Genomic DNA, 72089 nt, shown 5'->3' with positions numbered 1-72089 from the left:
AGTATATGCCACTCTCAAATGTATTGGTTAGTCGCCAAATATGGCCGGTACCATGGAACATAGACTATGCCTTGTGCTTAACATGGCTTCTTTGAGGCATGCTGCCCAGGTTGAAGTTAATCAGTTTCTTTCCTGGGAATCATGGTTAGAGAACTGTTCAGTCAGTCTTGACAAAAACACACCATTCACGAGCAGAGAAGTCTATGCTCCTGGCCACTATGGAATTCAGACACAAACTATTGTTCATGATTTGCCCAGAAACAAAAGGCATAGCCACCATCTGCTTTTGTTTAGATATTCAAATTTTACAAATAGCAGCCTCAGCCTGGTGAGGGTCTGCAGAGCCGAGATGCCTTCCTCAGTTCTGTAGTTTGGGGACTTCCTCAGCTACAACTGCCAGATTATGTTGGAAAGAATGGGGAGATTTCATTGAAACCCTCAAAGCAGAGCCTCTTGGCTCATCCAAATTGGATCCCAGTGAAGCCCCAAGAAAATAACCCAGAGGAGTGGGTAGCATTGTTGTTTCCTAAGAACAAGAATAGGCCCATACACACTGGTGGGCTGCTCTGCCTACTTGGTCAGTAGAGCTCGGTACAGGCAGGTGCCCCCATCTCTGCCTCAGATAGCCTTGGTGGTCTGATGGGACTCCTAACCGTCTTGAGGCCACTGTGCAGGCTCTAATCAGAGCCCACTCTCTGCTGACAGATTTGAAGTGTGCATTGCAAATTCTCCAAGAGACGACCATAGCGAGAGAGGGGAACTTTCAAAATGCCCCAGAAGGGTGCCTGGGACTCTTCTAGTAATTCACATCTGCAGATATTAGGTGGTGCAGATGCCCACATCTTAGTCATGCTTCCCTCTATGAGCCCAGGCCAGCTGACTGCCAGCAATCTTTATCTGTGGGCTTTGTTTTATTGAAAAGACTTTATTTTTTACAACTGTTTCAGATTTATTTTTTTAAAAAAACTGTAGCTATTGAGTTACAGATAGTACAGAGAGTTCCCATGCATCCCACACTCAGTTTCCCCTATTGTTAGCATCTTTCATTATTAGCATGGTACATTTGTATAGTTACAATTAATGAACCAATGTTGATATATTATTATTAACTAGAGACCATACTTTCTTCAGATTTCTTTTTTCTGTTCCAGAATCCCATTAAGGACACCACATGACATTTAGTCATCATGACTCCTTAGGTTCCTCTTGGCTGTGACAGTTTCTCAAACTTCCCTTGCCTTTCATGACCTTGACAGTTTTAGAAGTATTTGTCATACGTATTTTAGAATGTCCTTCAATTGGAATTTGTCTGATGTTTTTCTCATAATGGGACTGCGATTGTGTGTTTTTAGAAGAAAGACCACCTAAGTGAAGTGCCATTTTCGTCACATCACTTCAAGGGTACACACCATCAACATGACTGACCACTGTTGATGCTGACCCTTGATCACCTGGCTGAGATAGCATTTATCAGGTTTTCCCACTGTAAAGTTACTCTTCCCCCGGCTTTTTCTATATTGTATGCTTGAAAGAAAGTCCCCATAGCCAACACATCAGGAGTGGGAAGTTATATCCCATCTCCTTGAAGGCAGAGAACCTACATAAATTATTTGGAATTTATCTGCACAGGAGACTTGTGTCTTTCTCTCCCACTTATTTATTTCTTCAAGTACTTATTTATATCAGTATGACTCGTGGATATTTATTTTATACTTTTGGTTTTATTTATTTATTTGTTTTCTCTTTTTTTTATTTCATACTTTTGGTTCTAAATCAATATTACTTCATGTCGTTGCTCAAATTTTTCCAGCTTTAGCCACTGGGAGCTTTTTCAGTAAGCCCCTGTGTCCCTTTGACATATTCCCATCAATAGATTTTTTTTTTTTTTTTAGCATTTTCTTACTTTTGGCACTCCAGTCAGTTGAACATTGAGGACCACTGTGCTGGCCATTGCTAGATATATGTATTTATGAAAAGTCTACCATCCTTTGTCTATTTGGTGGTTATGCAATGGAGGGTGCAGCCTTGTTATCAGTGAGGGTTGCATAAGGAATTGTAGATTTGGCCGACTGAAGTTTTTGGCCCCGATTGAGTCTGTAGGGTTCTTTTATGAAATCCATATTAATCCACTTATGGTGATACTAATCCAAACAGCTGAAATTAGTAAAATGTATCTGCTAGCTCCTGCCTCTGGCAAGTGACAAAATAAGAGGCAGGTACAGCTGCAGTCAGGCAAGAGAAAGAAGAAACAGCACGGTTATGTCAAGGAGATTTTCAAAGAAATGGTGCAGAGCAAAATCTGCAGACACTTGAGCAAGAGAGAGCTCTTTCTGTGAGGCCTTGGCTCACTTAATGCCTGCAGCTTTGACAAAGAACATGCAAAGCATACTCCCCCTCCACCCACCCAGCTGCTTTTATTTTATGTTTTTCTAAGTGCTTTTCTTAAAGATGTTTAGAGTTAGGGTCACAAAAAAAGAGGGGATAGGAATAAGGGAGGAAAATGCTTAAAGATCCGGAAGTCCCTTTATACAGTAGGACTGCATGTGAGAATCATTTGAGCTCCTTAAGACTCTCTTCAAGACAACACATGAAAAAGAAAATCTTTTCACCATACCAGCTACCAAATTTGGCTTTTGTGTGTTTGTAGGTTAATGTGCAACCAGGACCTTTGGAAATCTGATAAAGCAGTATAATAAGCAGCAAATGCAATCCAGAGAGCTTGAACGTCTGTAGATGTTGCTTGATTGATATAAAACAATAGTTTTTCTCCCCCTACAATCTAGACTTCACTAGAAACCCCATTTTTAATACAGTCCCTCTCTGGTTATTTTATCACTGTGATTACTAATATCACATGCCCTGCCTGTGTTGCCTGTTTCTTTTCTATTCATCTTCAGATACCGTTTCTCATCGGATCATGTGTCCTTTGTTTCTAATGTAAGACTGTGGTCATCATACCGTTGTATCAGGTCCCAGATCAGCACTTTCCGCCTCCCTTCACAATGGTGCATCCCTTCACTTGAATAATCTGCACTCAAACCAGGCTCAATAATGCCCAAATGTTTCCATTGCCCTTAGGCCTATGCTGCACCTGACACCTATGCTTGGGCCAAGAACACCTCCTTTCCCCCATTCATCCCTGTTAACCAAGGTTTTCTTCCTTACTTCAACCAGAAAGGGGGGAAATCTACTACCCTCGTCCAATTAAGGAAACAACTCACATCCCACTCACCACAAAGTCTTCCTTTCTTGATCTAAAGGTGACACCATGTTTTGTCTGTGTCTGATATTCTCTAATCATCTCTGCCTCCAAACATATCTTGCCTACCTTGTCCCCAAAACCCACCATAGACGAGCTATGCTAGACCTCAAAGGTCAGTCCAGTTTCCAAGATTGATGAAATGATAACTCATGCTGGGTGGGGAGCCAGCAAACAAAAAGTACAATCGATGTCCTCAAGATCAAAGATACAAAAAAAGTGAATGAAGCTCCTTCATCTCACTTTCCTTTGCTCCATACAGATGCTCTCTAGAAGTTTGGTGATCATGTGGTTGCGTGTGCATGCACAAGTGGGCACAGTCCACAGATACAGTTACTATTTGGAGAGGTTCACAGCCCCAGCCTCCATCCTGTAACTCAGCACAACCTGCACCCTCTCACTTGTTACTGTATCATTGGACTTACTAAGGATTTCCGTGCAAAAGATCTGGCCAAAGCTTTCCACAACAGATCATACAGGAAATTTTTAAAAATACATTTCCTATCCTTCATTAATATATTGTGGGCTTTTGGCTGCAGTCTTTCATGTTTACGTACTGAATTGTCTTTCATCTGGTTCCCATTGCACTTTTAAGTTCATTTTTTTTGCTGCAGCACTGCCACATCATTACATAGCATTTCTGCATGAGTTTCTTGAGGGACAAGCCTAGGCCTCACCTGTCTTAAATCCTCAGTATTTAGCACAGGTCTTCTACAGAGCATTTATGCAAATGCTTGCCAAATTGCTGCTAAATGTTTTCACCACAGCACAGTGGCTGGTAAATTATAAGTCCTCATAAAGAGGAAATTGTACCTATTTTATTTTCTGCACAAAACCTAGCACATGCAATGAAGTATTTAACAAGTTCTTTTGAAAATTGATGCTGTAACTTGTCTCAACTTTCCCTACCTGTCTGTATTTCCTATGTGTTTCTCTTTGTTAGTCATACACATTTGCAAAAAGGTAAGGAAACCAGAAAGGTAGGGATATTTTGCCTGCTATCTTTTAAAGCCAAATAAGAACAAATCAGTATCTGTGACATCACTGTTATCTCCTTTCGAGATGAACATCAAGGACTATGGTTTTAGATGATAAGTAAATGACACCAAGACCAGAAAAACCTTAATAGATGACTGAGCCCATTTCACCAGCTCCCTCAGGCCACCTGCCAGTGCGAGAGAAGAACATGCAGTAACCCTATCAGCCCGCTTTACAATTAGAATGAATTCATGAGAAACAAAAGATCTTGTTTTCATGGGAAAATATCCTTTGTGATATCCAACAAAGGGAGAATAATTTTGAAAGCATGTGACTTGGGGTCCCATCCTGCAGTTTTTGCACAGACAAAACTCTCATTGACTCTATCAATAGAATTGTTGCTACATAAAAAGTCTTCTGCAAAATTTCCATGATGCTTCAGAGCGCATTTTAAGTGCATCAGCCCCAGTATCCCATGCCCTCCCCATTTTAATGAAGCTGGAGAAGGTTTCCCTTCGATTGCCCTATTGTGCAGCAGGAGACAAACACAGTACAGGATTAGAAGCCAGTGGACACCCCTCACCCCTACCCCTGCATATATCATCATACCAAAATCCATGGCAATATAGAGAAGGTCAAATTTCAACTGAATTTCTGAGCTTGAATTTTCCATTTCAAATTGCTCTTGCCAGGTAGACAGAAAACAGATTTCTTGCAGGCTTCAATAAATACCATCTCCAAGTAAAATCCACATTTTTCAAATAGATAACAGTATAATGATTGGTATTGCTATTCCAGCTATGGCTGAACAGCAAGCAGTCCATTCCTTTTTATGTAGTATGCTCCTTAAGAGCCTCAAAAGATGAAATTGGGCCTTCAATACTGCTGGAATGAAGGACAATGGGCCCAATCTCTTCTTTTGAATTTTCTTAGCAAATGTACTGCATAAAATAGAATGCAATGCTAGGAAAGACTTTACTTCTAAAAAAAAAATAGCAGGCATATCTGTTCTAATAGGTTATTCATTCTCTCCCATACCGGTGATGTTGTTCATTCAACTGATACAATTTTAAGTTGGTGCTATAGTCTTAAACTACGAAAAGTTTTTTACTTTAATTCATGAGTTTTGCCCTAAAAAAGCTAATACTTACAGTATCACAAATAAACATAAGAGAAAAATTTGGGAGTCTGTGGCCTCTCCCTTGAAACTTTTAAGAAACTGAAAGACCCTTACCAGCCTGAGATGATACAGGCCAGTGGTTAGCCTCTCTGGGAGATGAAACCAAATTATGCGACCAGACAAAATTAAGATATCATAAAACCTAAAGCCTTAGGTTTTCATTAAATGCTCCATGATATTTCTCTCTCTCTCTCTCTCTCTCTCACACACACACACACACACACACACACACCCTTATAGGGACTTTTTTAGCCTTTAAATGTTTACAAAATATATACTTTGCTCCATAACATCTGGATTTTAATTGCACACTTATTCTGAAGTTACTTCACATCTATGTATCTTGTCTTCACCAGAAGAGAAGGAACCTAAGGCAGGAACGATGTTTTCATTCTCACTTTTATTCTTTCACAAATAGTAATACTAATCAGAGCAATGACTGACATGTATTGAGTGCTTAATATATATCAGATGCTCTTCCAAGTGTTCTACATTATTATCTCACTTAATACTCACTACAACCCCATTGGGAAGGTACAAATCCATTCTACAAAAGAAAAAAAAATGATGCAAATAGCAGGTTTTTAGCAAATAATTGTTGACTGATCTAAATAAATGGAGCCCAATAGGAAGTTCCTAAAACTATTAGCAAAGAAGCTGTGGCCAGTGACATTTCCTTAATGATTCTATATTATGCTTACCCTTAGTCAATAGGTGTAACAGAGACAGCTATTAGCTTCCCAATAACCATTCCCTTCTTCCTCATTAGAAACGAAGCCCTGATTTTCCCCGCAGAATTCCTTGCAGCTAAATATGACCTTATGGCCAAATTCTCACCAGTGAAATTTATAAAAAAGTGTTGTGTGGTATTTCTGGGAAGAACTTTAAAATGAAGTAGGCAGGTCCATCTTCTCCTTCCTCTTTCCTGCTGTTCAGAACACATATGTAATGCTAGTATTCAGCGGCTGTTTTGGACAATGAGGTGACCTTAGGAATTGAAGCTACATACAGCTGAACAAGATAAAGGAGTGTTGGTGCCTGACACGGTGAAGTCACCATACCACTTCTGGCTACCTACATCCAAACTTCTTTTACATAAAAACAGAGAACTAGGATTCTAGCTTGTTTAAGCCACTGTTATTTTTTCTTTTCTATTATATGGAGCCAAACCTACATCAAGCTAACAGCTGGCATATACACAATAACAAAAATGTTTCTTTGATACATATAATGAAAGGTTATGCTCATATTCAAAGGACATCAAAATGTTCTTTTGAAAAGCAAAGTCTTTGAGTTTACTCGAGATGAAAATTTTCTGATTATGAGAGTAATACACTTCTATTTTGAAAACTTAAAAATTTTAGAAAGAAGAAAAAATTACACATCTCTAGTTCTACCAATCAGAACAGAATTGAATTAATTAATTTCAACTAATCCTTGAAAACTAATATATAAATCATCAAATCTTGTGGTTGAAAGAGACCCTAAAAGTCATATTGTCTGACATTTTACTAAAGCCAGCATCCTTTTGACAGCACTTCTCCCTGACGTCTATCCAGTCTCTCCTTGAATAGTCCCAATGATAAAGAGCTCAAAGATTTATGAAATGGTTAGTCCATAGTTGGAGTCAATCTGTCTTAAGTTCTATCTCACATTAATGAAAATTGGCCTCCTTGATATCTGAAGCAGCCAAAAAATAAATTTATTGCCTCTCAAGCATCATGTTCCATTAAACATTTGAAGGCAGACATAAAAGCTATATTTTCCATAGTCAGTCACAAACTATATGCTAAGCATTGTAGCAGGAATGGAAATATAGGCCGTGACTGAAAATAATCCAAGTGATATATAGTGATGACAAACTATGTGAAGACAGGAGTAGATATGTTCCAAAGACCTTTTTTTTAATTGATGACAGAATTCGGTGTCAAACTAAATATGGAGGGTCGAAAGAGCCAAGCAACAAGGAATATGATGATGTCTTTAATGAACAGAGAATACTCAAACAGCAGCAGAAGTGCATTTGTAAGTGAGTAGTAGGGGTGGAGAGTCAGGGGAAGAGGTTACAAAGAGGTTAAATTTTGAAAATAAACCTTTGAGGTGCATATGGGACACCCAAATAGGGATGTACAATAGAGTCAAAGACATATGTTTGGAGTATAAAGGGAAGTTAACTCTTATATTGCCCTCTTAGTCCAGCTATTAGAAGTAGCAAAGGATAGGGTGCTGTGCTTCTGAATGGTAAAATGTCCCAAGAATACAGGAATATGTATAGCCCACTCTAGACACTGCCATCTTCCCTTGAGAGGGAGAGGTTCATGAAAGAGACACAAACACACACACAAAAATAATGAAACAGGAAAAATGAAACAAATCCTTACTAATTTCTGAATTTAGATCCCAAGCTTCCAAAAAAAAGATATTGTAATATTTGGGCTGGGCCATGTGTAGCATAACCTTTTTCCTAGGCTACTTAGCGTAAATGCCTTCAGCCTAAAGCAGGCTGTGAGTGAGGCCTGTGAATGTTTTTACCTGCCCCCAAATTTTAGATCTAACCATACTCCAGTCCCATGTCAAGAAAAAAGAAAAATTAGTTTGTTGGATATACTCCAGGAGAGTAAGCCCTGAATTGGCTTATCATTTCTGGCATATGGATGGCAGATAAAGAAGAGAGAGGAAGAGAGTCTCTAAGAGAAAGTAGGCCCTGACCCTTTCCACTTCAGTAGTATTTCCAAGAACAGCAAAATAGTCACACCCAAGTGCTGACCTGTTAACACACAGTGACTGTGCCCACTGGCAAACATAGAATAATCATGTCCCAGATTTGAATCCAAAAAAATACTCCTCCTCGGATATAGATTGAAGGGAGAAGGAAAAACAGGCTCTTCTTCCTAAAGTAACTTATAGCCAAGGGAATCATAGCTTTTGGACAGCTTTGTAGACTTACTGGTTTGTATTAAAGTTGGAACCAATTAAATCCCCTAGGTCATTTTAATAAGAAGTCCTGAGATCTCCTTCCAACTTATACTCAGGTGATTAAATCATGAACCCTTAATAAGAAGTTTGCACTTATCTCTGTTAGGTTTAATTTTGCTGCTTTTGTTTCCTAACTCCAATCTATGACATTATCTTTGAATATTTATTTTGTTCTCTGACTTATTTTCCAACACTCCCAGTCTAACAATCTCTTTCAGCTTTAGTTCATTTCTAAATTTGATTCATGAGTCTTTAGGGTCTTCATTCAAAGAGTTGAAGAAAGTAAAAAAAGAAAAGGCCAAAGTTAGAGGTCTGGAACCCACTACCAAAAACCTCATCCTAAGCTGACAAGAATCTAATTTTAAAAAAATGTTCAAGTAGCCATAAAATTTCACAACAGTAGAATTATTAGGATGTTACTTTTCTAAGTTGCCCACAAAGACATCATGACTAACAAATAGTGGTTTGAATCATGCTATTCCACTGGCCATTCCATTATCCTGTCAGTCTCAGGACTCTGTTTTTAAAAAGGAAATGAAAGTAGTTCACTTTTCAATTATACACAAATACAATACCACAGAAACAAGCTAATGAAAATACTCCTCGCAGCCATTGTCTCCAAGAATCCACCTTTTCATGTGTATATGTGACAGATTATATCCCTAATCTGTTTGCATCAAGCTTGGAACAAAGAAATTTTATAACTAGTAGCAATATTTTGTTATGTACATTTGCCACACAGAAGCTTTTTTTTTAAAAGGCAGAGCAATTAGCAATTTTATCAGTTTGTTCATGTATTTGCATTTTGTATATATTTGCATTTCATATTTAATTTGGTGCCCCATAACTGTTATAAAATTAACTAGACTCAACAGACACTTTTACTTACTAACACTGAGTGATGTGCCCTTAAATTAATAATTAGATCTGAGATCTAATTATTAAATAGATAAATAAATAGAAGTACAATCAACAGGAAAATTGCTCTTCCATGCAACTGATATTGAGTGCAATTGCCTTTAGTACAGCAGTACATAGAGGTAAGCCTATTGAGATATATATATCAAAATATATTATATTCTATTGTCAAAATGTTAAAACATTTGTTAGATCACTTCAGAGGATAATAATTTTTAATAAAATCTATAACATTTCTGCAAGTATCTTTAGATGAGTTTTTAAAACAAGAAACTTTGGTTGTGCTATGTTTACAAGTGAGTCTTGGTGCCTGAGTCTCTGATAATGAGATTTTAGTGGCTAATTTTAAGATATTTCTTGGAGAGCAACATTAGAGCAATTCATAGAAAAGCTTAGAACCACTTAACCTGCCAAAAATCTATTCAGTTTCCAATCAAACTAGTTCTGCTTCACGAACGTCACCGCACCTCTTTATGCTTGTCCATCCATCCAGCCTCTGTTATTTATTCCAGTGCTCATCCAGGCTTTCTCTTTTCCAAGCCTTTGTCTCCCTCACCCCATCTCCACCCAAACTTGGAGAAGGACTTGGCACTCTAAGCAGCAGTGGCAGGGCAGACACCACCAAGTCCTGTTAATATTTGCCTACTTGTCACCTGATTCACACACTGCTGACATTAGGATAAGCTCTGATCCGCACATCCGGGACCAAAGTTATGAAAACAAAATGGCATCTTGAGTTGACCTCAAAAGCAAAATGGTAACTGGTGTCCACCTGTTTGTTCATTCGTTCTTTTAACAAATACTTTGGAGCACCTGCTATGTGCTCTTAGTAGTCGACTTATAAAAAGCATAATCTGTATCCCACTTAACACACTAAGACTTGGGCTCACACTGATAAACTTTCACAGTTCTTTGGTACCATATTTTTCTTTACAGCCATTTTGTTTGGGGTATATTTTACCTTCATGAATTATACCCACAGATGTAGCACATAAGACATGGGAGTAAGGCGGAGTGGGAATTAGAAGGACAGAAGAGTCAGGAAGGTGAAAAAGAACTAAAGAAAATCCAAATGTACACAGCACAAATGAGAGAGAGTGTGTAAGAGAGAGTGTGTGTGAGAGAGAGAGAGAAACCTTTTCTCTCCATTTTTCCAGCTTTCTCTCCCTTTCTCCAGCTTTCTCTCCCTTTCTCCCTGGCTCCTTCTTCTTACTTCCACTTAAAAACATCCTTACGAAAAAACTTAGAGAAAAAAACAGTAAAGGATTTCTGTCCCCTGCATACCAGTGCCATGTTAATGATTAATTTGTCACATCAAACCTCTAGTAAGGACATAATTCCCTTTTCCTCATCCACAGATTATCTTTGAAACATAGAGTGGAAAGCACTTAGACTCATTGGACAAACCCATTCTCAGTAAAGCATTTTATCATCTGTTCAAGTAAGATGGTGTGACTTATATTTTAAAATCAATTTGAAGATACCTTTTGCTCTAGCAACTCATCAATGCCCAGAGAGATTTGAGACAAGGGCAAGAACAGTATAGGAGGGAAAGTTCTTAGTGAACAAAATGGAAAGGAGCTCAGAGCTATTTCTCTCTCTAGGACTAATTAGATATTTGACCATGGCAAGCCATTTAATCTTCCTGAGCTTCATTTTCCTCATCTATAAAATGGATACATGATCATATTTCTTCTGAGAACCAAAACCATCTTCCCGACAGTCAGCCGAAATCACACCTTACCAGCTACACTAACGTGACTTTGCTATTCCATTGGCTTTATTAGTATGACTACTTTTCCAGGACTGTCATGACTAGGTAAATGGTTTGATTTTTTATTATAGGACCTTGCTGGAGGACTCATCACCACTTCAATGGAAAGAACCAGGAGACCATTTGTGCCCTAAGATCTCTCATCTCAACATCCTTTTTTATCTTAACCAGTCCCGGACTGTCATATGGAAGGTCTTAATCAAATCCCCCTGCATGGAAATACCCACCTTAAAACAAACTTCCAATTCTCAAGAAACTCTGACCTTACCTTCCCCTTTCTGAGAGTAGTGTCCCTCTCTGAGGCACTACCAAAGGAAGAATCTCAGTTTTGTCTTACCAATAGGTTGTATTGGTGATATCTGGGGAATCAGCTTTTGACACCTCTTATAATCATTGTAATAATATGCATGAAAAAATGTTGAATGTCATGAATTGCAATAAAAATATGAAATGGGGGCCAGGCACAGTGGCTCACACCTGTAATCCCAGTGTTTGGGAAGCTTAGATGGGAAGATGACTTGAGGACAGGAGTTTGAGACCAGCCTGGGCAAAACAGTGAGACCCCATCTCTACCAAAAAAAAAAAAAATGTGTTTTAAAATTAGCCGGCTGTGGTGGCTTGTGCTGCCTATAGTCTCAGCTACTCTGGAGGCTGAGGCAGGAGGATCAGTTGAGCCCAGGAGTTCTAGGCTGAGTGAGTCATGATTGCACCACTGCACTCCAGCTCGGGCAACAAAGCAATACCCTGTCTCAGAATAACCAGGAGCTAGCCTCTCCTCCCTCCTGTGTGACATCTTTGCAGAGGATCATAACTAATACTCTGCTAAATCAGAAGGTGTCAATATGCCAGAAGGGGACATGAACGCTCCTGTGAATGGCAACTCCTTGAAACTATTATAAGATGTTGGGGAACCTTACACTTACTATTGGAAGCAAAGAGAAACTTTTTCGCCTATACCTGTCTTTGGACTGTTCTATTTCACCTACAAAGGTGACAAAGCTGGTACTCTCCAGTTACCAAACCAAAGTTGATCTTTTAATCTAAGGCATAACTGGACAATGAGTGTATAGATGGGTGGGTAGCTACAAGATGCTTCCTCTCAAGTTGCCAAATGTAGGACAGGCTTTTCAACCTAAGAATTCAAAGAATACAATCTTAATTTCAATCAAGTGCCCCAGCTTCACACATGCGAAAATTGTTAGTTTGGTTTATATATTCTTCAGCTTATTCTGCCCTCCTCAATATTATTAATTAATCACTATCCTTCTCTTCTCTATACCTTTTGTAATGAGTCCATCCACCCATCTTGGCTTCATGTATGTATATGAAATTTAAATTCATACCATAACAGTTTACTCATCCAGACTGTATAAACAGCATCCTCAACTCTGAAGAATGTGGCCAAAAAAAGGAAGTTCACAAAACAGGCTTCAGATTACCCAAAGGAGGCTAAGTATTAACCAGAAAACCTAAAATGTTTAACATTACCCTCAAGTTAAGCATTTGGCCCAGTGACTGACAGGAGAAGCACCCCCAATAAATGGTGTGTTACCAGATCTTGGATCATGTCTGCCTAGATCCCAAAGCGTTCCTGTCATATATCTAGTAGAGTGTCTGGCACAAAAGTGGCACCTGATGATTGATATATGTTGATTGATTGGCAGATTATTCATAAAAGAAGACAAATGTATGAAAAACTATTCAATGTCACTAGGTAACCAACAACATTTATATTTAAATGAGATATTATTATTTGCCAATTATGTTAGCACAGTTACAAAAGATAATACATAGTGCTCTCAAGGGTGGAGCCAGATGACCACTCTTATGCAACATTAGTGGGGTTACAATCGGACTAGAAAGGCACTGGAATCAAGCTTTATGCCCTTTATCCCACTGTTAGGAATTTATCCTAAGGAAATAATTTTAAATACAGCCAAACATAATAACATTATAAACAGCAAAAATATTGGAAACAGGACCCATAGCCAACAACTGAACGATTCAGTACTGGCTAACATATATTTCACATTTATTATCTATGGGAACGATGTAAGATATTGTTTCATTTAACCCTTACAGAAACCATATGAAGTAATTCATCTTATACCTATTTTACAGATGCTAAAACCGAAGTCATTTGCCCATTCACAGAGCTGGAAACTAGAGGAATCATGACTGGAATTAGGATCTGTTTGACTCCATAGCACTTACTCACACAGTACTTCTATACTACAAAATACTATGCATTAAACTTAACTTTCAATGATAAAAAAATTAATGTTGAAGGAAGACATGATAGAAAATTATATGTATTTAATCTGAATATTGTAATATGCATGCACACACACTCAGAGGAAAAGTTTTCATGAAATGCATCAAGTATTAACTGTGGTTATTTCTGAGGAGTTGTTCTATGGAGAACTGTTATTTTCTATTTTATAATTTAAGTATTTTTTCTAATTTTCTACTACGATCAATATATGGCCTTTATAAACAGGAAAACAAAAATGTTGTTGAGAAAAACTAAGGTTTTCAGATAACATGGCTGAAATGAAAAAGTGAATATGACCTTTGAGAGGCATCCAGGTCCCACAGAGGTAAACATAGACTTATACAACAGTAAAGACCCTTCACTTGCTATGGAGTCTGGCCCTGGGAGCACCACCATACTTGCTTTGCTAGGGATCTCAAAGTAATGTATATTTCTTGGTTTTCATTTTTATGTCTTCATCTATGAGCACAGCATCATGTGGATGGATCAAAGTGGATTTTTTAATCTAACCCTGCTTTTTACTACATGCATTGTGAGAGGAGACCAGATGCCTCCTCTCCATTCCTTCTAACTAGCAGGTGTCACACACCTTCTGGTGCTTGTGAAACTGCTCAACCTTCTCCAATCATCACATGTCAGAGATCCATGTGGTGACCTTAACAACAGGGCCAAATTAAGCAGATCATAATTCTCAATTTGAATCACTGCAGACATGCCACCTGGGAAACACCTGAAAATACAAGGCCTTTGGCACCTGCACCCTGACTACAGTCTGAGCTGAAGAAATGTGGACACATGGCAGAAGCCAAGTCCATACAAATGCATACAGATCATTTTTATGATTGTTTTCTTGCTTGCTTCAGAGACTTGACCTGAACATGCCAGCAGAGGATAATTGTTAGGTAGAGGTTTGTGGTCCTGTTGTTATCATGTTGTTGTGGAAGCTTCTCCACTTGAGTCATACAGTTAAGGCATTCATTAAGACATGGCAGAGAAAACATTCTCAACTAGTTGGAGACTGAGCAACATAAACTCTGAGGATTAAACTGATTTTTTTTCCATCTTTTTTCTGTGACTTGGTTGCACAGACACACTGAGCTCTGTGCCCAAACCATTCATTCTTATTTTCACATGGTTTCTATACAGATGGTAGAGCCATCACAGTTAAAGATCTGTGGCTCTGACCTTATCCATTCACTACCCTTCCAGCTGCCAGTTGGCTATAAATTATCTCGCTTCTCGTCCCATTCCTAGTCCATGAATTGGAGTTACTCTTAACCTCTGTTGCTGCTTCTGCTCAGTCTTATTGAACTTCTTTTGATACAAATGTAGTTAACTGCTTTTTTCCATACATGTTTATGATATAGTCAAGTTGGGCATAAACCTGCTTTATGAAATTGTAGGAAGAGAAAGAAGATGTAGAAAACCAGAATCAACTTGCATTACTATAACAGCATCCACAAAAGACAACAAAAATAAAGATGGCAGTTATTAAAGTGCCTAGGTTCTCATAAAAATGGGAAAGCAGTATGCTATATGGAGAAGAGAGTAAATATACTAGGTGGACTCTTCATGGAATCTTAGGGTTGGATCAAGAATTTTTGAGGTCATATGATCCAGTGTCCTACTTGTAGGACAAGATATGTAAGCCATTCCAGTGTGATCATTCTGATTCTCCTCTTAAAATTCTTCTGGAATGATAACACAGTCCTAGTTCAGAAATCCACCCTTGGGTTCTTTGGCCCCAGCTGACAAGATGTCCTTATACTTGATGAAATTGTCCCCTGCCTTATCAAAGTCTACTCTTTCTTGTCTTTCCATAAGCATGGAGCAGAACTTTCTAGAACTCTTCTCTATCTTCTTCTGACTCCTTTAGATATTATAAAGCAGTCGTCAACTTTTGAAAGCACAGCCAGATGGATAGATGGGGAGTGAGGAAGTCCATGTTAAAAGACTCCTCATTAACAGGTAGATAACTGCCCCTGCTCTGGATTAATTCTGAATACTTGGAAAATCACTCATCTAGAGAAGTAACTTCTCCTAAGCAAACCTAGGCAAGAAGCTCCTGATGGCACTGCCAAAACTTTGTTTTGGAAGAAGGCAGGGAAATCAGGGTCCAAGTCACAATGTTAAGAGTTTCTGCTGCTAGTTATTAAGGATAGGAGTCTCTTAATTTTCTCACTGTCCTGACATTCCTCTCCTTTTAGGTCTGTGTATACACACACTTGGAAGACTCATGTCTTGCAGTCATGGCTTAGTTGGGCCTCAGCATGGATTTCCATATAGAGATAATGTTTTAAAAAATTATACTTGCATATGGCTGAAATAGAAATATTAGCAATGTTTCAGATAACATAGGTCCATTAGGCAACTTTAGGCTGGCTTACGAGTGTCACCACCTCTAAGAGTGTGCCTTTTATAAGGCGTATGACAAGGCAGGGTCTACCTACCATCAAAGGAAGTACAGAAGATCAGTAAAACAGAATCTAGTTTCCTGAGACACCATAGAGCTTGAAAACAATTTTGTTGTTAAAGTTCTGAGCTCCAAATATAAGCTGCACTTGAGTGAACATAGCAACAAAATAGCAAAGAAACAAAAACAAATACCACATGGATGCAGATAGTGGCTATATTTGTTATGTATTGCTATGTAATATATTACCCTAAAACTCTGAATTAACATTTATTACCTTATACAGTTTCTGTGGATCAGGAATCTAGAAACAGCTTGGTTGGGTGTTTCTGGGTTGTGATTTTTCATTCAGTTGCAGTCAGTATGTCAGCAGCCAGGGCTGCATTCATCTGAAGGCCTGATTGAGACTGGAGGATCCACTGCCAATATGGTTTCATCATAAAATTGGCACATTAGTGCTTGTTGTTGTCAGGATACCTCAGTTCCTCACCACATGGATCTCCCCATAGAGCTACTTGAGTGTCCTCATAACATGGCATCTCTCTTCCTTCAGAGCAAGTGATTCAAGAGAAGCAAGGTGAAAGCTGCAATATCTTTCATGACTTACACTCAGAAATCACACTCCTCAGAAAGCACTCTCTCCTACTGGAGACCCAGGTCAGCCTTATTCCTATGTCCTATTTGGGAAAGTACTACACAAGGATGTGAATACCAGGAGGCAAGAACCAGTGGGGTGCCATGGTGGTTGGTTGCCCAGTGGCCATCAAAGGATTAATGGTAATTCATGGGCCCACTTGTTTTATAACATCACCCCAAAGAGGAATTTTTTTGGATTCATTGATGGGGCCAGTTCCCACTTTCTCTCCTCTGCTCAAAGTGGGCAGGTCATCAATTTTATTTCTGGGAACAAAGTGAAGAGGGATGATGAAAATAAGTAACTAATCACTCTGAAACCAATTTCAGTTTCCACACAGTTTATAGTTTCTTTCTCTATAGCCAGTGTTCCAGTTGTCTATTCTCTTCACATAGCGCACCACTCTTCAAGGCCTCTGCATGTTGCTTGAGTTTCTTACAGCAAGGGGGTCTCAGGGTAGTCATACTTCTTTAATAGTGGCTGGCATCCCAGAGACAGGAAATGGAGACTATCATTCTGTTAATACCTGGGCCTGAAAACTGGCATGATTTAATTTTTATGATATTCTGTTAGTCAAAGCAGTCACAAAGCCTGTTATGTTTCAAGGGGAGGGGGCATAGACCCCCATATCTCTAAGAAAAGAGAGTAAAAAAAAGTGTGGGCATCTTTAGTCCACCAGAACTGGGGATCTCAAATGGATTACCTGCCCACCTGAGGCAATGGAACTATTAAAATACCAGAAACTGGCACAGATATTCTTAGCCTCTGAGTTTTCTATCTCCACCAGAGTGTCTTCTGTGCTATGTGTGGCAGATAGAGCCTGGAGTGAAGCCCACATGTTCATTCAGTCATTTGACAAATATTTAATAAGCACTCCCATATGCTATCCACTGTTTCAGGTACTTGAAATATATCTGAATGAAACTTTTTAAAATCCTGTCTTCTTGGAGCATACAGTGTAGTGGAACATAAATGAAGAAATGGGATAAAAGAACAACTTTCATTATCAAGTGTTTGCTGCCCACCAGGCACTATGCTTGGCACTTAACTGTACATTATTTCATCTCATCCTCACAGAAACCTCCAAGGGAAGCACTGTTGCTTCCTATGCAGCTGGAAAACAGTCAAGCTGAGATTTAAACCCAGGGTCTCTCTGATTTTAAAGTGTATGTTCTTAATCACCATGCCATACCAATTCCCTTATGGTAGGTAACTTTCTAAAACTGCAAAGAAGCACAGGATAAAAGGCTCCATGTAAATCTCAGGTCCAAAAAGAGGCCTGGATAGTAAAAATGACCAATGTCTGCCAAACACCTAACCATTTATAAGGAGTTTTTGTTTACCCCAACTATCTTATGAGATTTTAGGTTTTCCTTTCTTTGTAGATAAGAAAATGAGATACAGGGAGTTTCCATGATTTGCCCATCTGGTTAAACCTTCCACAGCTCTGTCCAGATGTAAGCCTAAGTGTTGGCCACAGTAAGACTCAGAGGTCAATAGGGCAAGAAAGCCTACCTGGCAGAATACAATTGTTCTTTGGCTGTTAATACAGGAAGCAGGTGGTATGGTTCACAAAACTCCCTGAACTGCTCCCACAAGCCAACATGGAAAGAGCAACGAGACCAATGGGAGCAGGGTGAAGAAAGATTCCTCCTTCCCATTGACCTGTATTTCTCTCTTTTTCAGAATAGTCCTTGGCCCCCGTAATCCAAGCTTGCACTCTCTCTAGGCCAGAATCACTGCAATCTGTTTTGGGGGAGACAAAAAGTCTCTCTCATTATACAACAATATTTTTCACCTCGATATTCCTGTAATAAATAATTTACCATTACACTAGATAATGCCCTCCTTTAAGACTCTGAGTTCCCCGGAAGCAGGGGCCAGGGGACCAGATCTCATCCATCTTCACATTCCTAATAACTAGTTCGGTGCCTAGCATATAGTAAGTGCTCAATAAATTTTTATTGAATTGCTTTAAATCTTACTTGACCCTAACATATATAAACCAGGTTTTAAGGTCATTTATTAGATCAAAGGTCTAGCAGCAGATGACAATGGCTTAATAAAAACCTTTGTCATGTTTGTGGTTAGCAGTATTAAAAACAAAGACAAAACCAAAAAAACAGCAAAAAAATCTGTAGATTTTTCTGTTTTTCTTTTTAGTTTTATTTTGTTTTTAATTGACACATAATAATTGTAATATTTATGAGGCAGAGTGTGATGTTTTGATACATATGTAATGATCAAATCAGGGTCATTAGCATATCCATCACCTCAAACATCTATCATTTCTTTGTGGTGAAAACATTCAAGATTCTTTCTTCTACAGTTGGGCAGGGTGGCTCATGCTTGCAATCCCAGCATTTTGGAAGGCCGAGGCGGGCAGATCACTAGTGGCAAGGAGTTCAAGACCAGCTTGGCCAACATGATGAAACCCCACCTCTACTTACAAAAAAAAAAAATACAAAAATTAGCTCGATGCAGTGGCACATGCCTGTAGTCCCAGCTACTCAGGAGGCTGAGGCACAAGAATTGCACTAGTCTGGGAGGCGGAGATTGCAGTGAGCCCAGATCACACCACTGCACTCCAGCCTGTGTAACAGAGTAAGACTCTGTCTCAAAAATAATAATAATAAAATAAATGTACTTCCGAATGATTCTTCTAATTTGTCAATTAAAAAACAAACAAAATACCCCAGATCCTTTCTTCTGGCTTTTTGAAAATATACAATACTTTACAGTTAACTATGGTCACCCTACTGTGCAATAGAGTACCAGAACTTATTCCTCCTATCTAACTGTAATTTTGTACCTGTTGAGCAGCCTTTCCCCTTCACAGCTTCCCCTTTATTCTCCCCAGCCTCTGGTAATCACTATTCTACTCTACTTCTATGACTTCAACATTTTTAGCTTCCACATATGAGTGAGATCATGCTATAGTTGTCCTTCTGTGCTTGGCTTATTTCACTTAAAATAATGTCCTCTGGGTTTTGACCATGTTGTCACAAATGGCAGGATCTTATTTTTCATGGCTGAATATTATTACATTGTGTATATGTACCATATATTTTTATCCATTCATCCATTGATATAAACTTAGGTTGGTTCCATATTTCGGCTATTGTGAATAGTTCTGCAATAAACAAGGGGGCACAGATGTATCTTCAACATACTTATTTTATTTTATTTTATTTTATTATTTATTTTTTTTTTTTTTTTTTTTTTGAGACGGAGTCTCGCTCTGTCACCCAGGCTGGAGTGCAGTGGCGCAATCTCGGCTCACTGTAAGCTCCGCCTCCCGGGTTCACGCCATTCTCCTGCCTTTCCGAGTAGCTGGGACTACAGGCACCTGCCACCACGCCCAGCTAATTTTTTGTATTTTTAGTAGAGACGGGGTTTCACCGTGGTCTCGATCTCCTGACCTCGTGATTCGCCCGCCTCGGCCTCCCAAAGTGCTGGGATTACAAGCGTGAGCCACCACGCCCGGCCAACATACTGATTTATATATTTTGGACATGTACCCAGTAGCAATATTTCTGGATCATATGGTAGTTATATTTCTATTTTTATCTTATTGTATTTATTTTTTTCTTTTTTGAGACAGAGTCTCATTCTGTCGCCCAGGCTGGAATGCAGTGGTGCGATCTCAGCTCACTGCAACCTCCACCTCCTGGGTTCAAGCTATTCTCCTGCCTCAGCCTTCCAAGTAGCTGGGATTACTGGTGCCCCCCACCATGCCTGGCTAATTATTGTAGTTTTAGTAGAGACGAGGTTTCACCATGATGGCCAGGCTGGTCTTGAACTCCTGACCTCAGGTGATCCACCCTCCTCAGCCTCCCAAAGTGCTGGGATTATAGGCGTGAGCCACCGTGCCCGGCGGTAGCTCTATTTTTATTTTTTTTGAAACTCCACACTGTTTTCCATAATGTCTCTACTAATTTACATTCCCATCAACAGTGTGTAAGAGTTCCCCTTTCTACACGTCCTCTCCAGCATTTGTTATTATTTTCTCTGTTTGATAATATACATTCTAACTGGAGAGGTAATATCTCACTGTGGGTTTGATGTGCATTTCCCTGTTGATTAGTGATACTGAGCATTTTTTCATACACCTGTTGGCCATTTGTGTCGTCTTTTGAGCAGGTCATTTCCCCATTTTTAAACCAGATATCAGTGATAGACTGGATAAAGAAAATGTGGCACATGTACACCATGGAATACTATGCAGCCATAAAACAGGATGAGTTCATGTCCTTTGCAGGGACATGGATGAAGCTGGAAACCATCATTCTAAGGAAACTATCACAAAGATAGAAAACCAAACACCACATGTTCTCACTCACAGGTAGGAGTTGAACAACGAGAACACATGGACACAGGGTGGGGAACATCACACACCGGGGCCTGTCGGCGGGTGGGGGGCTGGGGGAATGATTGCATTAGGAGAAATACCTAATGTAAATGACAAGTTGATGGGTGCAGCAAACTAACATGGCACATGTATACCTATGTAACAAACCTGCACGTTGTGCACATGTACCCTAGAACTTAAGGTATAATAATAATAATAATAATTAATAATAATAAACAAAGTGCTGTGATTCTAGAAGTGAGCCACCATGTCTGACCAATATATTATTTTTAACCTAAGTCCATACTTTGTTCAGATTTCCTTAGTTTCCTTGCCTACTATCCTTTTCCTGTCCTAAGACCCCAACCAGTGTACCACATTACATTTAGCGATCATGTCTCCTTAGGCTTCTCTTGGCTGTGACAGTTTTACAGACTTCCCTTGTTTTTGATGGCCTTGACAGTTTTGAGGAGTATTAATCATGTATTTTGTAAAATGCCTCTCTGTTGGGATTTGTCTGATGTTTTTCTCATGATTAGACTGCGGTTATGTATTTTTGTAAGGAAGACCACAGAGGTAAAGTGTCATTCTCTTCTCATCATCACATCAAAGGTACACACTGTCAACATGACTGATCACTATTGATGTTGACCTTGATCACCTGGCTGCGAAGGTGTTTGTTAGATTTCTCCACTATAAAGTTACTCTTGTCCAAATAAGCCCTTCCCCAAAAGGGCTTATTTTTATTTACTTTATTGAGGTATAATTTACATACAGTAAAATGAGCACACCCATCCTAAGTGTACACTTTGATGGGGACTGAGGAACTACACCAGTAGTTCTCGACTGGAAGTAATTTTGCCACCCAGGGGACAATTTCTGAAGAAATTTTTGGTTGTCACAATAGAAAAGGCGTAGAGGCTGGAGACACTGCTTAACATCCAATAATACACGGGACAGCCCTCCTCAAGAAGAAATTATGTGGACCAAAATGTCAGTAATGCTAAGATTGAGAAATCCCTGATATACACTCACATGACCACTACTCCAAATCAAGACACAGCAGTAACCCAAAAGTTTCTTGTGCTTCTTTTCAATCAATTTCCCCACTACCTGTCCTTGAAAACTACTATTTTTATGTGTTCTTCCAGAGAGTAGTTTCATCTGTTCTTGAACTTCATAGAAATAAAATCTTACTTTATTTCCTCTTTTATCTCTGACTTCTTTTGCTCAGCATAATATTGGGAGTCATCCATGTTGTGTTACGTATCAGTAGTTTGTTCCTTTTTTATTGAATAGTATTCCATCGTATGGCTATACTATACTAATGAGCATTTAGATTGGTTCCAGTTTAGGGATTTTAGGAATAAAATGAAGACTGTGTAGAAATCTTTATGTGGATATATGTTTTTAGTTCTCTTGGATGAACACTTACAAATGGAATTGCTGGGTCATATGGCAAGTATACATCTAACTCAAAGGGGTTATATTTTTTAAAAAAAGAAAAAATAAATGGCATTTTATCTTATTTGGACTATATGGATTCTCCCACTACTTCTACTTTCTCATCTCAGCTAGGAAATAAGTTTTGAATTAAATAAGAAGGTGATGTCAGAGACATCCTCTTCCATTCTTTCCATCCCCAGGCAGAACTTCTTGGAATAGGTGATCAGACTTCATCAATTCCCTTCTCACTTGCACTGTGCCAAGCGAAAGTTGATGTCTCTTAAGATCAGAACCAGAAACAGCTGTGTCTCTGGTTCTTTGGGTAGTGTGTGTTTGATTTCTTTTTGAGAAGATGTTTATAGAAAATGGCCTGCGGTATTGGCAGTTGTGAGAACAGACCTAACTTCTGCTTGGAAGTGCTATAAATTTTTAAAACAAACCAAACCCGAACATTACAATATGGCTATGTAAGGCACCTCCAAGCCAAATCCATTAAATTGGGAATGAAATATTTATTATGGTCTGAATGAGACAACGACAAAGAAAGGACTTTAGATTTTCCTTAAAGTTGTAGTACCAAAACTTTGAACGTTTACGCTCTTACAATAGGGTTTGAGAGTTTTATTTCTGATTTATATAGGGGCTCAAAATGACCATCAAGGAAGAAAAAGTTTACAAAACTCATAAAATAAAAATAAGATCTTTTCAATGTAAAAAGTAGAGATTTATCTTGCTACTAAGCATTCCTAGCCCATGTGTGAAGTAAACAAACCTATTTCTTAGCCTTAAAAATTTTGTATTATACACATTATGAAATGATCCCTTCCCATAGAAACCAGTAACTAATATACCCAAAATTTTAGAAATTCATCTCCAAGGATAAAATTGTAAAATAATATGGTAAAATTCTTAATTTTCTGAGCAAAGTAAATAATTTAAATAGAGACAACAAAGAATTCAATGTAATGAAAGAAACAAAGATCTGTAAGTTGAGAGACCCAAATTCTAGTCTTGCCTTTGTCACAAATTAGTTGATGGAAAATATACTAGGTGATCCCTAAGGTTCATTTTAGCTCTAATCTTTTATGAATTTCATTGTCTGGCTTTCAATACACACATAAATAATATACTACATATATTTAAATAAACAACTTTTTCATCAGGGTTTTTAACTTACTTCCAAGTAATCCTGGGGAGGGGGAATATTAGATTAGAAGCACTTCTTAAATTATTTTCTTACATAGAATTACTACTTAACTTATAAGAACTATAATACCAATATGTCTTATTATGATGATTTTAGTTACAATCTGATGAATATTTAACATTCCCTTTTACATCTTTATCTTCAGGTACACTTATGTACCTCTGTTGTAAGGTCCAGCATCATTATGACACTTTAATGTTTACTGAGTTGTTAAGTATCATATGCAAGTTAATTCTCATAGGAGACTTTTAAAAGTGAGCTTGGATTTTTAATTGCTTTGGGAAGAAGGAAATATTTCCAGGAAATATATGCCACCTTAGTGTGAAACCATCATAAGAAGCTGAGAAGGGATACAGCTATTGTTGGAGCAAGCTTCCTTCTAGCAAAGCACATCGATCCTCTTCCTAAGGGATAAATAGGTCATCTCTTAGGTTATTCCTTTTCATATAGTCAAGATTAACATATTTACCTCTTCTCCATTTATCACATTACTCTTTTTATATCTGTTTTTTCAGTATTTGACACATTTCTTCCCACACAATATCCCTCTGTGAGATACATCCTTTATTCGGGTGATTGTTTTAAAGTCATAAACTCATCTGCTTTTCAACCGGGGGAAAACCTGTGAGTGGGGACGTTTTTCATGTTACCCTAATAGTATGCACCTCAGTAACTCTCTTAGTCTGAAGATTTTGTAAAACCTCTAATCTATCCTATGAACAGATGGAAATAAACAATAAGGTCATCTGCAATTTATATTTGCCACGAGAGCAACCTTGACTTCTTTGACTTAGGTGATTAAAATATCGGAGTCAAGTAACACAGTGGATTATTTTTGTAAATTTTAACTTTCATGATTTAAAAACAAAAGACACTGTTCTTTCAAGTTGAATAAAAACATAATACCTGCAAACATATCTGAATAAACCATATTTTAAAAACCATGATGCCCAGAATGAGTAAAGATAGCTATATTGTTAAAACAGCCTAAATAAATAAATTGTCCTACTATTAACATAGAGGTAACATTATTTATTTATTTATTTATTTTAATTTTATTTCATTTATTTTTTTAGACGGAGTCTCGCACTGTGGCCCAGGCTGGAGTGCAGTGGCGCGATCTCTGCTCACTGCAAGCTCCGCCTCCTGGGTTCACGCCATTCTCCTGCCTCAGCCTCCCAAGTAGCTGGGACTACAGGCACCTGCCACCACACCTGGCTAATTTTTTGTATTTTTAGTAAAGACAGAGTTTCACCGTGTTAGCCAGGATGGTCTTGACCTCCTGACCTCATGATCCACCCGCCTCAGCCTCCCAAAGTGCTGGGATTACAGGCGTGAGCCACCGCACCCGGCCGAGGTAACATTATTACCTGAGTTAAGAAATAATGTCCAATCAAAGGGCTTCTTTCTTATTTAACACTGATGCTCAGGTTGTCATGACCTATCAAGACATGGTGCCCATGAATGCACAGAATCATAGTCTCATCTTGAAATGAAAATTTCTGCCATATTAAATAATGATTTTTTAGATGAGACCATTTTCTCAATTGAGAGAAGAAATGGTTTCTTTTGGCAAAATGCTTAAATCAACAAATGTAGACAATTATTTTCTCTTGGAGTAATCATCAGATCTCCGTTTCCATGAGAGAAGAACTGCTAGTGAGAAGCTGACCTTTATAGAGAAAAGGCTAGAATTCCTACCAGGCATTATATCATAGAATTAGGCTATTTCCACAGAACTACAAACACATCTTTGGGAAAGGAATTAACTTGCTGAGGTAGGAATGTGTTTGATCTTAAAAAAAAAAAAAAAAATCAGACATCAAGACCTTTATTTCTACCTTTCTGAGAGGCATCTTCCAGAGGAAAACATGTTGAGATAGACTCTCTCCCTTCCTCTAGTCTCATAGACCATGGGTCTGACCATGTGCATAGACTCCCTCCCTTTCCTGAACAGCAGGCTCATCCTACCCAGCTATGCTGTGCTCCTCACAGTCTCATTGCCATCATGAGAGCTGCCTTCTACACTAATCATGCTATCTCATCTTCTCTGTCTCCATTTCTCCACGGTTCAGTATTTAAGCCCCATCCTTTACCTTCCGCTTTTGCTAAATACTTAACATACATTTAAATGTTTTGCCAGGTGTCCATATTACTGTTGCCTTAGAGATTTAGAAGAATCTTCATTTCCAAGTGGTCCTCACCTTAAAGATCTCTATTCTTCCTCCAGTCTTTCTCAAAATAGATAAGTCGGAAATGCTAGAACTAATTATTTGGGTTGGCTACAATCTGATTATCGTGCCCTGGGTTTTTTATTAGAAAAACACAGGGGCCTCTGCTTAGCCATTACCCCTACAATAGAATAGGAAACTATTTGACCACACCACACTTCCCCCAAAGTTAGTTTGTACCAAGTTAGAACAGAGTTTCTTGGCAATTCAAGAGTTGGGATAAGTAGGGGCTCCCCCTACCTCCAACACATGTGCCACCACTGCAGTGCCACAGGCTGCATGGCTTGTGTCCCACAAAAGCATTCACGTGTTAGCTGCCTCCTCATTGAGTAATATTCATCATCCCTTAGCTATTTGGCCTGCCTTGGGTTTAAGGGTGGGGCTTTATGTACATTTAAAAATTATACAAATCAATAATTTTAAAAGGAGACAACAAAAAATAAGAGTCCTCCTGTCACTCAAGCAGAGATGACCAGTGGTTGGAGAATGTTGGATATCCCTAAAGTCTTTTCTATGAGATATATTGTAATATGTGTATTTTGCCTTGTTTTTAAAAGTTATTTATGGACATGCCAAATTCTAGGAAATAATCTCTTGGGTTTTATTTGTTTTAATTCCTGCAATCCTTTAATTCTGCTAGTTTATTAAAATAAATAAATTTGGTACATATTTCTGTCCCACAAAAGTTTATGCCTCAGAAAATACATTATTGAAATATACTGTAATTGTAAGTCCTTTTTACCTTTTTGCAGCAAAACTTCACACATGGCTAGAAAGCATTTTCAATGTCCTTCCCTGCAATGAAAATGAAAATAGAATGAAAAATAATAGAAACTCTGAACATGGACAGATTTCACACCCAGGCCCAGCAGAACAACTAGGTCTTGTCATGCTAAATCACCAAGAGACCGCCCTGAGTGTTTATGGTTACAGAGGAAAAAGAAACAAGCATAAGCATCAAGAGCAAGATTCAAACTTCAGTTTAGCTTTAATTAATCAAAGAGCAGAGCCCTGATTCCTGCATTTATTTCTCCTCCCATTTCCTACATGTCCAGGCTTCCCACATCCTCTACCCTAGCCTGTCGTTTCTTCCTACTACCTCACCAGTGTGGCTGAAAACCCAGGCTCCCCACCACCCATTTCCCACAATGAAGATGGGCCACATGGAACCAGACCCTGTGGTCATGCTGTCAGGGGATAGGGGAATGGTGAGACCATCAACATGAAAAACAAAAGATCTATGGCAAACACTACTAGCTACCTGTGCCAATATCCATTCTCCTCTTTCTCCTTAGTAACACAACTTTAATTTTTATCAGGGCTTGTTGCCACCTGTTTAAACAACTGCATATCCCAGCCTTCACAGCAACTAAATACAGTTTCTCAATGTAAAAGCCAAATTCCTTCCAAAGGCCTTTAAATTATCAGTTGTGAGTAAGTTGCTGCTTATGATGGAACTGTCTCAGTTGAAAGCAACTACTTAGTACTCCTCTGTTTCTTTCTACCTGTTCTGCTGACAGCTTGAAACATAGACGTAATATCCTGAGCTCCAGCATCTATCTTGTGCCATGAAATATCCTTAAGGAGAGGTACTGAGGCTATGGAAGCATAAATTTCTGAGCCCAGGGCCGGATGGCACGCTACAGGGCCACAATAGCACTCCCGGATAACTTAACTTCACATTTTCTTTATCCAAGAGTGAGAAATAATTATATCTTGTTTAAGTATTTGTTATTTTGGGGTTTTCTGTTACTTTGATATCTGGGAAAAGAATGTTCCAGAAAAGAGAGCAGCAAGAGCAAGGGCTCAAGGGCTGGAGCATGGGGCATCAATGTGGCTGAAACAGAGGAAACAAGAGGAAGAGTGTGAGATAAGATCAGAGCAGTATTGAAGCCATTCTGCGAAGGGTCTGGAAGGCCTTTGGAAGGCATTTACACTGAAAGATATGAGGTGTCAGTGCAGGGTTTGGATCAGAGGAGTGACATATCACTTCTAAAATAGCGACATCCGTCTGGCCACTGTAGAGGAAAAGCATAGATGCAAAGAGATCAGGTGAAATATCATGGTGGTTTGAACTAGCATAGTATCAGTGGAGGTGGTGAGAAGTGTCAGATGTTTGATATTTTCTGCAGGCAGAGCCAACAAAATTTCCTGACAAATTGAACGTGGATTGTGAGAAAGAGAGGAATCAAGGGTGTCTCCAAAGTTTCAAGCCTGAGCAACTGGAAGGATGGAGTTGTCATCAACTTGGATAGGAAAGGCTGCAGCCAGAGCTAGCTTGGGGGTAATGTCTAAAACTAAAACCATCCTTCCCTCTAAAATCTACTCTTTTGTTTAGTGCTGTCTCACACATTCGACATAGACCTACTCAGTCACCCAGGAAGAATCCCAAAGGACACCCTTGACTCTTCTCTCTCTAAAATCTCCATAAAGTCCCATCATGTGCTTTGATTTCTACTTCCTAACTATCTCATTTATCTATTCACTTCTTTGTCCACAGCCACCACTTTGTTTGAGGTCAGGATCATTTCTCGCCTGCATTATTATAAGAGCCTTCAAATTGGTGATGAGTCTTCCCTGGATTGAACCTTGCAGCATGAGACATCTTTCTAAGCACAGCTCCCTCCAATGGCCCACCACTTCCTATTGTCCTTGGATAAAGAACTGAGCACAGTTTGTTAAAACCTTTTGTTTTGAAATAATTTCTGGCTTACAGAAAAGTTGCAGCAACTGTGCCAAAAACTTTCCATATACCCCTCACGCAAATATCTAATTTTACTTCTCTCCTTCTCATTGGTTTCTTTCTGAATCATTTGAGAATAAATTGCAAACACAGTGCCCTGTACCCATAAATACTTCAGTGTATATCTTCCTCGAAATGAGAAAAATAACTTTCACAATTGCAGTACAATGATCAAAATCAGAAAATTAGCATTGCTACAATATAAGTAATACAGACTTTACTCATATTTTTCAATTAAGCAAATTATGTCTTTTATAGCAAAAGAGGTGTAAATATACATATAGATGTTGATGTTTCTGGTCCAAGATCTAATCCAGGGTTACATACTGCATTCCATTTTCCTATCTCTTTAAGTCTCTATTTCTCCTAGAAGAGTTCCTCTGTCTTTACCTTTCATGATCTTGACACTCTGGAAGAGAATAGATCAGATATTTTCTAGAATTCCTCTCAATTTGGATCTGCCTGATGTTTCCTCCTGATTAAATTTAGGTTATGCATGTTTGGCAGAAGTGATGTGTCCTTCTCAACACATACTATCAGGAAGCAGGTCTTTCACATATTTTTAAACACTCTTCATAATGTTGCTTCTGCTCATGTACTGCCTTCCTCTCTCACCCTCTGCCCATCGCTGCTCCCAGGCTCTTAGACATAGCCCCAGAGAATCCATTCCAACCTCATTGTCACCTAGTTAATCCACATTTTTCCCCCAGATCTCAGCACAGAGGTTACTTGCCAAGAGATGGTTCCACAAACCCTGGTCCTCATTTGGGGCCCCTCCTGAGTATCCAGCACCCAGCCATCATAGCAGTTATTAGGCTGCATTGTAACTACCTCTTTGCTTGTTTGTAACCTCTTCTGGACAATAAGCATTTTAAGGTACAGACTGTGTAATGTTCACTATCATTGCCAGCACATAGCCCAGTGCCTGGCATATAGCAAGTAGGTGCTAAATAAATATTTGCTGAATGAAGTACCACTTCTGTGAAGACTCTTTGACCTTGCAAGCTTCCTCCTGCATGTTCCCAGAGCCCAGCATAACTCCATTATCTCTCTCATGGTATTGCTAAATTGTTTGTCTACACTCCGTCTTTGCAGTGAGCTTGAAAATTCCTGGAACCACATCTGAGTTCTTGCATTTGATTCCACTGCACCTTAACAGACTGAGGAGGGAAGGAAGGAAAGAGAGAAGGGAGAGAGGGAGGGATTGGGCCTTTGTTTTAAAACTTTGTTCCTTCTGAGTTTGCCTTGAGCATGTGCAGACTGTTCTGGAGTGTCTCTCCCAGCTACTCCTCCCCCTCATACCCCACTTCCTGTTTACTCTGCCTCCCAGAATCACAGTGGGGAGGGGAGGGGGATGGGAGCCAGTCCAGTTCCTTTAGCCTCCTTCCCAATTCCTGCAGGGCCCAGTTCAGGAATGATTGCTTTGAGTTTGAGTTTATGGTCTTTACAAGTCTTTATGAGTGTTATCAACAAGAATCTAAAGCTTTTAGTGTGAGTTTTCATCAGAGCATATACTAACAAGCAGTAAAGTAAATGAAGGTAGAAAAAAGAGGAGAAAGAAAGGCCTGGAAAATCTACAGATTAAATAACCAGTCAGAACAATCCAGAAATTAGTTGCAGTGTCTTATAAAGCCTTAAAGAACAAATCAGGTGAAAGAAAAGAAGCTCTTTCCTCAAGGATTTCTTTTTTCTCCCTTCCCTGGTCCTCATATTTAATTGACAACTAGCAAACACCACTTCTCTTCTTATGATCCTTATGTTCACTGAGACAATATCTAATATGCTTCCCTCCTTTGAAAAGCTTTTATGCTGCATTCCAGACTAACTCATCACCATTCAATGAGAGCCAGGAATACTAGGTCCCAATGGTAAGGAATCAATGGTGAGGAGCCACTAATCAACAAAGAGGCTGCACAACTGCCTCTTTCAAACATTGCTGGTGAGAGGGTAAATGTTATAACAGCTGTGGAAAACTCCTTGGCAGTGTTAAATTAAGTTTAGCCTAAAGGTGCTTCCTGACACATTTTAAGTTCAGGCTAAAGATTTTACATAGTGAACTGTAACCTAACTGGATTTGTAAACTGACTGCAACCTACTCTCCTGCCAATCACTGAGTTTTGGCCAATCAGAGGTGGCCAACTGTTCAAACTGTGTTCAAATAAGGCAAACACCAAGCTGTAACCAATCCAGCTGTTTCTGTACCTCACTTCCATTTTCTCAACATCACTTTCCTTTTTCTGTCCACAAATCTTCAACCACTCAGCAGCGCACCAGTCTCTCTGAATGAAGCCATTCTGGTTCAGGGGCTGCCTGATTCACAAATCATTCTCTGCTCAATTAAACTCTGCTAAATTTAATTTGTGTAAGGTTTTTCATTTAATAGAAGTTCCTTATAAAGTTAAATATATACCTATCTTTTGAACTAGCAATCTCACTTCTATGCATTTATCAAAAACAAAAAAGAAAGGCTTGCACTAGAATATTATTTACAGCTTTGGGCATGATAGTTAAAAAAATAAAATGCAAACAACTTCAATGTCCATCAACAAAAGAATGAATAAACAAGTCATGCACATTTATAAAATGGAAAACTACTCAGCAATAAAAAGGAATGATCTACTGACTTATGCAAGAACATGGGTAAATCTCAAAAATATTATGCTGAGTGAAAGAAGCAAGACATCAAAGAGAACATACTGTACAACTCTCTTAATATGAAGTTCAAGAACTACCAAAACTAATTATATGAGGATAAAAATCAGAACAGTGGTTGTGTGGGAGATGGGGTGAGGAGGATGATTGATCAGAAAGGAACATGTGGGAGTTGGGTGCAGTGGCTCATGCCTGAAATCCTAGTGCTTTGGAAGGCTGAGGCAGGCGGATCACCCTGACTGAGGTCAGGAGTTCAAGACCAGCCTGGCCAACATGGTGAAACCCTGCCTCTACTAAAAATACAAAAAAATAGCAGGGTGTGGTGGCGGGCACCTGTAATCCCAGCTAGTTGGGGAGCTGAAGCAGGAGAATCACTTGAACCTGGGAGGCGGAGGTTGCAGTGAGCCGAGGTAATGCCACTGTACTCCAGCCTGGGTAACAGAGCAAGACTCTGTCTCAAACAAAAAAGAAAAAAAAAAAAAAGGCCGGGCGTGTGGCTCATGCCTGTAATCCCAGCACTTTGGGAGGCCAAGGTGGGCAGATCATGTGGTCAGGAGTTCAAGACCAGCCTGACCAACATGGTGAAACCCTGTCTTTACTAAAAATACAAAAATTAGCTGGGCCTGGTGGTGCATGCCTGCAATCCCAGCTACTCGGGAGGCTGAGGCAGGAGAATTGCTTGAACCTGGGAGGAGGAGGTTGCAGTGAGCCGAGATTGTGCCACTGCACTCCAGCCTGGGCAACAGAGTAAGACTCCATTTCGGGAAAAAAGAAAAACAAAGAGAAGAAGGAAAAAGGAAGAGAGAGAGAGAGGGAGGGAGGGAGAGAGAGAGAGAGAGAGAAAGGGAAAGAAAGGGAAAGAAAGAGATGCAGTAACTTTTTTAAAGTGAAGGTTATGTTCTGTACTTTGATTGAGGTGTTAGTCATGGCTGTATGCATTTATCAAAACTTAACAAACCATATATGTAATATCTGTACATTTATTACGTTCAATTATATGGCAACAAAAAAACAAAAATAATAATGAAGTGGAGGGTACAGAAATAAATGCTACAAGAAAGAACCACAAAATGTTTTGAAAGGAAAGAAGTAAGAATGGTGCATGAAGAAAGAGAAGTTGGGTCTAAGATCTTAATCACAAATACATAATAAATAGTGCTGCTATATTTGATTTTTTTTTTTTTGAGACGGAGTCTCGCTCTGTCGCCCAGGCTGGAGTGCAGTGGCGCAATCTCGGCTCACTGCAAGCTCCGCCTCCCGGGTTCACGCCATTCTCCTGCCTCAGCCTCTCCGAGTAGCTGGGACTACAGGCGCCCGCCACCACACCCGGCTAATTTTTTTTGTATTTTTAGTAGAGACGGGGTTTCACCGTGGTCTCGATCTCCTGACCTCGTGATCCGCCCGCCTCGGCCTCCCAAAGTGCTGGGATTAGAAGCGTGAGCCACCGCGCCCGGCCGTGCTGCTATATTTGAAGGAAGGTTTTCAATAATACAATGACAGCACCATAAGTAGTATCTTTTTATGCAGAGCCACTGTCACCAAGATTAGAGCTTAAAAGAAAAATCAAGTTTCCTTCACAAAACAAGACAAAAAGGACCTTTTAGTACTGTTTCAACAGGTTGTTGTGCTAGAAATTCTATTTTAACCATCCAAAAGGCAATAAATGGATTAGGTGCCAAGTATATATAACCTTTTTGTTTCCTAGCCATATGCTAGATACCAATAGAAAACTAAAATAAGTTTCCTATTGCTTCTGCAGGAAATTCTGACTAACATGGTGGCTCAAAACAACACAAGATTATTATCTAACAGTTCTGGAGGTCAGAAGTCTAGAATGGGTCTCACTGGGCTAAAATCAAGGTGTTGGCAGGGCTGCACGCCTTCTCAAGGCTTTGAGGGGAATGTTTTCTTGCCTTTTCCGGCTTCTGGAGGCTGCCTACATTTCTTGGCTCATGGCCCCTTCTTCCATCTTCACAGCCAGAAGTGGCAAATGGAGTCATTCTCATGCTACATCCTTTTGATTTTGATTCTTCTGCCTCCTACTTCCATCTTTTAAAGGACTTTGTGATTACATTGGGTCCATCAAGGACCCATACAAGGCCATAATCCAGGATGATCTCCCTATCTGAAGGTCAGGCGATTAACAACCTTAATCACATCTGCAACCTCAATGATCCCTTGCCATGCAAGGTAACATACTCACAGGTTCCAGTGAATGGAATATGGACATCTGTGGGGGGCCATTATTCTGCCTGAGTTTTCACAGCATTGTAAAATGTTACTTTGAGCACCTCTCTCATCATCCATCACTTCAAATCCTTCTGTTCTCAATGCCAGCCATCAGATAAATGTTTCCAAAGGTTCCAGGTTTATTATAAGTGGCTACTCAGGTAAATGAGATAGAACAGATCCTGCTCCATAGATTACATTCTACTTTCAATTGTTTCCATTTAGTTCTACGCTCTCCTGAAATTTGGAAAAAATGTCTCTGTTCCAGTTATCCATTGCTGTGTAACAAACCACTCAGTGGTTTAAAGAATAAAAATATTTTGCACATAAGTCTGAAATTTGGGCAGGGCTCAACGGGGACAGCTTGTCTCTGCTCTACTTGGCATCAACTAGGGTGGCTTGAAAGCTGGGGGCTAGAATCATTTGAAGGCATCCTCACATGTTTAGCAGCTGATGGTGCCTGTTGGCTGGGACCTCAGTGGTGCTGTCAGCTGGAACACCTACAGGTGGCCTCTCTATGTGGCTTGGGCTTCCTCCAGCATGGTAGCTGGGTTCCAAGAGCCAGCATCTCAATATTGAGTCCCATATCTCATACAAGAGGACGATATACCACCTTTTATAGCCTGGCCTTGGAAGTGACAGCCACATTCATTTTGTCAAGGCAGCCCACAAACCCCTGCCTAAATTTGATTGGTGGAGACAGAGATTCTACCTCTTGAAGGAAGGTGGCAAGGTTGTAGAAGTACATGTAGGGTTGGAAATAACTTTGCATCCAGTTTTAGAAAATACAATTTGCCACAGACTCTCTGCCACTTTTTCATTCCCTCACTTTATCTATATATCCTCCTCTTTCTTCCATTCTATTTGTCTCCTTTATATAACATCCTCCCCGCCCCACCCCCATCTCCTTTTGTCCCCTACCCCTTCTACCTCAACATCAGGCCAACTCTGAGTTAGTGAAAAATAGTTTCATAAAGTGATGGGAAAATACTATAGCACACCCACAAGGGGGGTATCTAACTGCCGAAATCAGGGAGCAAAAAAAAAAAATGGCAATTTCGTATGCTTCTACTTAATATTTGTTGCCTCTCGAGTCAGAGAAAAAGGTATCACAGCTGGCTATCAGAAGAGAACAATTTCTCCCCACTCTTCAGGTTTCCAATGGCCAGGAATGTCCTGAAACATATTTTGCCTTTCTCCATCACTCCTGTTACTCACACTGACCCAGGATAGGGGAGTGGGGAACCATATCTGGAAAATTTGGAAACACTATATTAGACAGGCTTGTCTTGGTGCCTCCCTTTTTCCACATGGAGCCGATATGGCTGCAGGGAGCAGGCATTTTCTTCTGCTCCCAAACTCACTAGAAGAAAGGGGCTGCTGGTTCCTGAGATTCCTCCCAGACCCCAACACAAGACTTAACCATCTAAATTGGCACTTTCCCCAAAATATTTAAGCTGTGAAGAAATTATCAACAAGTACTTATCACAACAGAAACAAAATTATATCCTCAAAGCATCTGTGAGTTATAAGCTGCAATGTCAATTAGATGTTATAAAATACTACACCTTCTTTTGAATGACTAAACTACACTAACCACACTCCTTGCATTCTACACATACTTTGGCTACTATAGAACATGTATGTATTCTTTCACAATGTCTACATTTCATTTTTTAAAGCAGGGTTAAAATTAATATTGCATTGTGAACAACTGGACAATTTTAAATACCTTGGTCAGAACCAGCAATGTGGTACTTTCGTTTTCATCTTTCCTTGACTACCAAACAGGAAATCTCCTCAATTAGGTATCTAAGAAGGGAGAAACAAGGCCGCAGCAAGTTCTGTCAGGTATTTCAACATGGTGGAAGAGTAGTCAGGTTTTAATTGGCCCTATTGAGCTCGCCCACATGCTACGACATTCTTTACCTCAGCAGTGTGGTATTCAAAAGGGGGGAAAAAAAACCAACCCCACAAAGTTAGTTTCTATTTTTGACAACATCAAATGAATCATGTCCAGTTTCAACTGAATGCTCATTGATAAAAGTGCACATAACAACACCAGTAATACTGATATTGAAAAGTAAAATAGATTTTAGAAAATGCCCCACCTCCGACATTGTTTATTGTGCTAGGTAAAATAAAGAACTGGTTTATATGTTTTGCTAGTGATTTCCTAGTCGTATTATCTACCATGCGTGTAACCACGGTGGGGAAAGTGTTCTCTAGACAGCCCAAGGTCAGAAAGTTCTCATGTGCAACCCTGTTCTTAACTAGGTGATGAGGACATTCTACAATCTAAATTCTTACCAGTTTGGGATTATTCAAATTGGGCACCTTGGCAGATATGTTTTGAAAACTGCTAGGCAAAGCATTCTGAAAGAATAGACAAAGAAGTAATAAAATGTAACCAAAAGCACTGGAAGTTACAAAAAAAAAAAAAATGTTTCTCTTTAAGGTACAGAATGCCCAAACAGGAAGGATTGATAAGATAGTCGCGGTTTTAGGGGATTTCTTTAGACAGATGCACAACTCTCCATTTTCTGCTTTAACTTGACCAAGACTTTTAACACTAAAAAGAAAACAGCTAACTCAATCAAGAAAAAACGAAAAAAGATGAAAGACTATTTGGGGAGGTAAAATCCTAGTGGTTGTAGGGAAGATGTATCTGAGTCCGGAATAACTACCTTTGCTGCAATCACCATTATTCAAGCACTGAATAGCAGCTGGAAGAGTTCTGTGTATAGATGTGGGTTTTATTTTCCTCAATCAACATTTTATTAATTAAATATGATTCTTCAGTGGAGCAAGGTGACTCCTGAGGTATGTGGGAAATAGGGAGAAAAAGCATGGAATCCTCATTTGTTGAAACCAAAGAAGACCTTAAAGCTTGAGCTGCTCTCGTTTCCCTTCTGCAGTCTTCAACCCCTTTGTTTGTCCTGAAACTCAGGGAGACAGGGCAAGAGAACAAAACAGGAATCTCCTGCCTCTGCTCCATCTCCTTATCTTCCTACCCAAGAACCATTCTGCACCACAAAAGGCCTTGTATGCACAAATATGGACAGCCCAGTCTGCATGTCCAAGCTCCATCCACAGCTCCCCACCAAGCCCCAGGCCTAGGGGTGCACACGTCAGCAGCTCATCTACCACTGGAAAATACACCCAGGACAGATGCCTATGAAATCCCTGGAATGGGATCAGAGCCATTTGGACAGGAAACTCTGGGTATCCAAGCGCCCAGAGTGTGGTCTAGAAGTAGGGACACAGTTCTGGACATTTCTTTGGCTCTGAGGATTCTCTGCCCCATGGAGAGTGGCAAGGCCTTATGACAGTCAGAGTTGGGGTCTTGTATAGTGGAGAGTCCTGGGCATGAGATTTGCGTGAGTCAAAAGATAATACTAGTTTTCAGAGACAAAAACAGTTGTTGGTAATACATTACCATCATGTCCACCACCTATCGGAAAGTTCTACACAGCTCCAAGTAAACTAGCTAGAGGCCTAGTGAAAGTGTTCGAAGTGACTCAAGAACAATCTTTACATTTCCTTGAGTTATTAAAAAAAAAAAAAGACTATGCCTGGCCTTAAAAGAAAAAATAATTTTAAGTTTAAATTATCTTAGTAATTAAAGCAATTTAGCCTTGATTAGAAGCTACATAAACTTTTCAACTTTAAAAAGACTAGTAATTAATTTTAAGAAACCAATCCAATATGCTACATCTTTAGAGTTTTCAAAAACTTGCACTCAAGTTTTTTTATTAGTTGGGAGCAAAACATTATCTCCAAAACTTTAAAAGAAAACATTCCTTCTGTCATTATTGTATCCAAAACTCTTCAAAATAAATCAAAGAAAGATGCAATGATTGGTAAAAATGTACTAGATGTACCATCAAAAGATAAATAACTTTGGGGAAAAAGGTACATTGTATGAGATTTGAGCTCTGAATCCACCAGAACTGTGTCCAATCTGCAAACATCTGAGAACCACTGGCAATGCAGAACAGAGGGAGGAAGGGACCGGGGGAGGGAGAGAGACAACGAGAGAGAAAGGGAGAGAGGAGAGGCACTATTTTTCAAATGATTTTTGCTCAGTAACTAAAAATAAGGGGAAATGATAAGGCATATGCAAATGCCAATAACCTTCATTTAAAAATAAAAAAAATTGTCAACAGCAGGCTAGTTTTCAAGTTGGTCAAAAGAGTAATTATGGCATGCTCTCTAACAAACTGTTTTCAGGTTCACAGAAAGAGTAAATTAGGCCAACCACTAAGAAACATTGTATAAATGTAAAACATGAAAATCCCCACGTGAACAAAGCAGAAAGCTGTGTTTAGGGGCAAAACCAGGCTTTCTCAGAAGCTTTGGTACAAGATTTTGATGTAAAAAATTCTTACATTCTTATCAAATGTAAATATCTGGAGGGTAATCAATTGCAACCTAAGCTGCTCCTTTTTGCCCAGTTCATCTACCTGTGCCTTCCCTTTAGTCATAAACTGCCATGGAGATGGGCATTGTCAGAGAGCAACAGTATCTCTGAGAGCTCTCTGAGGGGTATGCCACACATCGCATTCGATTCTTAAAATTCAACTCTATTCAACTCGTAAAATCTATAAGTGACTTGGAGATTCCTCAGGAAAGACCTTCTGAAAATATGAAGTCACTTATTGTTTACCTCAGAGGTTAAGCAAAATTTTCAATAGTTTGAGAAGTTTTAACTGGTGAATCTTTTCGGAATTTGTCCTAATTTTGTTTCACAAACTGATCTGGAATAAAATAGTAGTTACTACCAGTGGAACAGTACTTACTGGGCCCAGAAACCTTATTGGTTCATAAATATCCCAATGCTCTTTAACGGCGAGCATCATTACTCCTAGGTCAGAATCACTGCTTGTATATAAAAAGTCTCTTACATGAAGAAATATTTTCAAAAATAAAGTTAATAATTGATAACTCTTTAGAGTTTAGTTTTGCTATCTACGTGTACTTTTCCTTATTATATATACTGCAATAATATTCCAAAAACAACTTTCAGTGAATGTCCCCAAAGTTCTTGCTATCACTTGCCCAAACTGTGATTTTTTTTATTTTTATTTATTTATTTTTTGGTGTTAAGTCAAGTTCTCCTTCATGGCTTTGAGAAAGGAAATAATTTACTTGTTGCTTCACGTATGTAATTAAAATTATGCTTTTCCTTAAAATGGACATATTGTCCTAAGCCTTATATATTCATGAAGAATGTAGGGTGGGGGCAGAAATGGACATGGAACAACATTTAGTTTAAGAGAGAAATGTGCAGGTCAGCAGGCCCAAACCCCCACAGGCAAGCAAAGGGACAAAACCAAGAGTAACATGAAAGGTTTTTAAGCATGAACTGAGGAACAGAAGCAGCAGAGGAGATGATTGGAGCAGCATTTGTTTCCCCCCCAAATCTAGAAATTTTATTTCCTGTGTACACTAGCCAGTGGTTGTAAACAACCATTTAATTGGTGTAAAGAACTTAATTTCAATATAAAGTGACTCTGGGCAGCATTGGTGATGCCGTTTCCGAGTTGTAGCCACTGTAATTGTGAATATTAACTGAGATAGTGCAACATGGTATCTGGTTTTCTATTGAATTTTTTCAAGTGGAAAAGTTAACTAAACGGTTGACTCACACAAAGTGGTGAAGAAATTGTGCATATGTCATTTTTTTGCTAAAACCTTTTGTTTCAAATAATACTGCTTTAAGATCTCATTTCAGAAGGGCGTAGTCTTCAGCCACAGTTGTGATAGTTGTAAATGCTCATAATTGGGCATTCTTAGGGTTTTTTCCATCCCTGGGGTTTGCAAGTTGTTCACTTAAAGCATTCCTAAAATGGTTGGCTTCTGGTTTGCAAGCCAGCTGACGGGATAATGGTAGCAACCAAAGACTGCAGTGTGTAAGCATATGAAAGACTCTGCTTACCTGTGCTAGAAACAACAGCATCTAAAGTGAAGACTTAAGAAAAACTTAGTGGCGGCCGGGCGCGGTGGCTCACGCTTGTAATCCCAGCACTTTGGGAGGCCGAGGTGGGCGGACCACGAGGTCAGGAGACCGAGACCATGGTGAAACCCCGTCTCTACTAAAAATACACACAAAAAAATTAGCCGGGCGTGGTGGCGGGCGCCTGTAGTCCCAGCTACTCGGAGAGGCTGAGGCAGGAGAATGGCGGGAACCCGGGAGGCGGAGCTTGCAGTGAGCCGAGATCCCGCCACTGCACTCCAGCCTGGGTGACAGAGCGAGACTCCGTCTCAAAAAAAAAAAAAAAAAAAAAAAGAAAAACTTAGTGGCTACTAGACTATCCTTAGGACTCTGCATTAACTCTATAATGTTACTGCTTTTTTAAAGCATATTTGTCAGAGTAGTCAATATGTTAAAACTGAACATGTATGAAAGTTGCTTAGATAAATGTAATCACTGTAAACATCAAAAGAGAAACTTGTAAAGCATTTCAGCAGTGCCTAAAGAAAATTTTAAGCCTCAAACACTTTATATATAATCTCATTTAATTCTCACTGCGACTCCATGAAGCAGTGTAGTTATTTTTATGCCTGATTACTAATGTGGCAACAGGCGCGGAGTTAAATGCACACAATTAGTAGCAAGAGGATTTGCACAGTTTCTGGCTCCAAAGTCTTTGAAAGTCTTTGTGTTTCTACCATGCAGCTTTTTTTTTTTTCAGTTTCCTTTATTTTTTGCTTGCACTTTGATATTTTAAAGGGGACACAAGACAAGAGGTCTTACTTTTGGTGCTGCCTAGCTTATCTTTATACAAATTAAAGATTAACTTTCTCTGGCAACTGGCAAGCACCCATCTTGACACTTCCCCATTTTTTTTCACTGCCGCTAAAAGCTGATAGACTTGAGCTGCCCCTGCCCGCCAGCACCACAAAATATTTTGCTTGTTTTTTTAAGACCGCAAACTTATATGTATTTTAAATTCAAGCCCTACGAGCTTAGAGAATGCCTCATGACTTCAACAGGTCGATCTGACATTTATCCCCCAAAACAAATAATGAAATAAAGAATATGCAGAGCATATTCTTACCTTTCCCACCATCCCAGTAGAGCATCTTAATGGCATCTAAGCATTCCCATGGGCTCCACAGCAGCCTTGATCAGAACTGCTGTCCACAATTGCAGACTGGCTCACCGAAAAACTAGAAGCATTACTGGACGCCGCTCAACAAAGCTTAGCCCTTTTTGGAACTAGTGAAAGAAGTCATCGATTATGTTATAATGCATCTAAATATCTACTCAGATAAAACAAAAACCTCTAAGGTGTGTGCACTAGGATTAGCTGGTCTTCCCTTCTAATTTTCACTTCTCAGTAACCAAGTGAAATTTCAGCCTTGTTTTTATGCCTCAAAAAACTTTAGCTTGTGCTTGAGCTTCTTAAAAAATTCAAAATGTTAATTACGCACTCCAATAAGTTAGTCAAATTGGTTGAAAGATACAATATATGTACTTTCCCAAATATTTTAAATATTTTTGAACTTTTTGTTGAGATGTATGGTCTTATCTTGGTACCGAATTAGAAATAAAGTTTGGAAGTAAATTTTGTCAGTACCTAGTTCCCAAACAAAGCTAAATCCTTGCACAGATGAATATCCACCACCATGAAATACCAGAGAGAACACAAAATTTACTTTTGCTAGTAAATCAATTAAATTGATTTTTATTTAACGACGAAACCATTCATTGGCAGATTAATGAGGACCAGACGCTTGTCCAATTTAGTTGACACATTTGCTTTTTTATTTTTTAGAATATAGTCTACATCTGGATTAAAAAAAGTTTTAAATAAATTTAAGACATACAACAACAGTGGAACCCTTCATCATTCTATGTACAACACGATAGAATGTCAGTTGGTTCCATTTCGGTTAAGTCCACTTTCTCATAATAATGTTATTATTTTCACTGAGTGGCAAGCTTCGTACAAGCTGGCGAAATGCCAGCTTATACACACTGGGGTGGGGGTGGGGACGGGAGTGGCACGAAAGGGATGGGGTGGGGGTGCCACAGGACTACTATACAGTGTAACAGAAAATCATTAATAAAGTAGTACCGATTACCGACGGACAGTGCTGTTTGTGCGCTTATCACAATGGAATCGCTGAAGTTTCAGAGCAAGGAGGAGATTCGAAATACTTCACACAGGGCCAATGTTACAAAAAGAAATAGTGCAAACAGGAAAACTGATGCAATCCTAGCAACGCCTGGGCCTCCACCGGCCCAACCGCAGGGCGGCGGGAGGCTACGCGCCCCGCCTTCCCCAGCACCCAGCTCCGGGCTGCTTTCCCAAGTGTGGCAACCCAGCGCCGCGCCCTGGTATGGCCCCTTCTCGGGCCCTTCTCCGAAAAGAACAGAAAAGAAACCCCAGGAAAGGCACAGGCTGAATGCAGGGCGTCAGCCCAGTCCCATTCCCACCAACATAGAATGCAGGCCCCCTCCCAGGAGGTTCCTTGGGCCCTCCCATCTCCGGCCACCATTTTCTTCTCTCTCACACGAGGCCCCCTCCTCCACGCAGCCCCACCGCGCCTCCTGCACGTACGCAGCCCCCCAATTTGCAGTCTGCCCTTCCCGCCCCCCAGCCAGGAAAAAAAAAAGCTTTGAGGAATGAGAGAGGGTGAGATGGGTCGAAGAAGGTGCTGGGCAGCCGCGGGCGCCACGCCTCAGTGGCCCCAATTGCCGAAGCCGATCTCCTGCTTGTATCTGTTAGTGAGGATGTTGGCTTTGCGCGTGAGTTTCGAGAGCACAGTGTGCAGCCCGCGCAGGTGGTAGTGGAACTGCTGCTCCAGGTCTTCTTCGCCGGCGTCCGCACCCTCCAAGTGGCCCAGGTCCACCAGGATGTCCTTGGACTTCCAGGCACTGCCCTCCTCGCTCCCAGCCGGTGGAGGCGGCTGCTGCAGGACCCCCCACTCGATGTCGTTGCGGATGGACTTGAGCAGCACGTAGTGGCTGTACATGTCCCGAGAGGGCGCGAAAAAGCTGCCATTGGCGCTTCCCGAGTCGGGGACTGGGGGTGTGCGCTCCTCCAGGCAGCCGCCACTGCCGCCTACCTCCACGCCAACATCGTTGTCTAACCCGGGGTCAGCCAGGGGCACGTCGCGCAGCAAGCTGGGCACCATCACCGTCTGGTCCATGTTGTTCACGGCGCCGATGAAGCGATTCATGGCGTTAAAGAGCGAGTGCTTCTGGTTGTAGGTGTCGCAGATTTGCATCATGGTGGCCGCGCGGACGTTGGAGGGCAGGGACGCAGGGGCACGGGGATGGTCGGCCGGGTCAAGGGGATGCCCGCTTTCACGCGCTCTCCAAGGCCCGCGCCGGAGGCCTGGCTGTAGCCGGTGTGGCGGGATTCCCGGCACTCCTCCGCCCTCGCCAACTCTCGTCTCGCTGGCAGACCGGCCCTGCGGGATGGGCGGCTTCTCCTGGCTTTGGCGCCCGGAAACTCGCGATGGCTGAGGGTGGTCTGTGGGTCGAGCCCTGGCCTGTTTGATACACGGGGACGAAAGAACAGATTAGATTATTCACCCGGCTAGGGGGCCTGGCGCCCTTGCCCGCGCGCACCCCCTTCTCTGGCTACAGCTCGTCTGGGACGGCGCCTGGGTGGCTCCCCGCGGCTGGGCAGTCCCACCTTCTCGCCCACCTACGGCCGCGGGGAGAAGGGTGTCCCCCCACCACCACCACCACAACTTCTCCCTCCGAAAAGCCTGAGCTCAAGCAACCATGCTGGCCGGGGCAGCGATGGGGCGGGGGCACCCACCTCCTCTTGCGCCTTGAGACCCTCCTGCTCGTTGGCAATTCAGTGTTCTCGCTGCAAGCGGCTGCTACCCAAGGGCGCTGCTGCGGTCAGTGGCTGGACTGTGACTGCGGGCGGCGGTGACTGCGTTGGCCCCCTACCCATCCCAGGTGCTCAATTTATAGTCCAGGAAAGGTGTCGCCGGCGCTCAGGGCCACCCCTGGTGTCTCCTCCTCCCGCCTCCCGCGGCAGCACCGAGATAAAAGGCCCGGGCCGGGATGACCGCGAGTAACACTCGCCCGGCCCTTTCTACAGCGGGGGCGGGGCACGCCGGGCCAGCTCCGCCTCTCGCCTGATACCCGGGCTGAGGGAGGGCGCCGGGGCAGGCCAGGGCAGGGCAGGGCAGGGCAGGGCAGGGAGAGGAGGAGGGATTGGAGCAGCTGGACCCCGCCAGCACCAAGCCCTGGGCAGGCCAGTTGAGGAGGGCCGGGCACAGCGAGGGTCAAAAAGGCGTTGGCGTCCCGACCGACTGGAGGGTGGGGCTGGCATGTGGGGGCTGGGCGGGCCTTGCGCGCGCTCCCCGCGTGGGATGACCGGAATGCACGTGCCTTGGTTGCAGAGTGAGCCCCTCAACCCCGAATCTGGAGTGGCCGCGGCCGGGAAACAGGAACCTGGGTTTATTATTAGCCGTCGGGGAAGAGGGGCCGGCAGCAGGTACAACTCCATCCTGGGACTCTTACGTAAGAAGGGTGACCGGGCATGCTGGGTGCACGTGGACGCGCGGTGCTCCCGCAGTGGCCCTGGCCTTGGTCAGCTATGGGGGGAGGGGAGCGTCAGAGGCTTTTGCCTCCCTCCCGGCGGGGCGGGATCTTTCCCAATCTTTAACAGTGGTTGCCAGGGATGAAGAGGGGCACACTATCAGATCTGCTGATTCTTTCAAGAGATCTGCAAGTGGCAATGGGGAGAAGTCAATTTTTGTCCAAGTCGGCTACACAGTGATGCTGGAGAGCCTGGGCCATGTGGCCTTTTGGCTGCCAAGAGGCCAGGAGAGGGTGACAGTAGTTAGGTCTAGTCTTGGGTGTCTTTCACCATTTAACAGAGAAATGGGGAGGTGTCTAATTATTTTTGAGGATGCATGTGTGAAGTGTTCCTTTCAAAAGATAGTTCTTAAAGCACTGGGTCATTTAATAGGGCCTAAGCTACGTACCGAATCGCTGGATTTAACTTTTAAGTGCCTTGCACCTTGAATTTCACTTTGAGACTTCCAAACCACAGCCTATTTAGTTTTTCCCATCTCATGTCCCTTGCCATATTCCTCATCCACCAGTCCTCTCTGACAGTCCTACAATTATGTTCAATAAGATTCAAGCTTCTCATTTTAAATCCCTTTTCTCGGCCTGGAGCGGTGGCTCACGCCTGTAATTCCAGCACTTTGGGAGGCCGAGGCGGGCGGATCACGAAGTCAGGGGTTCCAGACTAGCCTGGCCAACATGGTGAAACCCGGTCTCTACTAAGAATACAAAAATTAGCCGGGCGTGGTGGCGAGCGCCTGTAATCCCAGCTGCTCTGGAGGATGAGGCAGGAGAATTGCTTGAACCCAGGAGGCGGAGTTGCAGTGAGCCGAGATCGTGCCACTGCACTCCAGCCTGGGCAACAGAGCAAGACTCTGTCTCAAAAAAAAAAAAAAAAAAAAAGATCCCTTTTCTCTAAAACTTAACAGAGGTCTCTCTCCCTAGTACAGTTTTTTCCCACAGGTCAAAAAATGCCTAAGGAAGGGAGAACATAATAAAGGGGTTTCTTTCTCTTCCTCTTTCTTTCACATTAAGACCTACACTTAAATATTTTCCATAGAAAACCATCTTCCTAATTGTCTTTTGAATGAAATTCTGACTTGGTGCCACAAGGACTAATCTGTTGACAAAAAACAAATAAAACAAAACAAAACAAAGTCAGTGACCCTTGGAGACGGACCCAAGTCTGAGGACCTACTACCCCAAAACTTATTAGCTCTAGATCACAGCCCATGTTTTCTTACTTGCAAAACTGGGATAGACCTATAAGGGTTTTGAAGGAAGATCAATGGAAAGAAAAATACAGGGAGGGGGGAAGCATTATATAACTTTGAAGCATTAAAATAATTTCACCTCCCCTCTCTGCACACATAGAAACTTTTCTAGCTTCAGTTTCTTTATCAAAAAAATGGAGCTTGTTCCACGGGCCGTGCCAAGGACTTTAAGTTTAAATAAGATAATGTGAATAAAAATCACTATGTGAATTGTAAAGTACAAAGATTAATTGTACTTGATACAAGACCTCATCATAGTGAGAGGTGTTTATGTGAAGAGTCAGAAACCTTAAAAGTGTGGAAATTGGCTATGATGAGCCACAGATCCTTCCACCCAACCCCCAGTGCTTAAGCAGGAAAATAATATAAAATAGGTCCAATGAGATTGAAAGAGCACTGCAAGAAGAAAACTCGAGAAAAACAGATATACAGTTTCTAGTAGCTGATCTTCTCATAAATTAAAGCGTACTTTGTCCGCCTTCCTGGACCCATTTGGTATTTTAGGTACGTATGCACCCGGATGAAAACTCGGTATTCAGACTTAAGTTACTAAATGCCAAAATCTTGCCTCTTTTTCTCTTCTTCCCAGTTCCAACAGTGTGATAACACACGGAAAACGGAAATCCAAGGGATCTAGCAAAAGGATTCCACCCAGCAAAAACGCCAGCTTGGGAAAGGGCCCCTACCTAACTCCTTCCTTCTGGCCTCCACCCCTCCCCTGATACGTTTCCTTCCGTCTAGTCTCGATCCCCTTCATCCCCCAGTTTCTTGACTCTGGCCGCTGTTCTTGAACATTTCTTAAACACTTTCAGAGAAAGATGGCTCATGCACCTGCCTGCAAAACTTCCCAAACCGGGCCTCCCAGCTCCCCCAGACCCCGCAACAACTCACACCCACCGGGGTAACTCCAGAAAGAAAAGGTCCGCGGGCCAGAGCTCTGGGCCCTTGGAATCACCCCACCACCGCCCCTCTGGCTTCAGCCAATCAGAAGCCGTCAGAAAATATTATGCAAATGAGTCCTGATGCTCCCGCCAGTCAGAAGCCGCGGAGCCCTCCCCCACGCAGCGTCCTCTTTCACCCCAGCCCCAGCCAAGCTGGCTGCCGCGTCCCTGGCAACCGGCGCGCAGCCAGTTCCCCACTATGCTCGGCTGTAAAAAAACTAAAATGGTTGCCTGGGGTCACATGGGAGGGGAGCGGGCTGGCCCAGGCCTAAGGAAGGCCGGCAACCTCACTGATTGCCTCAGGCACCTTCCCTGTCCCGATCTGGAGCAGGCTGGAGGTGCTGAGCCACCTGCCCAGAATTCAGTTTGCCTCCAGAAAACAGAAGTCATCCGTTGAACAAATAACTTTTGAGTCCTTGTAGCACGCCAACAGCCTGAAAGCAAGAGGTCTTTGGTCTCTGCTTTCTATCCTATATGCTAAATCTCCGGTAAAAGCCTTGTCTGAGGTACCCACCCCCACTTCTTGGTTCACAGTTCCAATTCTGGAATTCTGGATCTCTCTTTTTTTCTTTTCTTCTCTTTTTTTTTTTTTTTTTTTGAGACGGAGTCTCGCACTGTCGCCAGGCTGGAGTGCAGTGGCGCAATCTCGGCTCACTTCAACCTCCGCCTCCCGGGTTCAAGTGATTCTCCTGCCTCAGCCTCTCCAGTAGCTTGGACTACAGGCGCGCACCACCACGCCTAGCTAAGCTAATTTTTATATTTTTAGTAGAGACGGGGTTTCACCATGTTGGCCAGGATGGTCTCGATCTCTTGACTTCTTGATCCGCCCGTCTCGGCCTCCCAAAGTGCTGGAATTACAGGCGTAAGCCACCAGCGCCCCGCTGGAACTCTTAAATTCTGGTTCTTAATTCCCACTCTTTTAATTAAGCAACCTGGAAAGCATGCTTTGCTGGCTCATCTCCCCAAAAACGTCCACAAATTATCCCTTGTACTGTGTCCCTTGGATAGTTTGTGGGGGAGAAATGACATTTTAAAGGTGACCAGAAATTCCTAAACAAAGTAGTCAGCAAGAGTAAACTGGTGCAAGAAAGTCAGATTGGATAAAGAAGAGATCTGGCCTAGAACTGGAAGAAAGATGATATTTTAAGGCAAGAAGCCAGCCCAACCCAAGATAGCAGAGATCCTGGATTATTTTGAGACAGACTTAGAAGGATCCATTTCATGAAAAATGTCCTAGAAATATGACAGTCAGACTCTCGTGTTAAAGGCCATGTAGTCTAACCATCCACTTGTGCTGAAATCGCTCACAACATCCCCACCAAGTGGTCGCCCTTGCCCACATTCTTGTATTTTCCGTTCTCCAGTGTTCTTCTATCTTTTGGAGCTCTACAAAAGGCCATGAAGCACACCATCAGATGTTTGAAGGTAGATATGGTCTCCTTAAGTCTACTATTCTTCAAATCAGTTATCCCCAGTTCCTGTAGCCATTCTTCATGTTCTCTTTTGAGTCGCTCATCCATCCTAGTTACTATCTTTAGAAGTAGCTCTGGTTTGCTTTTGAGTGTGGCCCCTCTCATTCCAAGTACCGTCTTTTCTAGGACAAAATGGAGTGGCACAACCACTTATATTATTGTGAATGGTAATTTTTCTAGGTCATATTTATTGAGCACAAGTGCTTGGAAATTAGACTTGTTAACTCAAAAGACATGTTAACTCATTTTAACTTCACAACCACTGTGAGAAGAAAGCAAGGATCAAAGAGTTTAAGGGCCAAACTGTCAGAACTGGGATTTGACCCAGTTTTCTAATGCCAACTCCAATGTTCTTTCTACTACTCAATAGATAGCTATTGCTTATAATGCTGCCTAACATTTAACGGACTTATTTTAACAGCTGTATCTATATGCTGCCATCTATGTAACGAAATTTTGTGTACCCTATACTTGAGTAGTGGGGATTTTTTGGACCAAAGTACAGAACTTTATATTATCCTACTTAAACTTTATCTCATTAGATTTGGCCCATTAATTCAGCCTGTTTTATTATTTTGGGTTCTGATTCTGTGCTGTAATGCACTTGGATCTTACCCATATATTTGATAACTATTCTATATATTTATCCAAGTTATTGATAATAGGTACCAGGCACCACTGGGCAACAGGCAAATTGCTGTAGAACATCTGGAGAGCTCCTTGAGTTTGATATCAGTCCATTAATTGGCACCTTTTGGCATATGTTGTTCCAGCCAGCTATGAATCATGTTAATTGTACAGTCATCCAGTCTATATTTTTCTTCTTGACCACAGGATATTATGAGAGACCTTGCTAAGTGCCTTGCTGAAGTCCCAAGCTAATAGCCAGTTTTCTTCCTGTGGAGTCAAGAAGAACGGCATTTTTGTCATATACCACAAAGAAACCACCATCACATGATACAAAAATGCAGAAATAGCATCATAATATTCTGAGTTAAGATGGGGAAGGGAGTGTATCTCATTGTAATTGTCCTTACAGGAAAAACCATCATGAAGATTTAGTTGAGAGAAGGTAGACAGAAAAATGCCAAAACCTAAGAACAGTGAGTAGTGAATCTGCTGGCTTCAGACCCACTTTCAGGTTTTGGAATGTCTGAATATGTCATAGTTAGCATTTTGTCACAATCTCATTTTTTTTTTTTTTTTTTTTTTGAGACGGAGTCTTGCTCTGTCACCCAGGCTGGAGTGCAGTGGTGCAATCTCGGCTCACTGCAAGCTCCGCCTCCCGGGTTCACGCCATTCTCCTGCCTCAGCCTCTCCGAGTAGCTGGGACTACAGGCGCCCGCCACAACGCCCGGCTAATTTTTTGTATTTTTAGTAGAGATAGGGTTTCACTGTGGTCTCGATCTCCTGACCTCGTGATTCGCCCGCCTTGGCCTCCCAAAGTGCTGGGATTACAAGCGTGAGCCACCGTGCCCGGCCCCCACAATCTCATTTTTTAGAGCGTCTTTAGCCTTGCATTTGGAAGAAGTAGAGCACAGGGAAAGTTGAGAATACTAAAGAATACCTTTTGTTATGTTCTCATCGTTTCTACATCTTTAAGAACTCTGAACCGTATACAGAACTGTACATTCAATTTCAATATGGTAGATGACAAAAGGGCAAGACACATCATAGTTTTTCTTACCACATAGAAACTTCTCAAGTTGATTTTTCCTAGATCCTTAGGATTCCAGGACTTTCTTGTACCATCAGCATAGAGGGAACAATAAGAATGTTCTTTCTTCACTCTATCCTGTTAAAGTGTGTCAGCTTGGTTAGTTTAAATTCTGAAATTAGATTCAAAGTTTACAAATTATAACACCAAATTAACATAGGGAGAAAACACATAATTATCAATATTTCATATGTTCAAGTCCTAATTACAAATCCATATATATACGTATACATATGGGTTGTAGCTTCATTTTGTTGAAGCTACAGTGTCATAAATACATTATCCAATGGACAGGTTCAATAGTTACACGCCCAAGTCTTCCATAATTTACTCTTCCAACCTTAATAATAAAAAAAACTAGACCTAGACAAGGTACAACGAAGTCAAGGCGAATTCACCTACATCACATTAGACAGTCTGGACAGAGTTAGTACACAAAAGATATAAGTCTAGAAGCAAATACAACCTACAAGTCCTTCCAGCTATAGAAGACCTTGATAAGAATAGAAAAATAAACAATTAGGAAGATTTGAAAAAGGATATTGCAGAGCAAAAGAAACAAAATTTGAACCAAACACATCACTAGAGAGTCAATAAATGTAATTCCAAACAAGGAACAAAACAGGCATGCCAGAAAGTTCAATTACTGGCGTAGGGCAAAAGGTTCAGGTAATCCCAATGAAAAGACACAAAAGAGTGAAAGAAAATAAGAGAGGAAATGTTGGATAGAGAAGACAAAGACAACATAATATAGGCCAGGCGCAGTGGCTGACGCCTGTAATCCCAGCATTTTGGGAGGCTGAGGTGGGTAGATCACTTGAGGTCAGGAGTTTGAGACCAGCCTGGCCAACATGGTGAAACACCATCTCTACCAAAAATACAAAAAAATTTAGCTGAGCATGGTTGTGCATGCCTGTAATCCCAGCTACTTGGGAGGCTGAGGCAGGAGAATCACTTGAACCCAGGAGGCTGAAGTTGCAGTGAGCCAAGATCATGCCACTGCACTCCAGCCTGGGCAACAGAGTGAGACCCCATCTCAAAACACACACACATACACACACACACACACACGCACACACACACACACACACACAATATAAGCTTAACTGATGTTTCCAAAGAGACCTCAACAAGTGAAATAGAAGAAATTCAGTTGTAATATAGAAAATTTTCCTTGACAAGATGCATTCATCTGCAGATTTAATAAGCACACTATATACCAGATAAAATTATGCAGAGCAGTTGAAAAACAAGTTAGTTGCATTTTTCAACTTCAAAGAAGAAGAAAAAAAGCCTTCAAGTGTCCAAGCAGGAAAAGAAGTCACCAAAAAGATGGTCCCAGAGGGGAGAGAATCCAACCAGCTTTACAAAAACATTCCACTACAGGAGACAATGGAGCTGGAAGAAAGAATGTATGATTCAAAAGTATTATATTACTCAAGTAAAAAACAATAAGCAGACATTCTCAAACATGAACTCAGGGTTTTTCTTGAGAAACTTACTGGTAGAAGCCTGCCAACAACAACAAAAAAAATTTAATTGAAATGAGTAATCCAGGAATGGAGAAACCCTGATGAAGAGATTCATAGTGAGTCTGAATCAATTTAAATGCAGAAGTAAGATAAAATAGTGTGGATACTGGTTGCAGAATATAATGTAAATATTTTAAACCCTGAGGATGAAAAAAATAATGCAAGCAACAAAATTGGAAGATGGGGGAATGAAAAATAGCAGAGCTAACCAACTTTCATTGCAGTAGGTCAATCAATGATGCCTAAAACCAAATTGTGCCATTTAAAAACTAAAGACGCAAACATCTTAAAACTTTACAAAATATTTTTTCTCAATTTAAAGAGATCTTTTAGGAACTAATACATTCCATAGCAAAGAGTCTGTTTTCTAAAGTTCAGTATTTCTTTCAGTGTAATTTCAAGTAAAATTAATTTTAACATTTTGTTTAAAGTAGTAGGTATGATAATGTTCTTTTTCTTCATCTGGGTGCAAGGAGCTAGTTACACAGGTGTGTTCATCTTGTGAAAAATTGTTGAGCTGACACTTATGTTTGAACTTTTTTGCATATATCTTATACTTAAATAAATTTTTTGAAATTCCATTCACATAAAATTCTAGGGGGTGTGAAGAGAGGGGGTGAGAGAGTCAACAGTCTGAGGCAGTGACCTGGTTTGGAATTAAATGCTGTCAGTATTTTTTGCATAAAAACATTTGTGAACCCCACTTAAATGGGAATAGGAAAGTAGTAAGTTCTCCAAATTTTGGACCCTTGGGGCAGAAACCATTGTTTTTGCTCTCTGCTCCTGTCAACTGCAGTTTAAGAAATCCAGTGTTGGGAGCTTCCAAGCTTTAGTCTTGGAGAGGAAATTCTATTAAAACAATGTTTTTCTGTAACCTCTCTAAATACTGTTTCTAAAAGTATATTTGCATAGCACATATATACATGGCTATTCACCTTTGTTATTATGATCTAGAGCTGATGATTCATATCTGGAAAACTTATATCTACTCTACTTTCTTTTTTTTTTTTTTTTTTTTGAGACGGAGTCTCGCTCTGTCGCCCAGGCTGGAGTGCAGTGGCGTAATCTCGGTTCACTGCAAGCTCCGCCTCCCGGGTTCACGCCATTCTCCTGCCTCAGCCTCTCCGAGTAGCTGGGACTACAGGCCCCCGCCACCACGCCCGGCTAATTTTTTTTTTTTTTTTGTATTTTTAGTAGAGACGGGGTTTCACCGTGGTCTCGATCTCCTGACCTCGTGATCCTCCCGCCTCGGCCTCCCAAAGTGCTGGGATTACAAGCGTGAGCCACCGCGCCCGGCCTACTCTACTTTCTATGAAGTCTGTAGTAGCTCTTTACTGTTAGTGGAGTTGTAGGAGTCTCCCTGTGCCCTCATCTATACCCTAAGTCTGGTGAGAGGTATACTTGCTTGTCTATAGTGTATATTCTTTTAACCACACTACTGTACAAAGATTAGCTTTAACAATTTGGCCTGCAAAGATTGGTCTTTAGATCAGCATTAATCCTGGGCAGTCCAAAATTCAACTGGGGCACATGATTAATTTCCTTGTTTCCTAAATGGTTTCACAATTAATAGAAATTTGGAAATAAATTTATGGGTGTGCCATTAATAGACACCTTGAACTTTATTATAAGTATCATTTTCTTTCTAGAAAATATATTAAACAAGGAAACATATATTTTCCATCTCTAAGGATAATAGAGATGTATAATTTTATTTTGCGCAAAGTGGTTGATTACCTTGGCCGGAAGTATAAAGTGCTTGTTTGTGGCATAGGGTTCAGTCAGTAATATTTGTCATAAATGTTTATTTGAGGCTACATGGCGTCTATCAAAATGACCTCATTAGTTTCTATAGAAGAGACTCAAATGTCTTTCCAATCTTGATCTAAACTATTAGTAAATGTAAATACGAATGCTGAGATGATTCACATAGTAATTAGATCTTGGGTTTTAGAAAGAACAACCATGATTTACTTAACAAAAAGTCTATTCCTGCAGATCATATGAAGCAGAAAAAGAAAGTCTGATAAGTAAAAGAGAAAAAGAGCAGCATAGCCAGGTATTAAAACACATCACTCTCATTTAGTCTCCCCAACTAGAAGGAGACTATCTAAATCATTGGAGGAAGAATCCAGAATATTCCAAATTGATGATTTTTGGGAGTTTATGAAATATTAAATTAAAAAATTAAATTAGTTTCAGACAGCACATTCAGCTTTGTTATATCCAGGATGAAGCAAATTAGATGCCATTAAAAATGGTCAGTTCAGCTGCTTTTATAAATGTTGTTCTTGCCTGTTACATCCAGGTTGAAGCAAATTGGATGCCATTAAAAATGGTCAGTTCAGCTGCTTTTATAAATGTTGTTTTTTACCTACTGTAGGGACCATAATTTTAATGTGTTCAAACAATTGGTTCAAGTGCTTCACACTTCTGTGTACCATTTGTGTAATTTCTCCATGACAGAAAAATAGAGGGCTTGGGTTTTTACTATCTAATGTCACATTCACTCAAAATTCTATTTTTTATTTATTCAAGCACAATGTATTTATTTGCCTTCCTTCTAGAATATGACCTTCAACCTACCTTCCTGAAACAGTTTTCCTTTCTTCTCCCCTCTCTTTCCCCATCAAAAAGGCCAAAAGTTGAAATGGGAGGAATGGGAAGATAATGCACTCCCAAGCCCCTAATTATTTTGGAATGCTCTGTAATCTACTCAAAAAAGCAAGATGTACAAGGAGGTCAAGTTCACCTACAAGATACTGTCTAAGGCAATATAATAAATTAACAAAAAAATTAATAAACGAACCCACCAAAGTAAGTGACTAATTCTAGAATTATGACTGCATTCATATAAAGGCCATAAAACATCTGAGTAGATTTGTGTTAAAATATCAAAATTAGGTAGAAGTAAATCATCTCTAACAGACATTCTATTTATTTGAGAGGATGGGGTGGCAGCCCACGTAGTGTAATTAAAAATGCAAATGTCTGGAGTCAGACCCATCCCCCATACCCTCCACCCCCATGTAAATTACCTCTCTGCCACTTCCTAACTTGTGAGCTCTGAGAAGACATGTACTCTGTAAGTCTCAGTGTCCTCACCTTGCAGAGTTTATGGAAAAATTAAAGATGAGGCGTGCTTCTTGTAGAATATCAGGTGCATGGTAAGCAGTAAATATTAATATGCTGCCTGGCTGGGATACATTTTTAATGTATATTGTATTAATATGCATCATGATGCTGTTTATGAGAACTGTGATTGAAAATAAATATCTATATATTTTTGCAGCTCATCTATCTTTTGTAGTGTGGAACCATGGTTGGGACCTTGAATCTTTTCTACTTTCACTTTTCCACTTGGGGATACATGAGGTACAGCCTGCCTTCCTTCCTTTGTCTGTCTTTCCTTCCTTCCTTCTTCCCTTCGTTCCTTCGTTCCTTCCTTCCTTCTTTCCTTCCTTCCTTCCTTCCTTCCTTCCTTCCTTCCTTCCTTCTTTCCTTCTTTTCTTTCTTTCTCTTTCTTCCTCTCTCTCTCCCTTCCTTCCTGCCTGCCTGCCTTGCTTCCTTTGTCTTTCTTTCTTCCTTTCTTCCTTTCCCTTTCTTTATGAAGCCCTCACTGTAGCCTCTTGGAAACTTTATACGTCAGCACACATTCTTAAATAATCCACAAATTTCTAATTATACATAATCTGAACATTTGTAACACTTGTAGCCTAAATCTCTCAGACTATATAGGCTGATAAAAGTGGCATTTGAAGAACAAGTCATTTAGAAAGAATTTATACATTGGAGGAGAGAACATGAGCCATGCAGATTATCTGGGGAAAGAGCAGGCCAGGCAGCGGGAATAGCCACTGCAAAGCTCCTGAGGCAGAGGCATGCTCTGGGGCCAGAACAGAGTGAGGGGGAGGGTGTTAGGTGATGAGGTCAGATCACATAGGAACTTGTAAGCTATTTTAAAGACTTGGGGTTTTACTGGGGGAGATGGCACCATTGAAATATTTCAAGCAAAAGCATGGCATGATTTCCTTTACATTTTAAAAGGGGACCTGTGTTATTATCTGAGTTGAGAATGGACTTTAGAGGAGTAAGGATAGGAGATCGATGAGTAGTTTGGAGGGCACTGCAATAATCCAGGAGAGATGGAAGTGGCTTAGCCAAAGGTAGCATCAGTGAGAAGTGGTTGTGTTCCGTGCATATTTTGAAAGTTGAGCCAGTACAATTTGCTGGCATTTTATTTAGATGTGAAAAAAAGGGATTCAGTGAAGTAAGTTTTTTACCCAAGCAACCAAAAGATAGTTAACACTGAGCTGGGAAAGACAGATAGCATAGCATGTTTGTGTGAGAAGATCCAGAATTCACTTTTAAGCATGTTAATTTTGAGATATTTATTAGACATCAAGTACAGACACTGCCGAGGCGTTCAGATATAGCATCTGAATCACAGTATTTTTAAGGTGCTGCCCTAAATTCTAGTTCCCATAGCATTCAATGGACCAAAAAGGGTTTTTATTATAAAAAATCCACCACCAACAATAAATATCCCTGGTCTCCTTGCCAGCTTCATCATCTCCCTCTTCCCCTTCATAGCCTGCCTTCTCCCAGAGTTGTCTACAATCTCTGTCCACCTTCTGTTCATTCTTTAACCCACCCCGTTCTGGCTTCCAGTGCCATTGCTCCATAGAAATTGCTCTTGCTGATGTTACTAGCCACTGTCCATGTTGCAAATCCACCTTTCGATTCTCATCATACTTGACATTGCCAGCATTTGACACTATTAACCTTATCTCCGTTGAAATGTGCCATTTCCTTAGCGTCCATGTCCCTACACCCTTCTAGTTTTCCTCCTTTTTCTCTTTCTCAGTCTGCATTGTTAATTTATCCTTTTCTACCCAATCTTTAAATGTTGGAGCTCCTAAGGATTCTAAAAACTCTTAGACCCTGTTCTCTTCTCAGTTTCTACTTTTGCTCTGGGCAATATCATCCATCCATGGTGTCAGATACTATCCATATATGGTTGACTCAAAATATGTGTCTCTAGCCAAAATCCTTCTTCTTAGCCTCTGGTCTGTCTATTCTATTTCTCCACCCACCACCCACCCCAACCCCCTCCCCCACCGCACACTCCTCCACATTGATGCCTCTCAGACATTCAGACTCAACACATCCAAAACAATACTTTCACCCTGACAAACCTACTCTCCTTCACTACTGCCTTTCTCATGAAATAGCACCACTATCCAGCCAGTTCCTCTTGCCAGAAACTTGGAAGTCATTCTTGACACTTCTCTCTCCATTTTTCATATCCAGTTAGTCATCAAGTCCAAAACCCATCTCAAAACTGTCACCTTCAACCCCCTTGCCTTTGTCTGGTATCCTCTTCTTGTTTTGTTTGTGGGCAGCTCATTCTTGTCTTTTAGGTCTCAATTCAGAGGAGTCTTCCCTAATCATACTATCTAAGACAAATCTCCATCGGCGTGACTCCATACTCCATTACCCTGTTGATAGCCTGCATAGTATTTAGCATAGTCTGTGATTATTAATTTGCCTATTTGTTTATTGTCTTTCCCCAACTAGAATATACGAAAATAAGCACCTCGTCTGTTTTATTAATTGCTTTATACCCAACATCTATTAATAGTATAAGGCCTGATACACTAGACACTTAGTAAATTTTGGTAGGAGGAATGAATGACGTGTTTCTGCATTAAGTGTAATTTGATGCTGATAAGCAGATATGTTCTATAATATAATAACAGGTTTGAAAATCAGGAATGATTTTAGTCAAATGACTTGATAGGCGCTATTGAGACGATTTTACAGTTTTTCCGTTTTGACCAGTTTGTGTGGCCAATTTTATTAATAGACTACCTAATATTAAACCATTCTTAAATTTCTAGATTAAACATTGTTTGGTTGTTGAATATTATTTTTTCCATGTATTGGTGGATTCTGTTTCTCAAACCAATATGACACTGATACATAAACTTCACAGAGATGCTTAAAACACCACTATAGCCCAGTTACAGTAATGAATATTGATGTAAAAATCCTAAATATATATACGTTCACACACATACATGTAGACAATAGAATCTGCCAATACATTAAAACTTAAACTTCCCAAGAGTAAAAAAATGTTGGGGCTGGAATTTTGCAAACTGCATTTTCCAGACTCCTTTGCCAGCCAGCTCCTGGTTAAGTCCTGGTAACAGGAGGAACTAGAGAGAAATTGGAATGTGAGCAGAGAGAAGACGGACTTTCTTTACGTTTTCTGCTATTCCTGTTCGCACTGGCAGTTCACTCCAGCAGCAGCAGGTGGTTTCAACCTGCAGCTTCTTTGGTTGCTAGGTATCCCCTAAGACCTAGCAGCAATAACAGTGTAATGCCCTTCCTCAGAAGTCTGAGTCCCAGTTCTGAGCACAGAGACATTAGCAACAGCTGGGCAGGGTCCTTCTTCACATTGTCTGAGCGTCAACTTCCCAGGGCCTCTCCTCTGAGCTCTTAGATTTTGGTAATACCAGCCTCTTCCTTCTTGTTTCTCCAACCCTACGTAGGGGTGGTAGCTGCTTTTTACAACAAATATCTCTGCATTACCTCAATTTCTCCTTTGTGTTCTTTCACCCCTCCAATGCCTATATAATCAATTCCCCATGTTAAAACCTTCCTATTGAAATACTGAAGTGGTTTCTATTTACTTGAAAAAACACTGAATAACACAACTTTGGTTATTAGTCCATTCAGTTTTTTAAAACCTCTTCTTAAGCCAAGATGGAGTTTCGCTCTTGTTACCCAGGCTGGAGTGCGATGGCGCGATCTCGACTCACCACAACCTTTGCCTCCCAGGTTCAAGCGATTCTCCTGCCTCAGTCTCCCGAGTAGCTGGGATTACAGGCAAGCGCCACCACACCCGGCTAATTTGGAATTTTTAGTAGAGATGAGATGGGGTTTATCCATGTTGGTCAAGCTGGTCTCGAATTCCCGACCTCAGGTGATCCGCCCACCTCTGCCTCCCAAAGTGCTGGGACTACAGGCGTGAGCCAGCGCGCCCGGACAATTTTAATACTTTTTATCTTCCTAGAAAATTAACCACTTCATCCACAGAGATGTGCCAAATATTTTCATCTAGCTCTTTCAAGTTTCTCTGTTTCTATGATGATAATCCTAATCTGATATGTAGATTTTTGTATTTGTTCTCATATTCTTTCTTTTTTCTTGTTTAGTCGATCTGATTTTTCGTCTTCCTTCTGAAAAAACACAATTGTTCTTGAATTTATTTATGAACTTGCCATTTTTTCTAATTTGTTTTTCATTTATCTTATGACATTTTTTTCTTCAGCTTTCCTTGCTGGTTTTCACTGCTCTCTTTTTAGCTTCTTAGGTTGATTATTCAATTCATTTGTTTTCATCTTTCCTGTTTAAGTCATAAAAGTGTTTAAGGGTGTGCCTTTTTTTTTTTTATTGTTACTTTAGTTGTTTTAATTATTTTTCTTTAGATAAACTCTATTTCTGACTTTAGTATCTTTGGCCCAAGAATTGTGTTAGAGTTAGTTTTACAAGTTCTATATAGTTAAGTTATTTTAGTTTCTATGTTTGTTCTTAACTTAGATTTCATTATTTTGTGGTCAGCAAATATAATCTGCATGATTTTTACCTGCAGGAATTTATTAACATTATCTGTCTTTATGCCTTACAGTATCAATTCTAATACATACCTTATTTTACTGCCTATTTTAGTGATTCTAAGACACATGAATGTCTCTGAAATGTGGCACCTTATCTATAATTAATGACATTTTACAGTTGTAATTGGCAGCATTTTTACTTTCTTAGTGCAACATAAGATAATGTTAGGCCTTGCAATCTGATGGCATCTTAAATTTAATGAATATGTTTTATTTAAATCATTCTAAAATGGTAACATATTTCACACCCTCTATTAAAAGAAAGTTGACAACTGTTAGTTTTTTTTTCTCCTACATCTCCTGTTGGTTCATTAATGTATCTTATTGTGGATGATATCTTGGAATTAAAGATATTGTTTGTTTGTTTATTTGTTTTGCTTTATGGATACATAAAAAAGAAGAGGTATTCTGTTTTCAGAGTATTGATGACTTAGTTGGGGCTGCTAAAACAAATTATTATAAACTGAATTGCTTAAACAACAGAAATTTATTTCTCACTGTTATGGAGGCTGAGAAGTTCAAGGTCAAGGTACTAGCAGGGTTGGGTTCTGGTGAGGATCCTCCTCCTGGTTTGCAGGTGACCATCTTCTTGCTGTATCCTCATCCTGTAGAGAGCAGAGAGAAAAAAAAAGGAAGCTTTCTCTTTCTTTTCTTATACAGGCACTAATCCATCAGGAGGGCTTCTCCTTCATGATCTAATTAAATTCCAAAGGTCCCATCTCCAAATACTATCACTTTGGAGATTAAGATTTCAACATATGAATTTGGAGGAGACACAAACAATCAGTCCATAGCAACAGAGTTCAATATATATTCATCTATTCAATTGATTCTCCTAAGTATGTGAGGTAAATCCTTTATTACATACTTACTTAGATTTTGATGATGGTAGTAGATGGGAAGTTGGTGGTGTACTTGATGTGTCTTACTGCAGAGTAAGTCCAAATTTCCCACTTTTGAGCACATTATCAACTTCTCATGGTAGTTCCTTTTGGCTTTTAATGTATGTATTTTGATTATATGTTATTCGATGCATGAATGTGTTCAGTCTCTACTTGAATTGTGTCTTTTATCATTGAAAATGGATTCTTCTTGCCATTTTAATGTATTTTTAAAAATTCAACCTTATCAGATGTTAATTTTGGTACCTTATTTTTCACTTTGTTTCCACTTGCCTGATATATTTTTGATCATTCTTTTAATTTAAATCTCTGTATATCAAACTGTTTTTGTAGTAATTGGATTTTACCAGCTCCTACATTCTATTATTATTATTATTATTACTATTATTATTATTATTTTAGATGGAGTCTTGCTCTGTCACCCAGGCTGGAGTTCAGTGGCATGATATCGGCTCATTGCAACCTCCACCTCCTGGGTTCAAGCAATTCTCCTGCCTCAGTCTCCCTAGTAAGCTGGGACTACAGGTGTGTTCCACCATGCCCAGCTAATTCTTCTAATTTTGGTAGAGACAGGGTTTCACCATGGCGGCCAGTTTGGTCTCGAACTCCTGACCTCAGGTGATCCACCCGCCCCGGCCTCCCAAAGTGCTAAGATTACAGGTGTGAGCCACTGCGCCTGGCCACCAGCTCTGACATTCTTTGGGCCTTTTACTTTGATTCATCTCTTGGTTGGCTGGATTTTGTCATCAGATGATTTTTTCTTTTCCCAAGAAGAGCTTGTGGATGCAGTAGTCTCCAAATTATTACACTTTAAAAATAGCTTTCTGATTTTTTTAAATATCTGGACAACAGCTAGATTGACTATAATATTACCAGCTCATTTTTTCACTACTGAAATCTGAAAACATTGCTCTACTGTTTTCTAAGTGTGAATAATGCTGTGGAGAAGTGTGAAGTCCACCTAATTTATTCTGGTTTTGTTTTATGGATGCCCATAAGATTCAATGTATTCATTGAAGTTCAGCAACTTCTCCAGTATTTGTCTATTTACCAGGCTAAATCAACTTTTTCCTTGAATTTGGTGTATTCTTTCAATCCACAGATTTATGTCTACCTTCATTTTCAGAAAGTATTTTAAAATTTTGTCATTGAATATTTTTTTCTTAGTTAGGCTTCCTGTTCTTTTTTTCTGGAGTTTATTTGCATTCTTTTGTCCCTCTTCCATAGCTGTCTCTTTTTTTTCCTATTTACTTTCATTTATTTCTCCTTTTCCAATTCATATCGCATAATTTTAAACCTATTTCTGCATTACATGCTTTTGGTCTTAGTAAAATCTTTTCAACTTTTTGTCTTTCAAAGGCACTGTATTTTTTCAACAATCTGAAATACTTTATTTTTAAAAAGATTTTTTAAAAAATCATGGCAAATATGCCAACATTTGATAAAACTGGGTTGTGGGTACATGGGTTGTTTGTTTTATTATTTTCCATGTTTTTCTGTATGCTTGATTTTAAGAAAATAATTTACTTTTATTTTATTTATTTTTTTGAGGTGGCATCTTACTCTGTCGCCTAGGCTGGAGTGCAGTGGCACGATCACAGCTCATTGCAGCCTCAACCTCCCTGGGCTCAGGTGATCCTTCCACCTCAGCCTCCAGAGTAGCTGGGACTACAGACAGGCGCCACCACGCCTGGCTAATTTTTTTGTATTTTTTGTAGAGATGGGGTTTCATCATGCTGCCCAGGCTGGTTTCAAACTCCTGGACTCAAGTGATCCAACCACGTCAGCCTCCCAAGGTGCCAAAGATTACAGGTGTGAGTCACCACACTTGGCTAAAAAAAAATTTTTTTAAATCAGTTTTAAATTTACAGCACAATGGAGTGAAATGTACAAAGATTTCCCATATACCCCATAACCCCACACATGCATAGCCTACTGGACTATCAACATCCTGCACCAGAGTGGTGCATTTGTTACTATTGATAAACCTACACTGACACATCATTATCACCCAAAGTCCATAGTTTACATTACAAATACGGTTTTTATTTTTAATAATTGTTTTGTTTTTATCCATATTTCCTGAGTTCTGCCAGCACAACTTATAGCTCTTTCTCCGCATCTTATCATCACTTACTATCTCATCACTGAGGCATTTTCCTGTTCCTCCTTAAAAACAACCTTTCCGTGTAATTTGTTTGTAATTGTACATTTCCTTTTAATTGGGGAAAGCTACCTTTTTCCACTTGCTCATTTTGGCTCCTTTATATCTCTTCTGATTCGATATCTAACCCATCATACTGAAATCACAGTGGCTCGAATTTCAAAATATCTCCTGAATCTGATCACATTTTATGCCTGCCCCCTTGCAACTAGGAGAGGTCAGGTCTGGCCAATGACATGAAAGAAAAAATTTCTCTGTGGCCCTCTGGAAAAACTTTATATAAAAGGACAGTCAACACTGGTATGTGTCTTCTGCCTTCTTCTATAATATTTGTTCTTTTTTTACTGTCAGAAAAGCAGCTAGATACCTCAGGTGCAGCATCCATTTATCATATAAGAAAGACAGCAACACATATTAATAATAAAGCATGAATCTATAAGAAACCTGGGTGTAGATTACATGTACAAGCTGCTGTACCAGCCATGAACTGTCTATCTGCATACTTCTTGTTACATGAGAAAAATGAGTCTCTATTTATTTAAGCCAGTAGTCAGTTTCCTGATACAGCTGAACACCATCTTGACTGATGGACACTACGTACACAGTACATATTCGTTCCCTAGGGATGCCATAACAAAGTACCATAAACTTGGTGGTTTGAAACAAAAGAATTATATTATCTCATTGTTCTGGAGGCCAGAAATCTAAAATCAAGGTTTCAGTGTCGGTGTCTTCTGGAGGCTCTGAGGGAGATTCCGTTCTGTATTTCGCTCCTGGCTTCTGGTGGCTGCCAGCAATCCTTAGCTTTCCTTGGCTCGTATATGCATCACTCTAATCTCTGCTTCTGGCTTTACATGACCTTCCCCTTTGTTTCTCTCTGTTCCTTGTCCTTTTCTGTCACTTATAAGGACGCCAGTCATTGGATTTAAGGCCTTACTCTAATCCAGGATAATCTCATCTCAAGATTCTTACCTTAATTACATCTGCAAAGACCCTTATTCCAAATAAGTTCACATTCTGAGATTCAGGATGTATTTTTTTCAGGGGAGAGAGCTGGGGTGCTGTTCAACAAACTGTACAGTATGAAATTTTAAACATACATAAATGGGCTGGCATACATGCATTTTTATTTTAGAGTGCTTCTTTTATTTGTGTGTTTATTTATGTTTAATTTTTTGCTTTGTTCCTGTCTTCCCACTCCAACCTACATCATACCACCCCATAATCCAGACTAACCAACCGTGTATCTTTTCAATTTTGTGCACAAACATCTCATCCTATACAGACAGTACGTGCATAAGCAGATAAACACACATACATACAAGGTATTAGTTAGTTATTTTGCATAATGAGCTACCCCCCCAAACTCAGTGACTTAATATGGCTATTACTTATTATTATAGTTCATGAGATTGGAATTTGGTCACTGTTGGCTGAGCTTCCTCATGCATTTCAGGATCGACTGGGGCCTCTGCTCTAGGTAGGGTCTGTCAGGGGTAACATAGTGTGGCTTCACTTCTCTCTCATCCTCCTCCTTGGCTCAGTGGGCTAGACCAAGATTTTCCTACCTCATGGAGATAGAGGAAGTGCAAGCAGGCAAGTCCAATCACATAAGCACTTTTTAAAGTGTCTGTTTATGTGACAGCTAACATCCGATTGGCTAAAATCATAATCAGTGGGTGGGGAACTGTATTTCATCTCTTGATGGAAGAAACTGTGATGTTACATTGCAAGGGCATGAATACAGGAAGTGGTACAAAATTAGGGCATTAATTCAATCTGTCTCATGGGTAGATATGATAAACAAACACATATGCTTTCATCTGATCAATGTTTGCTTTACAGAAATAAGATCCTATTATGTTATTTGTTTGCATCTTGCTTTTCTCAACAACACCTTATGGAAATACTTCTAAGTCATCTTATTTATCTCTAATTTGATTGTTAAATGGCTGCATGTTATTCCATCTTATGAATTTACTGTAATTATTTAGCCATTTTTCTCTTGATGGGCATTCTTTCTTTCTTTTTTTTTTTTTTTGCCACTTCGAACAGTACAGGAAAAGGATTCTTGAATATCCTTGCATACAGGGACTTTTATCTCTTTAAGGTAATTTCCCAGGAATAGATTTCCTGGGTCAAAAAATGTGTATATTGTTAATTTTAACAGAAATGACCAGGATGCTTTTCAGATAAGGCTGCAATGCTTCACTTTTCCCAGCAATTTATGATACTCTTTCCTACATTGCTGCCCAGGAGAGATGGCATTTTTCTTTATCAATCTTTGCTACTCTGCTGTATATAAAGTAATATTACATTGCTTCTTCACTTTTCATTTCTCTACTCACAGATTTAAGCATCTTTTCATGTAATTGGCCATTTGAATTTGCAAGTCTGTTACTAGTCTGTGTATATCCTTTTCTCAGGTTTTTAGTGAGTTGTTTTTAATTTTCTTGTCAATTTGTAATAGCTCTTTGTATATTATAGGTATTAAACCTGTGGTTGCCTTCCGGGTGTATTTTTCCAGGTCTTTGTTTAATGAATTTGTTTATGGTATCCTTTGTCATGTAAAAGTTTTGTCTGTGGCTGTTGTTACTGTTTAACTATTTATTGAATTAAATAGTTCTAAAAATACCAGTACTGCAGCTTAGCCAATATAATCATTAGGAGGTTGAGTGGGAAAGGGAGGGTCATCTCTTGACACTGCCTGGAGCATCCTCCAAATTCTCAGTGCATGCAAAAGAGAACTAAAATAGGATGTTTCAATTATACCTCAACAAAATGGAAAAAGGAAAGAAAGAACTGAGAAGTCACAGGTAAAGGTCATGTGAATGAGGCCCCAACAATTGTCATCTAACAGAAGAAACCCCACTTTTTGGTTAACTAGGACTGAAAGAGAAGCTGAAACATTGTAACAAATTATTACAAACTTGGTGTTTTAAAACAACAGTAACTTACTGTCTCACAGTTCTAAAGGCCAGAGGTATGAAATCAAGGTGTCAGTAAGGTTCGTTTTTTCGGGAGGCTCTGATAGACAATCTATCTTATGCCTCTTTCCTAGCTTCTGGTGGTTGCTGACAATGCGTGGTTTCCTCAATTTCTAGACACATCATTCCAGTCTCTGCCTCCATCGTCAAGTGATCCTCCTTAATAGCTGAGAACATAGATGTGTGCCACCACACCTGGCTAATTTTTTTTATGTTTTTGTAGAGATAGGGTCTCACTTTGTTATCGAGACTGGTCTGATTTCAAATGATCCGCCCGCCTCAGCCTCCCAAAGTGCTGGGATTAACAGGCTTGAGCCACTGTGCCCAGCCCCTTCCCTGTGTGTCTTCATATGGACTTCTTATAAGGACACCAGTTATTCCATTTAGGGCCCACCCTAATCCATTATGACATCATCTTAACTTAACAAATTACAACTGCAAAGGTGCTGTTTCCCAAATAAGGTAATAGTCTGCGGTTCCGGGTAGACGAATTTTTCAGGAACACTATTCAAGCCACTACAGTCTGTCCTCTGTCCATCTCTTCAAAAAAATCTACATTCAGTCTACATGCAGAATACCTCCCCCAAAGTCTTACCCCATTCCAGCATTAACTCTAAATCCAAAATTTCATCAACTCAAAAGCTTCAAAATCTCAAAAAGTTCTAAATCTCATTATCTAAATCAGATGTAAGAATCAGTATGGCCTATCCTGGGGCAAAATTCCTCTTTATCTATGGACCTGTGAAACCAGAAAACAAGTTACCTGCTTCTAAAATACAGTCATGTGCTGCATAACAATGTTTCAGTCAACAAAGAACCACATATACGATGATGGTCTCAAAATTATAATGGAGCTAAAAAATTCCTATTGCCTAGTGACTTCATAGCCATCATAATGTCATAGCACCACGTTTGTGGTGATGCTGGTATAAACAAATGTACTGCACTGCCAGTCATATAAAAGTCTAGCACATACAATTATGTACAGTACACAATACTTGATAATGATAATTCACAACTATGTTACTGGTTAGTACAGTTTTTACTGTACTATATTTTTTATTGTTATTTTAGAGTGTATTCTTTTTACTGATTAAAAAAAAAAGTTAACCGTAAAACAGCCTCAGGCAGGTCCTTCAGGAGGTATTCCAAAAGAAGGCATTGTTATCACAGGAGATGATAGCTCCAAGCATGTTATTGCCCCTGAAGACCTTTCAGTGGGACAAGATGTAGAAGCGGAAGACAGTGATATTCATGGTCCTGACCCTGTGTAGGCCTAGGCTAATGTATGTGCGAGTGTCTTCATCTTTAACGAAAAAGTTTTAAAGTAGAAAAAAAAATTTTAAATAGAAACACAGAATAAGGATATAAAGAAAGAAAATATTTTTGTACAGCCACACAGTGTGTTTGTGTTTTAAGCTGGGTTATTACAACATAGTCCAAAAGTTAAAAAATTAAAATGTTTATAAGGTAAAAAAGTTACAGTAAGCTAATGTTAACTTATTTTTATTTATTTATTTATTTTTTGAGACAGAGTTTCACTCTTGTTGCCCAGGCTGGAGTCCAACGGCATGATCTCGGCTCACTGCAACCTCTGGCTCCTGGGTTCAAGCGATTCTCCTGCCTCAATCTCCTGAGTAGCTGGGATTACAGGCATGCGCCACCACACCCGGCTAATTTTGTATTTTTAGTAGAGACAGGATTTCTCCATGTTGGTTAGGCTGGTCTTGAGCTCCCAACCTCAGGTGATCCGCCCACCTCAGCCTCCCAAAGTGCTGGAATTACAGGTGTGAGCTACCGTGCCCGGCCTAATGTTAACTTATTATTGAAGAAAGAAACATTTAAAAAATAAATTTAGTGTGGCCTAAGTGGACAGGATTTATAAACTCTACAGTAGTGTCCAGTAATGTCCTAGGCCTTCACAATGACTCACCACTCACTCAGAGCAACTTCCAGTCCTGCAAGCTCAATTCATGGTAAGCGCCCTATACAGGTGTATCATTTTTTAAATCTTTTATACCACACATTTACTGTACCTTTTCTATGTTTAGCTACATAAATGCTTACCATTGGGTTACAACTGCCTACAGTATTCAGTACAGTAACATGCTGTAGAGGTTTGTAGCTTAGGAGCAACAGGCTACACCATATAGCCTAGGTATGTAGTAGGCTATGCCATCTAGGTTTGGTCAAGTACACTCCACGATATTCGCACAATGATGAAATTGCCTAAAACTGCATTTCTTAGAATGTATTCTCATTGTTAAGTGATGCATGACTGTACAATGGTGAGAATGGCATAGTATAGACCATTTAAAAAGGAAAAAATGGTCATAGAATCTACTAGACCCTCAGTGGAAAGCCTCATTCTAAAGGCCCCACCACTGAGGTCCCTGTCCCAGACAGAATAGAGCAATCCACCTCCACCATCAACAAGTGTCCTTACAACCTACGTACATTTTTGCACATATATAGCCAAATATGCCTATCTTTTCCTTTATGGCTTCTGTGTTTTTAACCTTGGTTAAGCAGGTTCCCCTGACCCTATATTGAACATAGTCTCCTAATTTTCTCTAAAGATTCTAGTTGTTTAATTTTACATTTGCCTTTTTATATCTTCTGAAATTAATATTTTATTTCATGGAAGATGGAGTCCATTTTTATGTTTTTCGAGATGGACATCCAATTGCAATATACCAGTTATTTTAACAAATCTTACTTTTCCCCAAAATGGGTTTGAACTATGACATTTGTCACTTATTAATTTCTCATATATACTGGGATATAATTCTTGATTCTCTACTCTTTTCCACTGATTACTTTGTCTTTTCTTATGTCAATATCATATTGATTTGATAAAAGTGGCTTTTTGGTATGTTCTGATGCTCGGGAAAAAGCAAGTCTCCCCTCTCTGACTTGATTTTCTGAATGTCTCCTTTTTGATCCCCCAAGAAGTCCATGTGACAGTATAAAATGAGAGTACAAAGCAGCACTATCCAGTTGGTAGCCACTAGCCCAAATTAAATTAATTAAAATTAAATACATTTAAATTAAAATTAAATACAATTAAAATTTCAGTTCCTTAGTTGCACTGGTCACATCTCAAGTGCTCAGTAGCCATATGTGGCTGGCAGTTACTAAGTTGAACAACTTAGAAGTTGAACACTTCCATCATTGCAGAAAGTTTTGTTGTGTAACAGTGCTGGCCTATAGTTCCTGACATTTGCTTGTTTCCAAGGATGATTCTTCTGATGTACATTCTTCCTTTGACATGTTTATTTTCTTCTCTTTTTCTCTTTTTGCAGGTGGCACGTGGGGTGATGGTGCTAATATCTCTATACAAGCCATGCAGGGCCCTTTCTTCATTTTGCTCATCTTTAAAGGATGGAAGTTCTGGAGAGAGTCACCACATAAATAATGTGAGGAGGGTCTCTGATTCCCACCATGACAGAGTAACTGGAAATGAACTTTCCTTCTCACCATAAACAGCTATAAAACTGGGAGAAAATATCCACGATACATATGTCTCACAAGAGACTTGTATCCAGAATTCTTAAAGAATGCTTTCAATAATAAAATGACAAAAATTCCAATTTAAAAATGCATAAAAGACTTGAAAAGAATCATGGTTACCAGGGGCTAGGGTGGTTGACAGGGGGTTGGGGAAATGTTGGTCAAAGGACATAAAATTTGGTTGGATAGGAGGGATAAGTTCAAGAGATCTATTTTACAACCTGGTGACTGTAGTTAGCAGCATATTGTATTTTTGAAAAATGCTAGGAGAATGGATGTAAAGTGTTCTCACCATACAAATGAAAACTATGTGAGGTAATGCATATGTTAATTTGCTATATTTAGTCATTCCACAATGCATATATACTTCAAAACAATATGTTGTACAAAGTAAAGGCATAAAATTTTATCTGGCAATTTAAAGTAAATAAATGAATGAACAAATGAATAAAAAGACACTTCATGAAAGAAAATATATGACTGACAAGCACATGAAAAGGTGTTCAAATTCATCAGTTATCAGAGAAATACAAATTAAAACCACAATATGATACCATGTCACACCCACTAAAATGGCCAAAATTTAAGTCTAATAACACTCAAGTTTGGTGAGGATGGGGAGTAACTGAAATTCAGCATTGATGTGGGAATGTGAAATGGTACAACCACTTTGAAAAACTTTCAGTTTCTCAGAAAGTAAACTATAAACCTATACTATGACCATTAACTCCACTTCAATTTACTCAAGAGAAATGGAAACTTATGTCCACAAAAGGAATTGTAAAAGAATGTTTACAGCACTTTTACTCATAATTACCAAAAACTGGAGGCCAACCAAATGTCTATTAACAGAAGTCTGGATAAATAAACTGTGGTATATTCACACAATGGAATACCAGTCAGCAATAAAAAGCAATGAATTGCATATATATAGAATCTCAGAGACATTACGTTGAGCAAAAGAAGCCAAACAGGAAAGGGTATATACTCTATGATTATGTTGACATGAAGTTCAAAAAAGACAAAACTATTTGACGGGGATAGAAATCAGAACAGTGATTGCCTATAACAGGAAAGCAGAAAAGGGAAGTTAGAGATTGACTGCAAGGGCACACAAAAAGGCTTTCTTGGGTGATAGAAATAATATGTTCTTGATAGGGATACTGGTTACAGAGGTGTATACATTTGCCATAATTCATTGAACCGTACACAAGATTTGTACCTTTTATTACAGGTAAATTTTACTTAATACAAACAAACAAAAGTAACACCAAGGAAGAGAAAAGGGAGCATCCCGTGGTAGCCTTTGGTTTTAAATCAGGTATGATGGCTTAGAAAATTCTATGCCCAAATCTAGGACTCTTCCGTGGGAGTGATACACATCTTCATCAGCTCTTGGCACATCCCTTAAGGGGAGGGCATTATTCACCTGGAAGATCTATTGGCTCAACTTTTGAGCTTACTGAACTTTTTTCTTTCATGGACTTACTGGTTTTTGTCTTGTTTCGTTTTGTTTTTCTTTGCTCTCTGACTCTGGTAAACAGCAGTTTTAATGGCAAGCTGTTGTCATCCCTATCTCATCTAGAGGAAGTTTATCTGGGCTGGAGAAAACAAAAATGGTATATCCATGGTGTCTTTTCTTCAACATTGCTTCCCCTGTACTTCTTCAGGGTGGGAAAGGTCTGCATAGTGATAATCCCTATTTCACCATGGCCCACTCACTCCCATAGCCCACCTACAACATTGTATCTAAAGGCATGCCTTTATTTATGTGCATAGATATTTACAGTTTCCTTTAGATCTGGAAAGCTATTTGTTAGCCCCCAGCATTAACTCATCATTTTGTCCAAGTTTCACTATACTTAGCAAATATTCATCACTATTTGGGTAGTAGTCGTCATTTCTTAGTTTCATTGTGGATGGAATTTTCCTTTGTTCAAATCTGTGGGGTTGGAGCAAAAGAGTGTAACAAAAATTCCTTTACTTCACCGTCTTTTGTGGAAACCCTGAATCTAGTGTGAGTTTTTAGAAATCCAGACTTGGCCCTGCTGCACCCACGGTCAAAGCCTTTGACTGGGCTTTCATGGCTATTCAAAGATCCAATCTCAAAGCCCTAAGATAGCTTCCAATACTCTACATGATCTGGCTTTATTTAGCTCTCCAGTCTCATCTTGCTTCTCACTTGCCAAATCTAGATGCTTCATTCTTTCTCACCTTCTTTTATTCTTTAAGATAACATTTATTGTTCCTTTTCAAATTACGAAAGTAACTATATACACTGGTGGAGACTTGGAAAATATATATCAGTATAAAAAGAGAAATAAAAATCATCTATTTTTTTTTTTTTACTATTGAGTTGCGAGTTTCCCAAATACTGTGGATATTAACACCTTATCATACATATGGTTTGCAAATATTTTCTCCCATTACATAGGTGGTCTTTTCACTCTGTTGATTGTTTTCTTTGCTGTGCAAAAGCTTTTTAATTTACTGTAGTCTCACTGTTTATTTTTGCTTTTGTTGCCAGAGCTTTTGGTTTCATAGCCAAGAAATTCTTGTCAGTTTCTGCCAATTAATGTCAAGGAGCTTTTTTCCTGTCTTCTTCAAGGAGTTTTACAGTTTCAGATTTTACATTGACAGCTTTAATCCAATTCAAGTTAATTTTTGTATATCATATCAGACAAGGGTCCAATTTTATTCTTTTGCATGTGAATATCCAGTTTCCCCAACACTATTGAAGAGACTTTCCTTTCTCCAATGTCAATCCTTGCCACCCTTGTTAAAGTTTATTTTATATGTGGGTTTATTTCTGGTCTCTCTCTTCTGCCCTGTTGATCTATGTGTCTGTTCTTATACCAGAACCATACTCTTTTGATTACTAGAGTTTTGTAATATAGTTTGAAATTAGAGAATGCAATATCTCCAGTTTTGTTCTTCTTTCCAAAGAGTGCTTTGGCTACTCTAGGTCTTTTGGGATTCCATACAAATATTAGAATTGTTTTTACTATTTTTATGAAAAATGCCATTTGAATTTTGATAGGGATTGCATTGAATCTGTATTTTCAAAGATCACTTTGGGTAGTGAGAAAATTTATCAATATTAATTCTTTCAATTCATGAACATGAGATATGTTTCCATTTATTTGTGTCTTCTATAATTTCCTTCATCAGTTCTGTATAGTTTTCAGCATACAGATCTTTTGCCTCCTTGATTAAATTTATTCCTAAGTATTTTATTCTTTTTGATATGATTATGAAGGGATCATTTTTCTTAATTTCTTTTTTGGATAGTTCATTGTTAGTGTATAGAAACACAGCTGATTTCTGTATGTTGTTGTATCTAGCAACTTTATTGAATTTATTAGTTCTATAGTTTTTTAATTGAGTCTTTAGGGTTTTCTATATATAAGATCATGTAATCTACAAACAAGACAATTTTATTTCTTCCTTTCAAATTTGAATGCCATTTATTTATTTAGCCTGGCTTCTCTGGCTAGGACTTCCAGTACTATGTTGGATAGTAGTAGTGCAAGTGAGCACCCTTGTGTTGTTTCTAATCTTAGAAGAAAAGCTTTCAGCTTTTCACCACTGAGTATGATGTTAGCTGTGGGTTTGTCATATATTGCCTTTATTATGTTTGAGGCACATTCCTTCTATGCCTAATTTGTTGAGAGTTTTTATCATAAAAGGATAATTCAATAGGAAAAAGACAAAAAACTCTATTCACAAATGGGCTAAGAACCTGAATAGACATTTTTTCCAAAGAAAATGCACAAATGACCTACACATATATATATGTAAAAGTGTGCAACATCACTAATGATTAGGGAAATGCAAATCAAAACCAAAGTGGTATATCAGCTCATGCTGTTAGGATAGCAAAAAAGACAAGATATAACAAATGTTGGTGAGAATGTGGAGAAAAGGAAACCCTAGCATACTGTTGGTAGGAATGTAAATTAATACAGCCATTATGGAAAAAACTATGCTGGTTCTTCAAAAAAGTAAACATGGGACTACCATAAAATCTAGTAATCCCACTTCTGGGTATATATCCAAAGGAGATGAAATTGGTGTCTCA

The 72089-nt window shown here is 39.8% G+C and overlaps 1 protein-coding gene across 1 annotated transcript; it reads right to left on the bottom strand.

The window, feature by feature from the left end:
- Positions 1–41017: 41017 nt before the first annotated feature.
- On the bottom strand, positions 41018–46012 carry MID1IP1 (MID1 interacting protein 1). Its single transcript, XM_055268410.2, has 2 exons — positions 43052–46012; positions 41018–42776 (listed from the first exon to the last, which is right to left on the bottom strand). The coding sequence occupies exon 2, from the start codon at positions 42510–42512 to the stop codon at positions 41961–41963; it is 552 nt and encodes a 183-aa protein (XP_055124385.1). The 5' UTR covers positions 42513–42776; positions 43052–46012; the 3' UTR covers positions 41018–41960.
- Between the last annotated feature and the right edge of the window lie 26077 nt (positions 46013–72089).

Source organism: Symphalangus syndactylus, chromosome X (assembly GCF_028878055.3).
Source record: "Symphalangus syndactylus isolate Jambi chromosome X, NHGRI_mSymSyn1-v2.1_pri, whole genome shotgun sequence".
Classification (NCBI taxonomy): Eukaryota; Metazoa; Chordata; class Mammalia; order Primates; family Hylobatidae; genus Symphalangus; species Symphalangus syndactylus.
The sequence above is the reverse complement of the archived record's forward strand: the minus strand, read 5'-3'. Positions and strand labels throughout refer to the sequence as shown.

What these genes read in the sequence shown, in the direction of transcription:
- MID1IP1 (XM_055268410.2), bottom strand. Translation starts at nt 42,512, where the DNA reads ATGATGCAAATCTGCGACACCTACAACCAGAAGCACTCGCTCTTTAAC.